This window comes from Lolium perenne, chromosome 1, assembly GCF_019359855.2.
Source record: "Lolium perenne isolate Kyuss_39 chromosome 1, Kyuss_2.0, whole genome shotgun sequence".
NCBI classification, from domain to species: domain Eukaryota; kingdom Viridiplantae; phylum Streptophyta; class Magnoliopsida; order Poales; family Poaceae; genus Lolium; species Lolium perenne.
In genome coordinates this window covers 258,647,291-258,718,399 of record NC_067244.2, presented here as the reverse complement: position 1 = coordinate 258,718,399, position 71,109 = coordinate 258,647,291, and the positions used below count along the sequence as shown (strand labels likewise).

General features: G+C 44.4%; 5 protein-coding genes across 5 annotated transcripts; 3 read left to right on the top strand and 2 right to left on the bottom strand.

The window, feature by feature from the left end:
• Window positions 1-3,599: 3,599 nt before the first annotated feature.
• Window positions 3,600-4,994, top strand: LOC127326311 (uncharacterized). The gene has a single exon (XM_051353167.2). It carries the CDS (start codon window positions 3,815-3,817, stop codon window positions 4,598-4,600), a length of 786 nt encoding a protein of 261 aa, XP_051209127.1. The 5' UTR covers window positions 3,600-3,814; the 3' UTR covers window positions 4,601-4,994.
• Window positions 4,995-24,552: 19,558 nt separating this feature from the next.
• On the bottom strand, window positions 24,553-30,063 carry LOC127326338 (uncharacterized). The gene is made up of 14 exons (XM_051353211.2): window positions 29,877-30,063; window positions 29,308-29,452; window positions 29,075-29,115; window positions 28,918-28,971; window positions 28,738-28,821; window positions 28,487-28,572; window positions 28,224-28,316; window positions 27,437-27,579; window positions 26,814-26,855; window positions 26,098-26,171; window positions 25,929-26,019; window positions 25,502-25,583; window positions 24,997-25,127; window positions 24,553-24,903 (listed from the first exon to the last, which is right to left on the bottom strand). The coding sequence occupies exons 1-13, from the start codon at window positions 30,023-30,025 to the stop codon at window positions 25,030-25,032; spliced, it is 1,182 nt and encodes a 393-aa protein (XP_051209171.1). The 5' UTR covers window positions 30,026-30,063; the 3' UTR covers window positions 24,553-24,903; window positions 24,997-25,029.
• Window positions 30,064-39,015: 8,952 nt separating this feature from the next.
• Window positions 39,016-40,379, top strand: LOC139834981 (uncharacterized). Its single transcript, XM_071824920.1, has 5 exons — window positions 39,016-39,259; window positions 39,363-39,570; window positions 39,661-39,876; window positions 39,956-40,111; window positions 40,284-40,379. Exons 2-5 carry the CDS (start codon window positions 39,409-39,411, stop codon window positions 40,377-40,379), a joined length of 630 nt encoding a protein of 209 aa, XP_071681021.1. The 5' UTR covers window positions 39,016-39,259; window positions 39,363-39,408.
• On the top strand, window positions 40,356-41,410 carry LOC127326352 (uncharacterized). Its single transcript, XM_051353219.1, has 4 exons — window positions 40,356-40,575; window positions 40,662-40,760; window positions 40,861-40,986; window positions 41,065-41,410. The coding sequence occupies exons 1-4, from the start codon at window positions 40,384-40,386 to the stop codon at window positions 41,248-41,250; spliced, it is 603 nt and encodes a 200-aa protein (XP_051209179.1). The 5' UTR covers window positions 40,356-40,383; the 3' UTR covers window positions 41,251-41,410.
• Window positions 41,411-45,618: 4,208 nt separating this feature from the next.
• Window positions 45,619-48,964, bottom strand: LOC127326346 (uncharacterized). The gene is made up of 4 exons (XM_051353217.2): window positions 48,719-48,964; window positions 48,372-48,410; window positions 46,272-46,614; window positions 45,619-46,194 (listed from the first exon to the last, which is right to left on the bottom strand). The coding sequence occupies exons 3-4, from the start codon at window positions 46,608-46,610 to the stop codon at window positions 45,760-45,762; spliced, it is 774 nt and encodes a 257-aa protein (XP_051209177.1). The 5' UTR covers window positions 46,611-46,614; window positions 48,372-48,410; window positions 48,719-48,964; the 3' UTR covers window positions 45,619-45,759.
• Between the last annotated feature and the right edge of the window lie 22,145 nt (window positions 48,965-71,109).

The window sequence follows — 71,109 nt, the reverse complement described above, 5'->3', positions numbered from 1 at the left end:
ATCACCCTCCGATCCGTAGATATAGCAGCTAAAAGCTCACGTGTGCTATAAAAAAAAGAGCTAAAAGCTCATGTTTTCGGTGGCTCACAAAACTTTTAAAAGTTTGCCGAGTGAACTTAGTTGCAGTACTAACAATTATTACATGATCTGCTACTATTGACATGAAGCCCTCCGTATCTTCTTTACCTGAAAAATAATGCATGTGCTCATGGCGAGAATCCTTCTAGAAATCGCTGTACACACTGTCTTAGTAGAGGTGTGATTAGACCTGTATCATTTTTATTTCTCTTTTCATGACCGAGCAGGCTACTGATCACAAAAAAGTAATTCTATGAAATCTGATCCACAAATTCACATGTGTGAACCGGGTCTCCATCAGGACCCCAAAATTTCTGATTTTGCGTTGCACCGTCGATACTTACATCTATTCACAAAAGCTTTTCCGGTCATTTACAGAACGAACAGCAAAATATAAGCAAAAGGATACAAAAGGTTCACTTACTGGGGTGGACAAGATGTGAGCATAGATGCTCACGTAATCTTCCGCTTTCTCATGTTCTTGTTCTGTCCAGTCCTCATCTCCCCATTTGGTACTCGTCCATGAGTGTTGATGTTAGGATAACTTGGATTAGAAGATTCAAGACCGAGTTTCTGCACGGACCTGCTCCCTTTCTGTATTTTCTCCTATTTTTGCCACTTCGACTCATGGCTGCAAATCAAGCTGCTCTTTTTTGATAAAGGACGTTTTATTGTTCGAAGAATCAAGTATTACACTTAGCCTCTGCATAGCTAAGATGCACACAGCCGTTTATGAATCCAGTATTCAAACATAAGAATAGAGAAATGATAAAAGGAAAAAAGCCAACTAGTCGACAGTTCCATTGCTTTCTATCATACGGTTATGCAGCCACCTATGTTGGGTAATAAACTCATTGGCCATATTCTTCAACCATATAGACATCTTCATAAATAGATCTCGGTCCTCGAAGCGTTGCAGTGGTGACCATGAACGGAGCATAGCTGTACACCTGTAAATGACCTGCATAATAGAAGAATTTTTGTCATTAAAAACTTTGTCGTTTGTACACAGCCAAAGTGACCATACAACTGCAACGCCCCCACTCGGATAATCGTTTTATACCTTGAATCCACTCCGTTTAACCAATTGCCAAAAAATATTGGTAATACTACGAGGTGGGTACAGGGTAGAACCTATCCGAATGATTGACCATATAGATCTAGCAACCCGACAATTGAAGAAAATGTGTTTTATTGTCTCATCTTCGTGATAGAACACACATTTCTTACAACCCTGCCAGTTGCGTTTTGCAAGGTTATCTTTACTAAGAATCACACCTCGACGAAGATACCATGCAAAGACCTTGGTTTTTAGTGGTATCTTCATCTTCCAGATGAATTTATTGTTTAAAATCGGTTGAGTAGGAATGCAAAGGGCTTTGTACATGGAGGCTACCGAGAATACACCATTCTTGGTGAGACTCCAACGGAATTCATCGGTCCCCGTAGATAACTGTATTGAACCTAACCGCCGAAGCAGTTCGTTACAAGAGTCAAGGCGGGGACCAATAAGATCATGTCTGAACGTTACCGAGGGTGGAGAAGATTCCATCACCTTCTGCAAGGTGTCCCCTTTATAACGAACAATATTGTACAAGGCTTGATACTGTTCACGAAGAGTGGTTGTTCCCAACCACTGATCCTCCCAAAAACGTATCTCCGCCCTATTCCTGATGGAGAAGGAACCAAATGGAAAAAAGTATTTCTTTGTTGCCATAATGCCGGCCCAGAAGTGCGAGTCTCCTGGTTTCCAAAAAACCTGGGATAACGCCTTTGAGCCTACATACTTTTTTCGTAGCAGTTGTTGCCATACACTGTCCTTCGTTAATAACCTGGCCAGCCACTTGCCTAGCAAGACCCTGTTTTTAACTTCGAGATCGTGAACACCGAGTCCACCTTGATCTTTTGGATGGCATACAACACTCCATTTTATCAATATTTTTTCTTCTCGCTATCCCCTTGCCAAAAGGATCTTGATCGGAAGTAATCCAATCGATGTAAGGCTCAGTTCTTTTGGCGGCTTCTCCGAGAAGCTGCCCTCCCCCGGCTTCCGGGAAGGCTGGGGAGGGCAGCTTCTCGGAGAAGCCGCCAAAAGAACTGAGCCTAAAACTCCTTTGCGTAACTGGAAGAAAGAAGTCATATACAATACCTTGTTTGTGAGTACTGAATTTATGAGAACTAATCTTCCCCCAAGGGATAGGAGCTTTCCTTTCCAACTAGTAAGGCGTTTCTGAAGTCGTTCTTCGACGATTTTTCATTCAGCCAGAGTTAGTCTCCGATCATGAATCGGAATACCAAGATAGCTGATTGGAAAACAACCAAGCCCGCATCCGAATAGCTCGACATAAAGGTTGGCATCGTCTATGGCCTCACCGAAACAAAACAACTCACTTTTATGGAAGTTGATCTTTAGACCTGACAATTGTTTGAATGCTGAAAGAATTAACTTCATATTACGGGCCTTTGCCAAATCATGATCCATAAATAGAATTGTATCGTCGGCATACGGAAGAATTGATAAGCCCCCATCAACTAAGTGGGAACCACACCTTCAAATTGGCCATCGAACTTAGCACGCTCAATTATAATTTTAAGCTGCTCTGCATGTATAAAACGCACTACCTATTCATCAAACAAATTTCCTGCCTCAAGTTTTAATCATGTCATAAAAATTGCGTTGAGCTATCATAATTCTCACATTCGAATTAATGTATTAATCACTGCATTCTCAATTTATAAATTTCGAGTTTAGATTGATATAGTGTTATTGCATTCCTCTTATGAGGATAGTTCTGATGTGCTTATCTATGTACATGTACTTGTTGGGATACCTTTACATACAGTATAATGTTTGAAATTACGCAAGTACTTTCCTATTTCTGAAACCCAAACGGTTCAAAGGTATATTCGGTCTGGTGCAGTTTTCTTTTTGCCAAACCGATCAGAATGATTTCAAAAAATTGTTTTGCCATGCCCTAGTTAACTCTGAGATTTTCTTAAGTCTAAGTCAGTTACAAAAAAGTGTTTGAGTTGCACTTTTCTGTTTAAAAAGTGCAATTGCACTTTTCTGCCAGAAATGTGTAACTGAATTGAGTTACACTTTTCTTTGAACTACAGTTGCATTTTTCTGAGGTGATTGAGACTTGATAAAAATATACGGTTCTCTTAAAATAGTGTTTAGTACTGTATAATTTTTAGACGGCTTAAAACCTACGGGCATAGAGCAGTTCTTCAGTTTAAATATCCATCTAATACATATATGTTATAATTGTTCACTAGTTATACTTTTCTACTCCGTAGCTTGATTAGCCTTCATGTTAGAATTTTGCACACGAAATTCCCGCGGAATTCGCCCGTCCCAGACTGTAGGTCAGCTGAAATGGAATCCGTTGGTTCACGAGGGAAAGAAATCCAAGCAGAGTCCACCCTGCACCAAACTGAGCACTAACGACCATCGTCCAGACTGGAGAGGGTCTTCTGGAAGCGACGGCGATCGCCGCCTCGACCTCGACGGCTCGACCTCGACCCGGCCACTGAATTCAACCCTCCATCATCCTCACCACCACCTTTATAAACGCCGCTCCCCCATTGGCCCTCTCCTTCCTTCTTCATCCACCACCCGGAACGGAACCCTCCTCGCTCCATCTCATTCTCCTCTCCCCCGACGTACGCTGCACACCACACCACACACAAACACGTTGCAAGTCGATCGTAGCACCAGCAGCGCGCGGCGGCAATGGAGGAGAGGATCCACCACCGGCGCCAGGAACCACGAACCACCGCCGACCCCGCGCTCTCCTCGGGGGACGACGAGTCGACGGACGGGGAGTTCGAGTTCCCCTGCTTCCTCGGCGCCAACCACGGCTCCCCCGCGCTGGCCGACGACCTCTTCGCCGACGGCCGCATCAGGCCCGCCACTTTCTACCCGGTCTTCGGCCGCCGCTCGTCGGTAACCCACGGCCTCGCCCCGGCGCCGGCGCCGGCGACAGAGCGGAGGACGAGGGGGCAGCTGGGCCGGCTCTTCCTCGAGGAGTCCCGCGCGTGGAACAGCAGCTCGTCCTCGTCGAGCGCCGGGTCGTCCGCGTCCACGTCGTCCTCCGCGGCGACCGACGACCTGGAGGGTGCGGCGCCGGAGAGCTACTGCGTGTGGGCGCCCGGCGCCTCGGCGGCGTCCTCGCCGCGGCCTAGGAAGAGCGGCTCCACGGGGTCCATGGCGCGCTGGCGCCGCATCAGCGACCTCGTCGTCGGCCGCAGCCACAGCGACGGCAAGGAGAAGTTCCTCTTCCTCCCGGCCAACCCGCCCACGCCGCCGATCAAGAACCCCGCCACGAAGCCGAGCGCCAAGAAGAAGACCGAGATCGGCACGGTGGCCGCCGCCCAACGGATGTCGGCCCAGTACGGCGCCGCCAAGGCGGTCGGCGCGGCCACTCCGCGGCGCACCTTCCTGCCGTACCGCGAGGAGCTCGTTGGCTTCTTTGCCAACGTCCACGGCATCAGCCGGAGCCACCCGCACCCCTACTGACCGACGACCCACGAGGCCACGGCAACGACGCCGACGCCGGTCCATCGGACAGTAAAATCCACGATATGATTCGAATTACATTCGTGTGTTCAGGCTTGGATTTTTCCTCGATGATCAGTCGTTAGGTATAGTATGTGACACTGAAAATTGCCAAGAGTCGTTGGAGCGTGAACAGTGTGGAACGTGGGCTGGAGCGCACCGGCCGGTGTGTGGACGTCGTCGTCGCGCGGTCGCACCGGCGAAGTGTGAACGCCGACTTGCGGTGGCGAGTGACAACACCTCATCTCTTCCTTCTTCTTCTCTACTCCAAGGAATTTTCCTGTCCTGCTTCTGAGTTTGTACATTCCCAACAGTGGCCATTAATCTTTGAGCACGACATCTCCGTTTCCAAAAAGAGTTGCGACTGCATTGCATATCGGTAATAATACTGTGACTGTGTACGCCGGCCATCTGTTGAGCTCGATCGATTAACTGCCTATTATTATGTAATCGATGGACGACAGAGACGAGACGGCGATGCAGGTGTGTGTAGCCGATCGATGTGTGACTCTGCGTAACCACACACATGAACTTCATTCACGGGGAAAAGACAGGGTACCACTTTACGGAGGCAAGCGAGCGCGACGGGCGGCGACGGACGTGTGTGTGTGTACACACGACGGCGGCGACGGGTGGCCGTCGACGTGCGCGCGCCGCAGCCACGCACGGCGGCGTCAAGTGCCCAGACGACGCCGTCGACCGACCGACCGACGGCAGGTACGTCGATCATGTGCTGGGGAGGACCGACGACGAGTCTGTTTGGTTCATCTCGATTGGTTCGTTGATGGCATGCACTGATACACGTGTAATACTGTGTAGCGATTTTGCTACAATCATAGCACTGATGCATGATACCTGATTAATTACCTCATATACATACGTACACAACCATAGCCACTTCTTTCAACTTGGTGTAGCTTTCCTGTCAATTTTCGCTACAATCATAGCACTGATGATACCTGGTACGTACACATGTCTACTACTGGCTACCGATTTTGCGTGACAAACAAGTGCTTCAAGGACAAGTGGCGCCTTTGCTTGCACAACAAAACAAAAAAAAAACACGTGTAGTGATAAGTAGGAGGCTAGGAGCATTATGTTTTTGTTCAACTCACTAGGGGAACACACGATGTGCCGACGGTTTTTTATCGGCGCTGTTGGCACAGGACCTAGTCCTGGCAGTCCACCAACGACGCCGTCGGCAAAGCTTCTTCACGTGCCGAGAGTAACCGTCGGCACAACAAATCCCGTCGGCACAACAAATCCCGTCGGCACAACAAATCCCGTACGTCGGCACAAGAGGATCCGCCGTGACAGAGAGATAAACGGCGTTCGGACTAGACCCTATGCCTACGGCTCAAGCTCTTTTTTTTCCTCCACGCACCTCTCCCTGGTGGATCGATATCGCCTTTTCAGTTTTAGAAAAAATAAAATAAAATGATAGAAAGTTGGAAAATAAAATCCTTCGAGAAATCCATGTTTTATGCCATCTAATTTTAAGGAAAATTAACAAAAATAAATTTCGACTTTTGTTTGCAAAATTGCCTCATGTATCGGTAAAACGGGTTTTCTGGTTGTGTACGACATCCGATGAAAACGTTTTTTATATGAAAATATATGTACACAAAATTTTACATCCGATTTCAACACCTATGGTCGTTTAGAAATTTTTTTGATTCGTTAAATTCAAAATGGAAACTGAAGTTTTTTGTGCTTTTAGTTTTCGGGCTAAAACGTAATTAAAAATTTAAATTAAATTTATTTTATTGTTTCAAGATTTATTATTACTTGTTTACTCAAATAATTGTTTGGAATAAAAAATAAAGAAGTGTGATATCATGGAACAAGTGTTAATAGAATTGATACGGTGTTATTGTCAACAAAGAATAGCTTCTCGGAAGCTCACCAAAACGAACATAAAAGTTAAGTGTGTTGGGTTGAAGTAGTGTGAGAATGGGTGACTAAGTGGGAAGTTTGACCATGAGAATAATATGACCTAAGATTAAGTTAGAGATAAAAAAAAATGATCCATGTGAGAGAAAACAAAATTAATTTTTTTTGAAAAAAATCGGGCAAGAATTGCCAAGCGGCTTTTAGTTCTATGCCCACAGCAAATGGGCACCATCGACACAGGCTGTGCCGATGGCTAGAGTCCGTCGTCACCTTGTGCTTTCCCTTTAGTTTTTTTTCGAAAAGGGGCAGAGCCCAGCCTCTGCATCGAAACGATGCATACGGCCTTTATTAATAAAGCGAAGTTCAGCAGTAGTATAGCAGTCTTACATCACATAAAAGGTAAGGTTGAGACAAGTATCAACCATTTAAACATGAAAAACAGTATCATCTTAAACATCTCGAAGTCTACTAGTGTGCCGCCACCCAGTAGCCTGGAAAAAGAAGTCCTGAGTAACCGTTAGCAGACGGTTGCACCCAGTAGCCATATTCTCCCGCTGATCTTCCGGTAGAAGCAGCGCCCATTGCTGAATCCAGTGAGTTGCACGTCGAATTACCTGCAAGAAATTAGTTCTCGTTTGTTTGTTAAAGATAATGTCATTTCTAGTTGTCCATATAGACCAACATACAGCTGAAATGCCAATCCGTATTCTTGCTTTATCCTGTTTATTAACTCCATTAAGCCAATTCCCAAACATATTGGTAACATTAGCCGGAGGAGGCAAATTATAAGTTAAATATATCATGCGCCAAATAATCTTGACAAAAGGACAATCTATAAAGAGGTGTTCTACAGTTTCTGATTCATTACAAAAACAACACTTTGTACACCCTTTCCAATTTCTTTTAATTAAGTTATCCTTAGTCAGTAGTACTTTGCTATTAAAAAACCACATGAAAATTTTGATTTTTAACGGGATTTTTGACTTCCACAAATACTTTCGCAGAAAGATTGTATGCCCCTGCATCAAGTCAAGGTACATTGATTTTACTGAGAAAATACCAGAATCATTAAGTTTCCACACAAACTTATCCGGATTATTTGATAACTGTCCTCGTATAAGGCGTTGACATAGGTGCAGCCACCGGGTCCATTTTTGCTCATTCAGATTTCTTCGGAAAGTTATGTTAATCGGAGATTGTGCTAACACAGTAGCCACCGATACATTTTTTCGCTGCACTATATTATATAAAGATGGATATTGTTGGGCCAATGGGGTGTTCCCTAACCAAGTGTCTTCCCAAAACCGGACTGAATCCCCGGTACCAATTTTGAAAAAGCCTCTACTAAAGAAATCATTCTTAACTTTCATAAGACCTTTCCAAAAGGGGGAGTCAGTAGGTTTACTTTCTACTTGTGCCAACGTATGATTTTTCAAATATTTATTAGATAAAATTTGTTGCCACATTCCCTCCTCAGTGAGAATTTTGAACAACCATTTACTTAGCAGGCACCTGTTTTTTAATTCAAAGACCTCAATACCTAGCCCTCCTTGGTCTTTGGGTCTACAAACCATATTCCACTTTGTAAGTCTATATTTTTTCTTTGTTTCATCTGTTTGCCAAAAGAAGCAGGAGCGATAGAAATCCAATCGCTTTCTCACTCCCACCGATATTTCAAGAAAAGAGAGCATAAACATTGGAAGGCTTGTCAAAACAGAGTTGATTAACACTAATCGATCACCATAAGAAAGTAGTTTGCTACGCCAACAACCTAGCTTAGCACCAAAGCGACTTTCTACAGGATTCCACTCGGCATTTCTAAGCTTCCGATGATGAACTGGTATCCCCAGATATCTAATTGGTAAAGCGCCAACCTCACAACCAAATATCTGTCTATATTCATATTCCTTATCTTTAGCCTTCCCAAAACAGAAGATTTCACTCTTATGGAAATTTATTTTCAGACCAGATAATTGTTCAAACATAGAGAGTATTAGTTTCATGTTAATAGCCTTTTCAATGTCATTTTCTAAAAACAGGATGGTATCATCAGCATATTGGAGAATCGAAACTCCCCCCTCCACCAAATGAGGGATAAGGCCTCCTACTTGACCCTCCTCTTTTGCACGTGCAATCATGATTGCTAACACATCAGCTACTATATTAAACAGAATAGGAGAGAAAGGATCACCTTGTCTCAACCCTTTTCTAGTTTGGAAATTATGACCAATATCATCATTGACCCTAATTCCAACACTTCCCCTCTGAATGAATTGTTTGATAAACTCGCAACACTTTGGATCAAAACCTTTCATCCGCAACACTTGTTGGAGAAAAGGCCATTTGACTTTATCGTAAGCCTTCTCAAAATCTATCTTAAAAAGGACCCCATCGATCTTTTTGCGGTTAATTTCATGAATAGCTTCGTGTAACACCACAACCCCCTCTAGAATATGGCGGCCAGGCATGAAGGCCGTTTGGGTTGGTTTGACAACCTTATGAATCAAACCCGAAGTTCTAATAGTCGCCACTTTAGTAAATATTTTGAAACTCACATTGAGTAAACAAATTGGTCTGTACTGTTGGATTTGAACTGCATTTTCTTTCTTTGGTAGCAAAGTGATGACTCCAAAATTTAGTTTATAAAGAGGCAGCTCACCCTTATGGAATTCTGTGAACAAAGCCATCAAATCATGCTTAATCACATTCCAAAAGTGTTGATAAAACTCCGCTGGAAAACCATCAGGCCCCGGGGGATTTATTATGTTCCATCTGGGATATAGCCTCAAAGACTTCCTCCTCAGTGAAAGGTGCTGTCAGCAGATCATTCTCTTGTTGCGTTAATTGTGGTATATTTGTAACACGCTCCTCCATCAAGGAGAAGGAGTTAGGCTCAGGCTCCCCAAACAATTTCTTGTAGAATTCGGTTATGTAGGTTTTCAAATTTTCATCTCCTACAATTGTTCCTTCATCTTGTTCCAACTGAAATATTTTTTTCTTCCTATGCTTACCATTCACAATTAGGTGAAAATACTTCGTGTTATTACCCCCCTCTTGTATATGTTTAACTTTCGCCCTTTGAGCCCATTTTTGCTCCTCATCACGTCGAAGTTTGTTTAAACTATCATGTGCCAATTTAAGATTTTCTCTTTGCAATGTTGACAGTGGAATAGACTCAGCTTGTATATCCAAACTATCAATAATACTTAATAAACGTTCTTTTTCCTTTTTATATTTTCCACTCAGATTTTTCGCCCAACCTCTCAAATAACGCCTTAAATGTCTGATTTTTTGTTGCCATGTATGAATCGGTGAGGTCCCCTGGGGTACAGATTCCCATTCAGTTGCAACCATTTCGTAAAAACCTTCCTGTTGTAACCAAGACAACTCGAAGGAGAAACGCGGTTTATTACCCCTGTGTGCATTTTGTCCGGAATCAATTAACAATGGTGTATGATCCGAACCAGCTCGTGTAAGTGCCCTAACAGTAACTAGAGGGAATTTTTGTTCCCATTCAACACTGGCCAACACCCTATCTAATTTTTCATAAGTTGGATTTGTTCTCCTACTAGCCCACGTGAATTGCCTCCCAGTAAGAGCAATCTCTTTTAGGTTTAAATTTTCGATGATGGCATTGAAGACAAAAGGCCAATGAGGGTTAAAATTATTGTTACTTTTATCCTCTCCCCGTCTCAAAATATTAAAATCCCCGGCTAATAACAATGGTAAGGTCTCAACCTCACACAAACGAACCAATTCAGATAGAAATTCAGCTTTATAATTGTCTTGTGCGGCTCCATATACAGGAACTAGGATCCATTCAAAACCATCCAACTTAGATTTAATGTGGAGTTTTATACAAAAATCTCCATTATCAACCTTTTTCACTAACATAGTCTGAGTGTTTACTCCTACAAGAATTCCCCCTGATCTCCCGTGTGGTGGTAAACAAAACCAAGCAAAAGTCTGCCCCACCGCCAAATTAGCCAAAAATGGTAGTGTAAAATTTGATCGGCCTGTTTCCAATAATGCAATGAAATCTAAACGGTAATCCCGAATAGCCTCTTTAACAAACAAGTGTTTCCCCGGGTCGCGAAAACCCTCACTATTCCATGTCAATCCCCTTAAACCCTCCATTACAGAAAATTACAATTTTCTTTTAACCCTTATGCGCTCGCTTCTCCTAACTTTTGTCTTGTCGTAAGACTTTTTTTTGCGTTGGCCTTTAGTTACTTGCCGTATAGTTTGAAATTGTGTATTATCATCCAGACTAGGCTCATCAACTTCATCTAAGTCCTCACAAATATTAGAAGCTCTACTTACCGCTAAACATAGAGGTAAACTTTCATTTTCAGAGGTAGAGTTGGTGTTGAGAAAGGTTAGCATTCGTTGTTTTTCAATATCCTTAATTAATCTAGCAGCATGTAATCTCTCCTCAAGATTAACCCCTAACGACACCCCAAGCCCATCAGCCTTGGCAATAATTTGCTTTCCCTCTAGTGATTGTCGGTAATACTCCCTTGTCCCAAGTTAGATGTCACAGGTTTGTCTAGATCCGTATGTATATATACACTAAAATGCATCTAGGTACTTGCGTATCTTAACAAATCTGCGACAAATATCTCGGGACTAAGGGATCAGTATAGTATAATGTAGTTTTGTGAGACATTCTATTTACCCTGGGACGCGCACAGAGTGGTGTGCGGCGTCGATGGCAGGCATGGTGCCTTAATTCGAAGATGGGTAAACATAAGAAGGTGACGACGACATCTCGAGCTGTCCAAAGAAAAATGGTTGTGAGAAACGCTTCATCCTAAAACATGAGAGGCATAGATGCATTTCCAAGCCAAAGCAAGACCAATTTCAACTACATCGCAATGTCTTATTTCAGCTGAACCATTTTTTTTATAGGCCATGGACAAGAAACATGATGTGTGATATCAACCTTTTGAAAAGGCAATTTAGTTTCTCATACTCAGCCCCCCAATCAGTTTACGTAGTAATAATTTTTCTGTTAAACTTGCGTTTAATATATTGTTAATAATTAATAAATTCTTGATTTTTCGATAAAGGGGATATATTAATATCAATTGATACCAAATACACCCAACCTCTGCAACAACACAGTACTCTAATGGTAGTACGAATACACACAGCCAAGAAAAAATAACTAAGAAAAAAAAGTCCCGCTACGGTACTCTAATCCTAGAAACAACAGTACAACCACCACCAAGACATCACTTGAAATCCAGGCTCTCCACAAGCGACGTCTCCAAGAAGGGAACAATGCACAAGCGCCGTCATCGCCCGATTAAAAGGTCTTAGATCTTCAAGCTGGAGATAGTCTCTGGTCTCAAAACAATGCCTTCAACAAGACTATTGTCAGGCACAACCAATTAAGGTTGGACCTTGGATTTTCACCGTGAAAGGTAAGAATCTGAACTTCAAGTGTGTTGTTGCCCCCATTAGCATACTATTGTTACGAGATCTAGAATATCAAGCAAATCCATCAACAACACCATGACTCGATCCTCCGCTGCCGTCTCTGATATACCATGGATCAGAATGTCATCTGCTGGCAACACAGAACAGAGCTTTGCATCGCTCCCTCTAGAACCAAACGGTCGGAATAAGAGCATGGGTGCACACGACCGAATACTCTAAAACAAGCAAAATCCAGGCGCGAGCAATGTTACATTTGGCAGCGGAGCCTTTCAGAACACAACATCCAACCAAGTTAAGAAATGGTTGATAAACATTAGAACACCTTTTAAGCAAATAAATCAAAATACACTTACTAAAATCATCAATAAAGCTTACATATTATGCATGTTTCCCAACAGCAAGATGGACATGACCCCATATATTTATTGAATACTTGCTCCAAAGGACTAGTAGACACTGGTGGAGATATGATATGGGACATAAGGCAATTGATTGCTCTTGGCTAGTTGATAAGAGTCATATACATATGGAGTAATTTCTCGGAAGTAAGCTATTTTATTCTTTATAATAACTTGTTGAGCAACAAATGAAGATGGATTTCCTAAGCAACAATTCCATGTAGATGACGATGACTTTATTGTGATGAAAGCATGCTTGGATGACTCATTTGAGATGGGCACCAAGGGATAGAGACCTCCATAGCAGGGACCCCGAAACAGAATTGTTCGTGTTGTTTGGTTCTTGATAAAAAAAATGAACAGATGAAGCTCAATAAATACGTGGTTTTCACGGATAATCTTATGAACAGATAGAAGATTCTTTGATGCACTAGGGACATGTAATATGTTATTGAGACTAAAAGAGCTATGTGGGGTATGCAAAATCGAATGATAATGTGCATACATGTGTCTTTGGCAGTGCGAACACGATCGTGTCCATTGTAGTTGTCGTGTCTAGAGAGCTTGTTCAACTCACTAGTGATGTGGTTAGTAGCACCCGTGTCAGAGTACCAGTTCATGTCAACTCCATAGGATTCAATGTATGCACCCTTCTCCCCACAGTCATCATCATCATCATTGTCATGTTGGAGGTGGCCATGAATCTTGCAAATTTGACAAGTGACATCAACAAAAGGGGTTGGTGTGCGACCATAAACTTGGCCAGGGCGTCCTTGGCCTCCATCATCATGATGGTGGGGACAGTCTCCACCATCATTGTGGCGGTCATCAGTGTAGCCGCAGCGATCTCCGCGGTCATCAAGGTTTCGGTCACGATGCGAGTCGCCGTCACGATGATCTCGATAGCCTCCTCCACCACCTCCTCGTTGGTCCTAGCGCCCGTGGTTAGTGTTGCGGCCACGTGCACGATCGGCGATGCACCCGTGCGAGCGATAGTCGCGGTCACCCTCACAACTACGATAAGAAATGCTTGCATAGGAGAAAAAGGAGGCACCACTGGTCTCCTTGAGCGTGTCATTGCGCATGTCATATGAGCAGAATTTCCCAAACAGGTCATCAAGAGAGGTGTTAGGGTTGCCGTTGATGGATGCGACAAGCGCGTTGTAGGAACCATTGAGACCGTGGAGAAGATACCCGATGAGCTCATCATGCTCGAGAGGTTTTCCAGCTGCAGTGAGTTGGACGCGAACCCTTTCATCTTGGTGAAGAACTGGTCGGCTGTCAAGTTGAGTTTCTTCGTGTCATTGAGAGCAGACCGTGGATGCTGCACCTTTGTTCGGGAGGCCGATGCAACATGGCGGGGATGGCAGCCCATGCTTCAGCGGTGGAGTCCATCCCAAGTACAGTGCGATCTAGGCGGCGTAGGCGGGATTCTCCACGGTAATCTTCTTGTTCTCACCTTCTACCTCCAGAGTTTCAGGGCACGCGCGCTCGGTGTGTATATTACGGTAATTAATACAACTGTGTCATGTCTATATTTTCTTACATTCTTCGAGCCGTACAAAGTAAGACCAAACTACATTACGTAAAAAATTATAAATGGTCACGAAGAAACATGGTGCATATGAAGTAATGATAAATCTGAGAAGTTGAGGGCGCAAACACGCTATAGCCTATATGCATGCCATGTGCATGCTGGATGACGGAGGTCCAAGATTTCCTTGTGTTACACACACTCGCTGTGCCAAATTTGTAGGGACATGCATGTGGTGTACGTCCCTGCCCGGACTCGAGCCTTTAACCATTTCCGTCGAAGCAGTTCTAGTCCCGGCCGTGAGCTGTTGTTTTCAGTCGACCGAGCCCAGCTAGAGAGAAAACGAACCGGAGCCGGAGGAGAGAATAAGGAAGGAGGCTTCGTCGCGATCAGGAGACCAGGCACGCATTATCCTGAGCGCCACCGCGCGCTGGCCGATCGGTGGAGTCGTCGGCCCGCGTCAACTTGCTCGCCGGATTTTCTTTCATCCATCTTCCATCAGCGTCAGGGCTCTAAAAGGGAAACACGATTAGCTGCCACCTGGCACTTACAAACAAGTTCAAGCTGAAAATAAAATATTAATCCGTACTGTAAACTTTTGCTTCAGTGTCTTCCCTCGCTAAATTTTGGACCTGTGTGTACAATCAGCATATATCTCGATCCTGACATCTATGTTAGTAGTAGAAATGTAGAATCCCTAAAAAAGAACAATACTAGTAGTAGGAAAATCTGTTTCTCGATCCCTTGAGTGTCGTTTACATGATGATCAGGCCAAGGGAAAAGCTGCCTAACACCTAACGTTAGGCTGGCAGTACGTGATGAAGTTTTGGCCGTCCTAGCTAGCTAGCTAGCTAATTAATCAGTCGGCCATACGGTTTATGATTGATGGGCCGTCACTTGATCGTCCGTTCCATAAAATAGGAAGGGATGTAGTAACATACGTGTCAGTAGGCAGCTTAGTACCGCCTCTACCCGTTGACGGCGAGTCAAATACAGCTCTGAATGATCAGCCCCTTCCTGATAGATAGTTGGTCGGTCAAAGTCAAGTGCCCAACAAAAGAAGCTGCTGTCAGTCCGTCCAACATGTTTGGTGAGAGTGGTGGAATTTTGGCTTGTTATTAGGTGTTCTAGCGACTTCATATGTATCTGTATCTGTATCTGAATCGTTATGTGGAGAAGATGGTGACAGGGACAGAGGCAGGAAACCATCGATCATACGGCAGTGGAGCGGCAGGGTCTCTGGAAACTTGGTGCCGTAGAACTGATTACAGAATTTGTGTTACATATACGGGCGCGGAAGATGGTAGGTGTACCGCTAGGATCTTTAACGACCCACTCGTTAGGCCTTTAAATTATTCTCGAATTTTGAGGCATCATAGAAGATCATAGATGTAGGAGCTATCCGTGACTCTTTTATCTCGGTGACCTAGCTTGCACAAACCTATATGTAAATTCACATCTTTGGTATGACATGCATGGTTCTATGCTGAATATTTTCACTTACACATGCAGATTAGAGGAAGCCGGACATGCAGGTTTTGCTGGTCAACGACGTATCGCCTCAGAGATTTCAATGGGAACTCCTTGTGCATGTTGCTTGAATCTGGGAATGCAAAGATAAGCAGACATAAGGCTGGACACGAGCTGGCTCGAGCCAGGCTCGGTGCGAGCTGCGTTTTGGCTCGCCAGTTTTCAGCTCGGCTCGGGCTGGCTCGTTGGAGTGGCGAGCCGGGAAAAGAGGCTCGGCTCGAGCTTTGCAGAAGCTCGGTGTGGCTCGGGCTGGCTCGCGAGCTGGGCACCTTTAGTCACTGCCAGGTAGGCCCCACGATGAAGCATCTTGGTGATGGAAACGGTAGGCCGTAGGCCTCAATGAACTCCGACGCTGGTGACCAAGCGGCGGTGCGCCTGCTCGCTGGCGCAACCTCGACGACGCCGACACTGCTGAGACCTGGTAGTGGTAGTTTGACGGCGTGGAAGAACACGCCGGCGAACACCTTCATGGCCACCCGATGTTCCAGATCCCTTCTGCAGCGGTGGTGGCTTGGGGAGCAGAGCCGGATGGTGAGGGGAAGAAGGAGTGGCCCTGGACGGAGACTGGCGTGCGCGGCCGTGCGGCTGGACGACTGTGGCGACATCCTGGAGCGGCGGCGCATGTGCAGGTGTGGAGACGCATAGGAACGACGACCATGTGCGTGGCTGAACGACCTAGACGGTAAATCAATCCATCTATGCACGGTTCACGGGCCGAAACCAGCCCAGTTCTCCTGCTTCTGTTAATTCGTCAGAAAACATTACGAGCTAACGGGCTGGCCCGAGCCGAGCCTGGCGAGCCAAAAGCCCGTGACGGGCCAGAAAAATGGGCTCGACTCGAGCTGCCTTTTCCACGGGCCGAGCTCAACTCGGGCCGAGCCACGAAAAGCTCGGGCCGAGCCAAAAACTCGGCCCGTACGTCCAGCCTTAAGCAGACACACGGTAAAATGTGTACGAGCTAATTGTTGTAGACCATGAGCTATTCTTTCATGGTCTTATCCACCAAACCTACCTGTGTAAGGTTATTGATTCGTAAATATATCATATCATTCCACGTTGTGCACCCCGTTGCGTGTAATTTATTTCCATTTTTGAAAGTGTTAAGAAACCACTACTGTAAATGCGAAGCATTGGATACGGAATCTGGGCAATGGAGTCCGACGGTGCCGATCAACCCCAGCGCCGCCAAGCCCCGGTCCCCTCCCCCTCCCTCCTCCCTCGCCGCTGCCGCCAGAGGGTGCGACTGGGCAAAGCCCGGCCGGTGCCGACGGCGGTGGGGAGCTCTCATCCCCTTGCGCGACAGGTCTGGCGCGGGCCGGCTCCTCCGATATGGGGCGTTGCGAGGTGCGGGATGCAACGGCGCGGTCACCTCCACCTGTGGCGACGCGGGAGGAGGTTGGCGGCGTGATGGGCTGCGCGACAACGGTGGATCGGCTGGTGGAGGAAAGTGGAGGCGGCGCTACGTGCGGCGCCCTCGGTGGTTGTTGCTGATGGCGGCCCCAGTTGCTACCGGCGGCGGTGCCTGAGGGGCTGTGGTGTAGCCTGCTCTCCCGCATCCCAAGGTCGTTAGCCTTGCTGGATCTTCGGTGTGACGGGTGGCGAGGATGGTCGTTTGCGTGGGGGCTCGGCTTGGATAAAGGCGGCTGTCCTAGGGTTTCTCACGCGTCAAGATGAAGACCTTCTGGATGCCGGTCCTTCTTCATCTAGCCGGAGTGATGAGTTCCGGAAGGATCCGCCGATGAATGGAATTGTGCATCTTTTGCCTGAAGTTTGCTGGATCAGGTGGTATTCGGTCGCGTGCACCCATGTTTTTATTCCGATCGTTTGGTTCTGGAGGGAGCGGAGTGAAGCTCTGTTCTGTGTTGACATCAAGTGACTTGTTGGTCCATGATGAAGTCAGAAGAAGAAAATATCATGAAGGCCGGATTGAAGGTGTCGCTTTTAGAGAGTCTGTATTTCAGGTGTTGTCTTGGTGGTGGATGTATTGTTGTTGCTATGCTTGAGATACTGTAGCGGGACTTTTGTTTTCTTAGTTTTATTTTCACTTTTTTGGTTGTGTGTATATGTAGTGCCATTAGGGTGTTGTGTTGTTGCAGAGGCTAGGTATAATTGGTATCTTCTGATATTAATATAGTCCCTTTATCGAAGAAAAAAACTATTGTAAATGCTGATCGATTAATGACTCTAGGCATGTGCTTCGCTTTCTGAAGAAAAGAACAGACATAGTAATGCTTCTGAATCTGTGGTTCCCTTTCTGTATAAATTATTTACCTTATGATGTTATTAACAAATAATTATCACAAGAAGTAATTCAACAATATAAGTATTTATATATGGGTTCGTGAAATGATGTATTCTTCTACCTTACACAAATTGCTGCTGCTTGCCTTCTGATTCTTATCCACAAGAAGTGTCATCTTTTAACATTTCTACTGCATCTATATGCCTGCAGCTGACTGAAGTCAGAATAATGTTAGCTCATTCATTTATGGCTTAACAATGAACTTTTCTTAACAACAAACTTTTCTGCTCATTTATTTTAACTTTTTTCGAGATTTTTTCCTAGACATAGTCTTCTCTTTCTATATCCATTTATGCCATAGAAGGATCACTTCTCGAATATCTCCTTCCAGATTCATTGATAAGTTATTCTTTTCCAGATTTATTAATCTGTTTTCCTGTACAGCTCTAAGGCCAGGTTCGAATGCTTCTATGCAGACTCATGCAGGTATGTCCTATTTTGTTGGTCCAGGGCATTAACATATTGTGTTCAAGATTCGATTTAGAAGTTATTCTTCATCACATCAAGACAAATATCACCTTATATTTTGTTTGGTTTGGGGCTTATAGGTTATTTCTCGCAGATTGTTGTTAACACACCGACAGTTGTAATTCAAGAAAGTTGTGTTCATGGAAATTGATAAAGAACGCCAATATAATTTACTATTTTTTCCCTTCTATACTTTGGGATTTTAAAAACATCTTTTGCGATTACCATACGAAAATGGTTATATGATATTATTTTCATATCCTTTTTAGTTAGAAACTATCATATTGTTCATTTCAATTACTTACTTCAAGTTTATTTCTAGAGCTGCTAGGATTATTTTGTGGCTCCTTACTTGCATCCAGACTGGCCATAGATTTTATGCTACCTTCTATGAGCTACAATGATATAGTCTTAATTCTTATATATAAATGTTTCAACTTGGCTCTTATGCACTACACTTTCCAATTGGTGCTGAGACTAATGTTTTGTAAGGTTCTTCGTCCTAGTAGGTGTGTGGGTTTTAACGTTGTCTTGCACGATCCATGCGGTGTTAGCGGATCCAGCCCATATTTTAGAGTGGGGCAATCCTAAGTTGGGTTGAGCCTTTTTGCTTTTCTTCTTCCTTTCAACAGGAGATAAATAAGCTGTGCCAAATCTTAGCACCACCCTTACACCCTGCTGGCTCCGCTGTTAGTCAAAGTCAAGACATTGCCGTCTTGAATATGTTGTTCGCCATATCTAGAGTTCTGACAGTTTCAAGTATATGAGTCAGCTTTTTATTCTTTCTATCCTCTGCCTTTGAGGACAGAGCATTTGTCCTCATTTCTGTACTATTTTTTCACACCCAGCATTGTCATGAGAGGTCGTTATTAGCAAGATGAGGTAGGATAAACTTTTGCCAACCGTAGGTATAAAGATTGAAGAGGTGATAAGGAGGCTGGGAGGGTAATAAGGATGGGAAACGGTGCACCGTATATAGGATGGACCTTCCCAGGCGAACAGGGAGCGCAAGCACCTCAAAAGTTAGAACTCATTTTGAGTTTCTCAGAGAGCCGTTAGTCTTGGTCCTAGGTGTAGAATTTGACATTCTCATTCCTCATAGTGCAAAATTAGTTTGAGATTCTGTAGGAGCGGTAGTCTGAAGGTTGAGATTTAATTTGCTCGCTTTAGGACATAATTAGTATTTCTGGTGTTTGGATAATGATGTATATGTGCCTTGCTATTTTATTTTTGTAATGAGCAGTTGCACAAATTATTGAAATGTTTTTACATTGCACTTGGTTCTTAGATTTGCTCTTATTTTGACTCAATGTTGTTGTGTCATCTACTGTTCCCTAATTTGACAGATAACAACTTACAAAATCAAGTACTAGCAGTCTATACTTCTGTGAAGACATGACAGTACCAGTTTCTGTAATATTCGAAATTGGTGTACCTTTATAAGAAGTATTGTTATCAGTTCAGCTATAACAGCTCCGTTGATACCATTATTCTTATATAACAACTATACACCAAGTTGAATAGGAACCACAAATTTTTATTGAGTGCAACCTTCGAGTGTATACAACAGCTCATCTAGCTTTGCCTTCTCTTTGCTTCCTAGAACCAAACATAAGAATTGGTTGACATAACTAAAGATTAAACTCTGAAAGTGAACACCAGATTTTCCAATGCATACAACATATTTGTTTGAGACAACGATACAACTGATTTCCTAATAACAGTTTGGTGTGGATGATGGTAAAGATAAGACATCTTTGGGCTAGATGATCAGCTCGCGCCTCCAACTTGCTGTTAGTGGCGGAGGGAGATGGAACTTATCTACAGATATACCCTTTTTATATCAGGCCATGTCTTAATGTCAACTTCCTAGTAGTTATAACGATATAACGATCCGCAGGATATATAGGATTAATTGCTTCATAAGATAGCCTACGATATTTATAAACACTTTTTATATAGTGAAACTTTTTGAGTTTTTCTCTATTTGCTGGAGAGGTTTTGCATGTTAAAATCTTATGTCTCCTCTTTTTTTTTTTCGAAATGGGGGATTTGCCCCAGCCTCTGCATCAAAAAGATGCATACGGCTGCTTTATTACCTTATTCAAGTCCAGTTTTAACCTTATTACAACTCAAGTCTCATGTCAAGTTGGTCTAAAAATCAACCAACGCAAGAAAAGTAAAGCAAAAGACAAAGCGGCATCACAAAGTGATCCTATGATCAAGCCGCCACCCACACCGGCTGAAGAAATCCCGTGCTACCGTCTCCAGTCGGTTGCACCCATACTCCATGACATCCCGCTGCTCCTCGGACTGGAGATAAGACCACGTACGGATCCAGTGAATAACCATAGGGAGAACCTGCAAAAAAGGTTGTTTTGTCGGTTTGTTAAAAACAGTATCATTGCGCATATTCCAAATAGCCCAAAGAACAGCGCAGACTCCCACCCTAATTTGAACCAAATCCTTCTTGGCAATACCGCTTAACCAATTACCAAAGAGATTTGTAATGTTTTTTGGGGGGGGGCATACTGAAAGTCATAAAAATAATGCGCCAAATGATTTTAGCTAAGGGACATTCAAAAAACAAGTGCTGGATAGATTCATCTTTGTCACAAAAAGCGCATTTCTTACAGCCTTGCCATTTACGCTTAGCGAGATTATCTTTTGTTAAAATAACTTTATGATGCAGGAACCACATAAAAATCTTGATTTTTAGTGGCACTTTTATCTTCCAAATATACTTTTTGAGGTACTTTGTGTCATCGTCTAACAAATCAAGGTACATTGATTTGACAGTAAAAGCACCCGAATTTGTAAGATTCCAAACGAAAACATCCTTATCATCAGATAATTGAACATACATTAAACGATGCACTAGCTCTAACCAAAGCGCCCACTTGTTGGGTGTTAGAGTTCTCCGAAAAGTTATCTGGAGTGGTTGATTTTGTAGGACATCGGCCACCGAAACTTGTTTTCGGTCAACTATATTATAAAGAGTCGGATATTTCTGAGCTAAAGGAACGTCACCTAACCACGTATCTTCCCAAAACATAGTATCTTTGCCATGTCCAACTTTAAACGATCCCCGGCTGAAAAACTCTTCTTTAACTTTCATCAAACCTTTCCAAAAGGGTGAATCAAAGGGTTTAGCTGTAACCTGTGATAAGGTTTTAGAATTTAGGTACTTGTTTCGCAATAATTCCTGCCATACCCCATCTTCGTTTATTAATTTAAACAACCATTTACTAAGGAGACATCTATTTTTTAACTCTAAAACTTCAATCCCTAAACCCCCCTGGTCCTTCGGTCGGCATATAATGTTCCATCTAGATAACCTATATTTTCGCTTATGCCCATCACTTTGCCAAAAGAAACGTGATCGATAGAAGTCTAGCCTCTTCCTCACCCCCACTGGTATCTCAAAAATAGAGAGCATAAACATTGGCAAACTTGTTAGCACCGAATTGATAAGAATTAATCGATCCCCATAAGATAAAAGCTTCCCTATCCAACTACTCAATTTTCTTTCGAATCTATCCTCAATAGGTTTCCATTCGCTATTTTTTAATTTCCGAAAGTGAATAGGAATGCCTAAATATTTAAAAGGAAAACAACCATTCTCACAGCCAAAAAGAAACTTGTATTGGTCTACCACCTCGGTGGCCTGACCAAAACAAAAAATCTCACTTTTATTAAAATTGATCTTAAGCCCAGACAATTGTTCAAACATACACAATATCAACTTCATATTCAGCGCCTTTGCTAAATTGTGCTTCATAAAAATAATGGTATCATCCGCATATTGAAGAATAGACACCCCGCCGTCGACTAAATGTGGTATGAGCCCCTCCACTTGGCCATCCTCTTTGGCCCTATTTATAATAATTGCTAACATATCAGCGACAATGTTGAAAAGGGTCGGGGATAAAGGGTCTCCTTGTCTGAGCCCCTTACGCGTTTGGAAATAATGCCCAAAATCATCATTTACTCTAACACCAACACTACCACGACTCACATACTGCTGAATCCATTGACACCACTTCGGGTCAAAGCCTTTCATACGTAAAGCTTGCTGTAGAAAATCCCAATTAACTTTATCATATGCCTTTTCAAAATCTAATTTAAGAAGAACCCCATCCAATTTATTTCTATGCAACTCGTGAATCGTTTCATGAAGAACAACCACACCCTCCAAAATATGTCTCCCGGGCATAAAGGCTGTTTGCGTCGGCCTGACCACCTTGTGTGCAATCTCGCTTACACGATTGGTGCCCACCTTTGTGAAAATCTTAAAACTTACATTAAGGAGACAAATAGGTCGATATTGTTGAATTTGTAATGCATTTTCTTTTTTTGGGAGAAGAACAATGGTTCCAAAGTTGAGGTGAAATAAAGGTAATTCACCCTTTTGAAAGGCCTGAAACAATCTCATAATATCTATTTTGATTACATCCCAGAAAGTTTGGTAAAATTCAGCCGGAAACCCATCTGGCCCCGGCGCCTTATTCTTTTCCATTTGCATTATCGCATCATACACCTCTTGTTCGGTGAAATCAGCAGTTAAAATTTTATTTTCTTCGTCGGAAAGTTGAGGGATGTCAGCCTTGTCTGACTCACTCATGGAAAAATGATTTGGAACCGGAGCACCAAACAGATTTTTATAGTATTCTGTAATGTACACTTTTAGGTTCTCTTGACCAACAATAGTTTCTTCATCTTGCTCCAACTGAAATATTTTTTTTCTCCTATGTTTACCATTAGCTATTAGGTGGAAATATTTTGTATTATCTCCTCCCTCTTGAATATGTTTAACTTTGGCTCTTTGAGCCCATTTGGATTCCTCATCCCGCCTTAGCTTAGCTAGTGTCATATTTGCATCTTTAAGCTGACCACGCTCATAATCAGTAAGAGGTATGCTCTCAGCTTTTTTATCAAGTGTATCTATAAGAAGAAGTAACCGGTCCCTCTCTTTTTTGTACAAGCTACTCATGTTTTTTGCCCATCCTCGGAGAAATCCCCGAAGATGTCGGATTTTATTTTGCCATATGTCAATGGGAGTGTCCCCATGTGAAACAGAATTCCACTCTCTAGCTATAATATTCGCGAAACCCTCCTGGCGCAACCATGAAAGCTCTCCTCTTGTGATTACATTTCCATCCTTCTTTATTACCTGTCGCCGTTTATAGCATCTTCGTTGACAACTTAGTACATGAATTTTACATGGACGTGTTTCCCGCATCGTGAAAGAGTTGAATAAGTCAACGCCATGCTTAGCCCAAAAGAAAACAAAAAAACTCCACGCTGGACGCACCAGCTGCCTTGCATCCTACGTACGCATGGAAAATTGCTGCTTTGTTAATTTCCTCATTAGTTATGCAACGTGGCCTTTTGACTGCATTGATCGACCTTCTCCAAGTAACTTGTGAAAACCTTCGGTCAATAAACCATTTTTATTACCGGCGCTTACACTGACGGTTTGCATGTATGATTCATCTGTGTCGATTGGCCGCTTGTGCAGAAACCTGTGTTTTGTCCAATGTCCAGTAGATACCTTGGCAAACAAGTTCATACGTGTCTTCTGTTGACCAACAAAGCAGAGTTTTGTCCACGTGTAGGGACAGCTCCCAACATGCCACCATCTACCTTGGTCGCCAAGAAGCACGCATAAATGGTTAATTACTATGTCACCGTGCTATATATAAAAAGGCTTGGGGTAGCAACTCGTCGGTACAAGAAACAGTAGTACTAATGAGATCAAAAGTGAAGGGTAGAGAGGTTTAGTTACATCACTGCTTCGCTCTTTTCTTTCATAAAAGGTGTTACTCAGATCTCTCTATCAATTGATGCACACGGGCTCTCACATGGGGGGCGGTAAGAAATCTGGCTCTGGTTTCTGGTCGGTGGTGATGTCCTGGTTTGTGTGCTTTCGATCGCCGAAGGAGGCAAACACCGGCTACCGGGTCCGGGGTACATATGATCCTGCCGGCGAGATGGTCGCAGCAGGCAATCACTTCTCTAGTGCTCACAAGATAAACTTTGTCTGATATGGTTGTACATAGCTTGAATGTATTTTCTATCGGAGAGACTTGTAGTACCTTGTACAGTCGTCTAAACTATACATCAAGTCTATCACAGTTAATGTTATTCTATTGTTGTTATCACCGAATAGATAAGCTTAGTCCTCTAGGTTCAGCTGATGGTCCATTTCATAAGGAAAATGTTTTGATATAACCGGGGTGAATAAGACAATGGCTCTACTCTATTATTCCCTCGAGTTTGACAAAAGTTGTTGCTTTAGACATAGACATGGTCTTCAGAACATGTCTTTGACCACTAATTCTATTACAATATGTTCAATCGAGTAGAACTGCACACTACAAAGGTAATTTTTGAGACAAATCCATACAAACCATTTTCATGTATCAAATGTAATTATTCATAAAACCCCTCACAATCTAGAATGATGACAATCTCAAATGTAAGTCGGGGCTAGGAAATATATATAGAGAGTTAGTGCCACTAAACTTTACAATACCACAAACTAAACATAATATTGTTTTCTTTAATTCTGGTCCTAAGTCGTCATAGTTCCCCTGAATCTATGGATGTTCCCAACATGCAGGCCCTCCTTCCCGTGCTCCTGCAAACATTATTGTTTGATTCTCCTTGTTTTTTGTCAGGACGCATATAACTGCATTCAGTTAAGATTCGCAAACAAACTATTTGTTAGCACATTAACTGCCTCTCCGGAAATAATCAAGAATTTACTTGTAGTGCATCATACCGCATAGGGATGCAACCAATGGTATATATAATCCTAAGATTGGAGATGACTTTCAGAATCTGGGTTTCTTAGATCATCAACATGAATTCCAAACCCGTACGCTGTTGTACCCTTCGAATGATCATTTACAGCTGCAAACAGAAAGTATAGTTGTGGCTGACAGTGAGTACTAAAAAATACATTTTCAGTTTAAAAATAAAATTCTACCGTGGAATGGTCTATGCAGTGAGACTTTCATCTAATCGTTATTATAAATACTGCAGATACTATTACTCTTTGGTCAACTTCACTATAATTCTACTTCACTATAATGCAGTAATATGCATTTTCACTCATCCTACTCGGAAGGTCCCCTAGGTACAGACTAGATGGAAGTGTAGCACATAATAAGCATAATATAAACAACAAGATGTGAAAGTGTTTCCTTATTTTTCCATTTTATCAGAAGTATGAAGTGTTGTTATTGCAAACACAATTATATCTAGGAGTGTGAAGGTTTCCAAACCTGTGACACTAAATGTAAACAATGGCTTCCACCAAGACTTCAATGCCAAAGCTACCGAAGATTTAGAGGGACCCAACTTCCCCTGTTAAGAAAGAGACACTAAATATCAGAAACAGTTGAATACATATACATCGCTATGGATACAAGGAATTACATTGCACTCCAAAATATTCTATATTCCATCATATCTACATTTCATGGTGATGGACTCCGCAATCATAAAAATGGTAAATTAAAAAATTTAAATACAGTGGTGTGTTTGGTAGAAACTAATTATTCCCAAGAACTTTGCAATGGTTTCAATATTTTGTTTCCTGCTTGAGGACATGGACTAAGCCATAAAGACGGGACCAAGAACACATGTTCCATTATTTACCAGGAAACTTTGAAGGCATATTAATAATAATAAAAAAGTGGTCTAACTGACCTTTACTAGAAAATTCTTATTAGCCTGCCAGTTTGCAGCTATCTGAAATGAGGAATTATTGGCGTCGTCGGTTGGTTTGTCCTTACCCACCCTATAAATCATGAAAAAATTAAAATATAGTCTACTGAATTGATGAAAAACAGAAAAATATGACTTCTTTGAGGCTTACCTTGTGGCTAGTTCAAGTCCAAAATCAATGTAGTTTGTGATTTTGGGGGCATCATTAGTCTCGGGCCATTTATCCTAATGTCCACAAAGGCGTAGATTTAGTAAAACCTCAATAGTTTTTGTCACAGTGAGATCTTCGAAAGAATTTTGTACATACACTTGAGAAATTGCATGAACCTATACTATTTCTGCTAATTGCTTCTATGTTATGCTCTAGTTGATTATTGTGCATTATTCCACAGTTGTACATCATTCTACTAACATGTCACATAACATATGATATTTCTAAAATATAAATATCTATATTCAAATTTAGCGCATGTGTTGAACACTTTCTAGAATAATAGAAACTGTGTGATATCTTCATACTAAATATATACATGATAATTTTAGTATATAGACTCCATGGCAACTATGGCACTTTCAGTGCACTTACATGCCCTACTATCCGAAAGAACAAACATACAAGTGGTATACAAAACTGGTAGAAGTTTGATTTTGGTAAGCCATTCCTTTTAAAACTTCTATTGTAAATTGATGAGGAGAGATTTCAAATCCTTTAGTCTAAAAAATACTAGTTATAGTACATTAAAATGGGAAGCAAGTCCTTATGGATCACGATGACATAGAACTGCATACCCTTCCCTGTCAGAAATATAAAACAGAAATACAATACTGAACAGTGCCAAAAGATAAATAAAATAGAATTCTCCATACCTCCCTTTGGGCAACCTGGTGCTGATAGAATGATGCGACCAGCTGCACATCAAGGAAATCGTATTAGATTCAACAATTTCAATGTTGTAGGTATTCAGTAAAAGTAAGAGAAGATTAAGTTTCACTTGGTAAAAGATTTCCTAGGAACCAATGATAATGGTACAGAAAATTAGTTGCTTGTCCCTCCCTATACAAAAAAATAACAGAAAGAAACATACATAAAAGGCATCTTTCACTGTGATTGATCATCAAAAACTTTATTTCTAACTGAAATAAAAAAGAATTGTACGAAGAAGCTCATACAAAAGGAGCAAAAATTGCAAGCATAATAATCCATGGTGGTACTCATATATCTATAAATACTAGTATATGGGAAAAACACAGAACTGAATGCATACATTGATAACAATCAAGTTAATAATAACATAATAGTTTTATGTTGAATGGGAACTAAAATGAAATCACTTCTAGATGAACAAAAGCATATCTATTCACGCAAAAAAAAAATCAGCAGCACCAACACTATGCGCGCGTATATAATATTCCAAAAAAATCTATGCAAAGTAACAAAAGATTTTAAGCTTTTCATATTTAATAACAAGGACGGACTATATATAATGAACCTGTGTACTTCTGAGAAGCTCTAGGGAAAAATTGAATGAAGGGCTGAGTGGGCTAGCTGATCCCACATCGTAACTGATTGTGTAATCCCAGTTCTTCAAGTCCTCAATAGGCAATGAATGTTTGTTTTCACCTGTTGGAGTACCTATGATTGATGCATGAAAAAGCGGGTAAAGAAAATGCCCTGGAGTTGAGTTGATACATGACCAAACAAAACTTTGTAAAAGCGTAAATAAGACTAATATTTGCATATGATTATTCAAATGTAGGAAGGCATCATATGGATGCTAAGAGAAAACGCCAATTGCACAAGTCATTACCAAAAAATGGCAATCTAACGAAACTCTGAATTCAATATATTGACAATTTTGGGAACCCATATGTTTTGTCCAATAAAGAATTTTTTGCTTGCAAGCACATGAACCGGTGGATACATGTACTGGGCTATGCAGATGGTAAGTTTTAGCAATCCTTTATGGTATAGAAATTTATATTAGGCTTTAGTATGTGCCATTATATATATTATCAGCAAATCTAGGCCTTTTGGATCCAAACCAAATGGCTGAGAGAAAAACTGGATGATGTGATGTTCTCTTGCTTATCTTATTAGCATGCGTATGGTTATTACCAAGGCGAAAATAATGAATCTAGTCATAGAACGGCACTGAATATAGAAGAGAATTTTAAATTGTACATATAAAAAGGAAACAATATGTGATAGTCATAAATTTGTATATTGGTAGAAAAGGAAAAGAAAAATTGTTCTGACAAAGGTTCAGTAACACTCACTAAGTGGCTTGTATTGTGCCCCTGCACTAAAACCCCCAAATCTTCCAACCAGCCATGCACCATAGGGTACCACAGAGGGTGGCTCACTGGATGCTGTAAAGAAAAGGTAATATGAACATACTACAATATGGCAGGATATAGAAAAAAAATATTAGAACAAATAAGTAAATTGATTGCATTAAAGCTAAGGTGGGCATCTACTTGGGTAGATACTATTTTCATTCTTCAAGAAGTTCCAACTAGAATTATGAACAATCCCTTACAAAGAAATGGCACAAAAGATGCCCCAAATGATAGATTTTGGGAACCATATCTCAAACCCACGACAGCATTATCTTCTGGACGTGCACTGCAAAACAGAAAATATTATATTTGTCCCTTGTGGTTTGTATTCATATTCAATAGTAATAAATAGCAAGTATATCTTCTGCTCTATCAAGTAAATATTTAGTAGAAAGATGTGCAACAACTACACGCATGGTGTGCGATTGCAAAAAATTATATTACAACTGACCTTTTCTCCAGATCCAAAGGGAATGCCGCAAAGGCGCCAACACCATACGTAGTTGAGTAAATGCTTGATCTGAGCTTCAAAGTGCTGGGATACAAAAAAAATTATAAGCAAGATCAGCACTATCTATGAACCTAGTTCATACAATTGAAATTGTTGTCCATCAAACAACAAAGCGCTTACGGTTTTGAAGTTGACACGAGAATGTCCACAAAGCTATCTGGATTATCCAAACCTCTGGAAAAATATCCAGGCGAGTGATATTATGTTTTGAGTAGAACTAACAAAGATATTGTAAAACGTATAAGAAAATAGCTTTCGTAAACTGTGCAATAGTCACCTCTGCCAACGAATCTGAGCCTTCCCACCAGCTGGTGACACCTAGTGAAACATAGTTAGGGAAAAAAGGTAGTATTATTCTTGCAATAGTCCAGGAAAATCATTCAGGGATAGAAAGATGGAAACAGAACAGATGTACACAAGAAAGCGTTGGTGATCCGCATTGATCCCCTACCAAATATATATCCGACAGAACCATATGTAGATAACAACAACAAAAATTTCGTTGGATACATTTGCAGTCAGATTGGCATGAGGATCTTCCAGCATCTTCAACATGAGCCCTGCCTGCACACTCCCCGCCAGATCGAAGTAGTCCTCAAACAGGCGGTGGAGCCAGGGCTTCCCGAACCATAGCTCATACTCTGGCACCAGCATCCTGCGTGCCCAAGAGTCAGTACTCAGTACGTCACTTCCCGAACCATAGAGCAATAGTTCTCTAAGCTTAAGTCATAGATTAATGTCTGCACATTGTTCATAGCACACTAACTGAAGTACCGAACTAGCATTTAGCTAGCGGAGCGCTGCAATTCAGAGAACCAGAGCTTCGTCACCTAGGCATGATGCACAAGGGTTTCCTTCCGATTCAGTTAAGCCGAGCATTGGTACACCTAGGCATGAACGGAGGAATCTAAATCCGATTGAGCCGCTCGCGCGAGAGGATCAATTAAGCGAGATTGTACTATATGATATCGAATGAATGCCAGATAGTACGGCCCGCGATTGAGATTAAATCGGGAGATTTTCCCTTTTGTTTATGTGAGGAGATCGAAGGAAGGAAGCGAGGGGAGACGGCCGTGCACCTGGTGCGGGCGGCGGTGGGAGGCGGGTCGAAGAGGGGCGGCACCACCACCTTCACCTTTGGCGGCACCACCACCTTCACCTTTGGCTTCTCCTTCGGCTCCGGCTCCGGCTCCGGCTCCCTTGCCGGTTTGCTCCGGGAAATCCCCATCTTCTTGCTCTGGTATGCCCCGATCGTTTTCCCCCCTCTCGGAAGATCAAACCAATCTGGCGCTCCTTCTTTCCTTGGCGCTTTTATTTCTGGTTTCTTTCTTGCCAAACAAGGCTCGCTAAGCCTGAACCATAGGCCGATTATTGTGCGCCTGCCACACGGACTGGAATTCATTTTCTACTTCGCGCCGGCCCGGCCCGGCCCATTTGGTCGTCTTCTTCCTCGACGACAGCAGCGGCGGCGGACCGTGTGACTGCGTGAGACAGACAGCGTGCTGGAGGTGTGAACCTCGGCCGAAGACTCTCACGTTTCGACCTGCTCTCTGAACAATTATTTTCTGCTGACATTGCTGAGTTCTTGCCACCTAAGAGCACCTCAAACCGTAAACCCTAAATACTTGTTTGCAAGCTGAAAGAATCACGATTTGGAGGCCGAAAAATGCCTCCGCAAACTAGACACCGTAAATAGAGACGCTAAAGTAGCATATTCCCAAATATTTCATTGGAGCAGTTTTTTTTCTCCTTCTTCTTCTCCAACAGCTCCGCACGCGCGCACCTAGGCTCTGCTACCCGCCTCAGCCCCGCGCGCGCACGCGCCGCTAGCCTACCGCGCCCGCACGCCTCCGGCCACGCTGTTGGCTGCTCGGCTTTCCCCCGCCCGCGTGCTCCGCCGCCCGGCGCTGCCCCTGCTCGTTGCCCGCTCCGACGCCGCCCGTGCTCGTCGAATTCAACCCAACCGGCGGCCAATTCCGACAAGCACCGTTCGATTTTTGCTAATATTTGGTCGGATAATGCGGAAGTTCGTCAGAATTTGGCCGGACTCGGGCAAGTTTATCGATGAACTGTGTTAGAGCGAGCACTACAGGAATGGCGCGCTGCGCCGACGGCCGTGGCGTACGCCGACGGCCAAATGTCGGGGCCGTCGGCGTACGTCCGGTCCAGGGCAGCGGCCCAACGAGCCCCTCGGCGTAGACATCCCCTCGGCGTAGAGAAGGATACGCCGACGGCCACCCTCGGCGTACCCAAGGCCGTCGGCGTAGCACGAGCATCTGCTCCGATCCCGCTCCGGCCGTGACGGCCCGGTCACGGCGTCAGCGAGGCGCCGAGGGCCACCCTCGGCATAGGGCATCACCCGCCTATGCCGACGGCCACCCTCGGCATACATTTTTTTTTCTTTTTTTCTTTTTGGTCATTAACTTTATATTATGTTTGTTTTATTTATGTAGTAGTATGAATTATGTAAAAATAGTTACTTTTTTAAAGAAAAAAATGGTAGATGGCTTATGTAGATCCCACGAGTGACGCTCTTCGTAGACGGGTCGACGGGATCCAGTAGGCCCAACATCTGCTATCGATGTACATATGTCCTAAAACAAAGGAAAAAAGTCCATTGCTAACCCTAACTCTAACCCTAACCCTAACCCTAGGGGTAGATTTGCGGGGTCCCCGCCCCCTAGGGTTTCCCTAGATACAAACCACCGGAGCGTCCGAATCGCTGGAAACTCCTGCTACGGCTCATCCGGGGCCTATTTCATTCCAAACCTATGGTTTCCATGTGCATATGTCCTAAACAAAGCAAAGAAATTAAAAAAATCCATTGGTGAACCCTCGCACGAAAAAAGCTATAGGGGTAGATCTGCAAGGTCCCCGGCCTAGGGTTTCCCAAGATACAGATCACCGGAGCGTCGGAATCGCTTGAAAACTTGCATTTGTCCCTAACATATGTGTACAAGTGTGATGTAAGGTTTGTCTAACCTTGCATGTACCCCGCGTTGACGATTTCCGCATACATGGGCCGACACTTGGTAAAATCCAGGATTTGTATGTGGAAACTCCTGCTACGGCTCATCCGGGGCCTATTTCATTCCAAACCTATGGTTTCCATGTGCATATGTCCTAAACAAAGCAAAGCAAATAAAAAAATCCATTGGTAAACCCTCGCACGGAGAAAGCTATAGGGGTAGATCTGCAGGGTCCCCGCCCTAGGGTTTCCCAAGATACAGATCACCGGAGCGTCGGAATCGCTTGAAAACTTGCATTTGTCCCTAACATATGTGTACAAGTGTGATGTAAGGTTTGTCTAACCTTGCATGTACCCCGCGTTGACGATTTCCGCATACATGGGCCGACACTTGGTAAAATCCAGGATTTGTATGTGGAAACTCCTGCTACGGCTCATCCGGGGCCTATTTCATTCCAAACCTATGGTTTCCATGTGCATATGTCCTAAACAAAGCAAAGCAAATAAAAAAATCCATTGGTAAACCCTCGCACGGAGAAAGCTATAGGGGTAGATCTGCAGGGTCCCCGCCCTAGGGTTTCCCAAGATACAGATCACCGGAGCGTCGGAATCGCTTGAAAACTTGCATTTGTCCCTAACATATGTGTACAAGTGTGATGTAAGGTTTGTCTAACCTTGCATGTACCCGGCGTTGACGATTTCCGCATACATGGGCCCACACTTGGTAAAATCCAGGATATGTATGTGGAAACTCCTGCTACGGCCCGTTTCACCACATAGTTTGTCGGAACGGGGCCATATTTGGCACGTGCGTGGGCCTTAGGATGGGAAGCAAGGCCCCGGTCGCGGATTTCCAATCCGAACCACGGGCGACGGTTTTTCCATTTTCGGGGTGCCGGAAGGGCTTTTTTGTGAAGCGGCTACATGGCGCGCATTTCGATATCGCGCGCGGGACCTCCGCGCGGCGGTAGGATACCTCCTACGCACCACCTATCACATGCCATATGCGCGCGGAAGCCATCTGGGAATCCCACCCGCTTCCTGCGGTGCCCCGCCGAATCCGCTGGAAACTGTCCGGATTTGAACTGGGGCGACGCTTTCCTTCGCTCAATAAATGGAGGGAAAAATGTTTTTAGGTCTAGGACGCGTCATTTTATGTGCTAAATGTTTTCCGTTTCGCGCGTTGCCGGACGGGTGCACGCGCGCGCCCGGTACGGCCATACCGCATGTCCCGGCGGCCCCGTTTTGCGCAGTTGGCAAAGCAAACGGAGCCAAAAAATCGAGCGGAGCCGCGTGGCGTCATTTTATGTGTCCTAGTGACCACTGCAAAAGACGGAACTGGGATACGGCAATTATCTTGGAGAACCCTTCACGAACAGGGCTATCTCGTCCGGAGTTCTATGGCTTTTAGGGGAAATGAGTAGGAAACGGCCCGTTTCACCACATAGTTTGTCGGAACGAGGCCAAATTTGGCACGTGCGTGGGCCTTAGGATGGGAAGCAAGGCCCAGCACACGGATTTCCAATCCGAACCACGGGCGACGGTTTTTCCATTTTCGGGGTGCCGGAAGGGCTTTTTTTGTGAAGCAGCTACATGGCGCGCATTTCAGTATCGCGCGGGACCTCCGCGCGGCGGTAGGATACCTCCTACGCACCACCTATCACATGCCATATGCGCGCGGAAGCCATCTGGGAATCCCACCCGCTTCCTGCGGTGCCCCGCCGAATCCGCTACGGAAACCGTCCGGACTTGAACTGGGGCGACGCTTTCCTTCGCTCAATAAATGGAGGGAAAAATGTTTTTAGGTCTAGGACGCGTCATTTTATGTGCTAAATGTTTTCCGTTTCGCGCGTTGCCGGACGGGTGCACGCGCGCGCCGGTGCGGCCATACCGCATGTCCGGCGGCCCCGTTTTGCGCAGTTGGCAAAGCAAACGGAGCCAAAAAATCGAGCGGAGCCGCGTGGCGTCATTTTATGTGTCCTAGTGACCACTGCAAAAGACGGAACTGGGATACGGCAATTATCTTGGAGAACCCTTCACGAACAGGGCTATCTCGTCCGGAGTTCTATGGCTTTTAGGGGAAATGAGTAGGAAACGGCCCGTTTCACCACATAGTTTGTCGGAACGAGGCCAAATTTGGCACGTGCGTGGGCCTTAGGATGGGAAGCAAGGCCCCGGTCGCGGATTTCCAATCCGAACCACGGGCGACGGTTTTTCCATTTTCGGGGTGCCGGAAGGGCTTTTTTTTGTGAAGCAGCTACATGGCGCGCATTTCAGTATCGCGCGGGTCGCGCGGCGGTAGGATACCTCCTACGCACCACCTATCACATGCCATATGCGCGCGGAAGCCATCTGGGAATCCCACCCGCTTCTGCGGTGCCGCCGAATCCGGAAACCGTCCGGATTTGAATCTGGGCGACGCTTTCCTTCGCTCAATAAATGGAGGGAAAAATGTTTTTAGGTCTAGGACGCGTCATTTTATGTGCTAAATGTTTTCCGTTTCGCGCGTTGCCGGACGGGTGCACGCGCGCGCCCGGTACGGCCATACCGCATGTCCCGGCGGCCCCGTTTTGCGCAGTTGGCAAAGCAAACGGAGCCAAAAAATCGAGCGGAGCCGCGTGGCGTCATTTTATGTGTCCTAGTGACCACTGCAAAAGACGGAACTGGGATACGGCAATTATCTTGGAGAACCCTTCACGAACAGGGCTATCTCGTCCGGAGTTCTATGGCTTTTAGGGGAAATGAGTAGGAAACGGCCCGTTTCACCACATAGTTTGTCGGAACGAGGCCATATTTGGCACGTGCGTGGGCCTTAGGATGGGAAGCAAGGCCCCGGTCGCGGATTTCCAATCCGAACCACGGGCGACGGTTTTTCCATTTTCGGGGTGCCGGAAGGGCTTTTTTTTGTGAAGCAGCTACATGGCGCGCATTTCAGTATCGCGCGGGACCTCCGCGCGGCGGTAGGATACCTCCTACGCACCACCTATCACATGCCATATGCGCGCGGAAGCCATCTGGGAATCCCACCCGCTTCCTGCGGTGCCCCGCCGAATCCGCTGGAAACTGTCCGGATTTGAACTGGGGCGACACTTTCCTTCGCTCAATAAATGGAGGGAAAAATGTTTTTAGGTCTAGGACGCGTCATTTTATGTGCTAAATGTTTTCCGTTTCGCGCGTTGCCGGACGGGTGCACGCGCGCGCCCGGTACGGCCATACCGCATGTCCCGGCGGCCCCGTTTTGCGCAGTTGGCAAAGCAAACGGAGCCAAAAAATCGAGCGGAGCCGCGTGGCGTCATTTTATGTGTCCTAGTGACCACTGCAAAAGACGGAACTAGGATACGGCAATTATCTTGGAGAACCCTTCACGAACAGGGCTATCTCGTCCGGAGTTCTATGGCTTTTAGGGGAAATGAGTAGGAAACGGCCCGTTTCACCACATAGTTTGTCGGAACGAGGCCATATTTGGCACGTGCGTGGGCCTTAGGATGGGAAGCAAGGCCCCGGTCGCGGATTTCCAATCCGAACCACGGGCGACGGTTTTTCCATTTTCGGGGTGCCGGAAGGGCTTTTTTTTGTGAAGCAGCTACATGGTGCGCATTTCAGTATCGCGCGGGACCTCCGCGCGGCGGTAGGATACCTCCTACGCACCACCTATCACATGCCATATGCGCGCGGAAGCCATCTGGGAATCCCACCCGCTTCCTGCGGTGCCCCGCCGAATCCGCTGGAAACTGTCCGGATTTGAACTGGGGCGACACTTTCCTTCGCTCAATAAATGGAGGGAAAAATGTTTTTAGGTCTAGGACGCGTCATTTTATGTGCTAAATGTTTTCCGTTTCGCGCGTTGCCGGACGGGTGCACGCGCGCGCCGTGCGGCCATACCGCATGTCCCGACGGCCCCGTTTTGCGCGATTGGCAAAGCAAACGGAGCCAAAAAATCGAGCGGAGCCGCGTGGCGTCATTTTATGTGTCCTAGTGACCACTGCAAAAGACGGAACTGGGATACGGCAATTAGCAGGCCAAGCTGAAATTGTAGTCCGGTCGTTTTCTTTCGCATCTCCTGGCCCGCGAGCGAATACTCCGTACATCGCTCGGACACTTAATATAACCGACGTCCGCGTGCGTTTTTCTTTACGGTTTACTTTTGCGATCGCCGCGACACAATTTTTGTTACCGATGTATGAGACGTACCACGGTCGCATCGCCATTTAATAGTAAAGATTATATTCAGAAAAATAAATGAAATGAAAAAAAAAAATTTGGGCTATGCCGAGGGCCACCGTCGGCGTAGCTCCGGCCCTCGGCATAGACACCTAAACCTAACTTAACGCACGCGGAGCTCCCCATCCCCATCCCGAGCCCGACCCGCGCCCCTTTGCTCTCACCCGCGCCGCCGCCCCTGCTCTCACCCGCGCCGCCGCCACCCGCCGCTCCTCCCGCGCCGCCGCCACCCGCCGGCCCCCGCCGTCCCCACCCTCCCGAGCTGCCGCCGCCCCCGGCCCCTCCTCCCGCCGCCCGTCGCCCGCCCCTCCCACAGCCGCCGCCGCCCTCGTGAGCCGCCGCCGCCCGCCCCTCCCGAGTCGCCGCCGCCCGCCGCCAGCCGCCGCCAGCCGCCGCCCGCCCCCCGGCCCCTCCTCCCGCAGGCCAGCCGCCGCCCGCCCCCCGGCCCCTCCTCCCGCAGGCCAGCCGCCGCCCGCCCCCTGGCCCCTCCTCCCGCGCCGCCCCGGCCATCTCCTCCCGCAGGTATGTGTACGTTAGTGTTAGGATTTTTAGTTAGTTAGGTAGTTAGGATTAGTTAGTTAGTTAGTTAGGTAGTTAGGATTAGTTAGTTAGTTAGTTAGTTAAGATTTGTTAGTTAGTTGCATCACCTAGGTGTCACTTCCCGTCCTCAAGCGTTACGCGGATAAATATGCATTAGTGGTCGGCATATTTTCAACCGTAACGCTTGCGGCATTTACGGGACAGTCGGCGGATCCGTAGTTGGGTACGTTCTCCATGCTCTGCTCCGGTCCGAGTCAGGATTTCGGCAGCGCCTCACCGTTGTTCTCCGGATGCACATCCTCTTGTCTTTTTGGCGAGACGTGTATCGGGAGAGCAGCGGGGAGGTGCTGCCGAAATTTTGACTCGGACCGGAGCAGGGTATCTCCCCGAGAAAATATGGCGAGTGCTCGCGGAGTTGAGCCATTTCTTCCGCACGCTCTGTGCTAAGCAGATATGTCCTAAGGTTATTGAGAAGCTGCAAGTTCAAGTGCCGGAGTTGCTATGCAATTTGGAGATGATCTTTCCGCCAGGCTTCTTTACTCCGATGGCACATCTCATTGTGCACCTCGCAAACGAGGCACTATTGGGTGGCCCAGTGCAGTTTCGGTGGCAGTTTTGTATTGAAAGAGAGTTCAAGTATATTCGGAAGATAACTGGAAACAAAGCCAAGATTGAAGCATGCATAGCTGAGGCAACGTGCCTTCGGGAGATGGCAGATGCCGCAACAACGTACTATCCTGATGAAGTTCCCACTCTGCATAACCCGGTCTCTCGTTACAATGTCGACGTGCCCATGGATGACCCCAAGCTTCAACTATTCCAATGTCCCGGTGGCAAGGCTGGTAAAGGACAAAAATATAGATTGGAGAGGGAAGAGAAGGATTGCATAATGCTCTATGTGCTTATGAACATGAAGGAAGTGGTGGGGGGGGACGACGACGATGGCGGTCACGATTTCATTAGGTAACATGGTGTAATGCTTATTGTATCTAGTTTCGATCACCTACACTCAACTCGGTCTAATGCTTATTGTATCCTTTCAGCGAATTCACGGATGAACAGTGGTGGCTTCCGCGCGATCCCACGGGCGCGGAGTTGGAGACTCTCTTTGAAAGAGGGTGCTCCCGAAGTAAAAATAAACTTTGTGTCTTGGTTCATGAAAAAAGTAATGTCTAAGCTGTCCCTCTTACCTACCAATATGTGACTTGTCCCTGTTATTCCACGTAACTAATGCACACAACAAATTTGAACCGTGCTTGTAGGGAGCTGATGCAAACGTTGAGATGACAGATGAGTTGAGATGTGTTTCCCAAGGTTGTAACCGTGACGTCATGAAGTATGAGAAGTATGACGTGAATGGGTTTCGATTCCATACGAGAGACACACCGTAAGGGCCGGGCGAATCCAAAAACGATAAATACTGGTGTCTTCACTAAAGGATCCGATACATTTGATTACTACGGGAGGTTAGAGAATGTATACGAGCTGACCTTCAACCGTACAAACAAACAACTCAATCTCGTTGTGTTCAAGTGTCATTGGTTCGACCCAAGAGGTGGACAGAGAATTACCAAGTCCATTGGGTTAGTTGAAGTTAAGCCTTCCACCACCTATACCGGAGCCGATGTCTATATTGTTGCTCACCAAGCCAAGCAAGTTTATTATTTGCCGTACCCATGCCAGAAAGCGGCCCTCAACGGCTGGGAAGTCGTGTTCCAGGTATCGCCACATGGTAACCTACCGATTCCCTCCGAGGACGATTACAACAACATTGACCCTGTAACATACGAGGGAATTTTCTATCAAGAGGAAGAGGACTTCGGGCACTTTGAGTTAGAATGTGTTCTTGAAGAGGACCTCAGGAACGATGCAGAAACTCGTGGTGAGTCAGTGGTGGATCTAAAGGACATAGATATGCTCGAGAAGTTACAAGTGGAAGATGATAGCGATGATGAGCCTCCACCCGTCTATCAAAATCCAACTTACTACTCAAAAGATAGTGATAGTGATAGTGGCAAGGAGAAACAAAATGAGATTGACGATGAGATTGATGACGGCTGGTGAGGGTCTTTTATGTGTTTTATATTTCAACATGCTTCTTTATTGTTTAGTATCTTTATGCTTAGTATTTATATATTTTTGAACATGCTTCTTAATTGTTTAGTGTCTTTATGCTTACTATTTATATATTTTTCAACATGCTTCTTAATTGTTTTCTCTTTCTCAATGCAGGTGATTGAACAATATGAGCGGCGGCAAGGAGGACTCGTCGAGCTTGCTTAAGAAGATGCAACAACGCAAGAACAATGTTAGAAGGAGTGAGAGGGAACCGCGTCGCAATCCGCGTTACGAGGACTTTGCGGTAGGAGGAGGAGGACGAGGACGAGGACGAGGACGGGGACGAGGTGGTGGAGCTGGAGGTGGCTTGGGAGGAGGTGGAGGTGGAGGTGGAGGTGGAGGTGGTGGTGGAGGTGGCTGGGGAGGACCGGACTTTGAGCCACCACCCTCGGCTTCAGGCGACGTTGCTTCCGGGTTCTTTTTGGAGGGGACGTCTAGAGAGGAGGCGGAGACGGAGTCTAGAGCCGAGGAGGACTCTAGCCGCGGGTTTGAGACTCCGGAGGAGGATGGGCGGCCGAAGGCACTGAAGATTCGTGGGGAAGCGAGAGTCCCCGACGAGAGGAAGGAGCCTAAGACCCATGAGGCGAAGACCCTTATAATTCCTGCTGGCACTGAGTAAGTGTACTAATTTGGCAATTTCGATTTTCATGTACTAATGTTTGATTTTCATGTACTAATGTTTGATTTTCATGTGCTAATGTTTGATTTTCATGTGCAGCAATTGGATATTTCCTCCGGGGGTCAAGGGGCGCCTGCCTAGCAGCATGATTGGAGCTTTGCTTAGGAAGTTCTGGCCGGGCAAGTACTATCCCCTCGGCACTGTCCCAGCTGGCGAGATGAAGCTAGCCACTACTTGGACGGACTACGAGAGTGCCCCTGGCGTAGGCTTCCCGACGGCTGCTGAGGCCGTGATGAGAAAGTTTTGGGTAAGACATATTTTCTCGAGCTTCGTTCATATTTGATGACCCCAATGTTCTAACTCATGAATCTCACAATTGTTTTTTGCATGATTGAAGTGTTTTTATCGTGTGGCGCCCGAGGTTGAGGAGGCGGCCGCGAACAGGACTTTGCGGGCGACTTGTGAGAGGTTGACACCGCAGGTGTGGTACAACCAAAGGATCACGTCCGCGGGTCACTTCTGGGCAGAGAGAGGCGAGAGGGTCCATAAGCCGGACATTGTCGGTAAGAATGCTAAGGCCGAGTACGAGATGACGGTGGAGGACTACATGTCGGTGAGTAAAATGTCAATGAGATTCTACATTGCTACTAAGTTGCGATTGCATTAGATTGAGTTGAGTATTGCATTTTCAGGTTATCCCCGATTGGGCCGAGCCGCATGCCGAGGCATGGGAGGAGATGGTTAGGACGAGGTGGCTCAAGATGGACGAGGACTTTGCAGCCGTGGCGAGGCGGAACGCGGAGAACCGAGGCGACGGTGGCACACTGTGGGGGAAACCTCAGCTACGAGCGCTACAAGGGGAAGACGGTATGTATACATTTCATTTTCCTTCAGGTTCAAAGTTGGGACTCACAACATTTCCTTTCGCGATGCGAGAGGGCCGCGTTAGGACCCGAGGAGGAGATGTCTGACCTCGAGATATACAACAAGATGCGGCTTAAGAATACCGATCTCTCTCAGAATCATCCCTCGCTCCCCGAGTACTTCGGCACCTACGCCGAGGACGTCGAGAACTCTTTGCGAGATGGTGAGGCATCGTCACCCGGAGGTGGATGACCCCATGAGCGCGGAGGTCGACGAGGAGTCGTTGGTCCTGTCGTCCGGAGGGTTGCCGCATGGCCGTCTCGCCATGCTGAACAAGGCCGTCAAGCATACCCTCACCACGACCTTCACGCGTCTCAAGGCGGGACTCACCAAGGACAGCCCCCCTCTCCCGCCTCGTCGCCGGGCTCGGCAACAACCCGCATACGACGTAAGTTTCCCTCATTTCCATCCTCTTTCCGACTTTCATTCATACATTGCTAAGTGCTAACGAGACATGAATTTGTGAAATTGTAGCCTGACTTCGAGGCCGCCTACGTGGCCGCTCATCAAGAATATCAGGTGGCCTTCAACCAGCACCAGCAGCACTTCATGGAGTACATGGCATATATACATGTAAGTTCCAACCTTTGTTTTCGCAAATGATGACAAGTCCCACTTTCCCCTAGTTTGATGCTTCATTTCTGCAAAGACTGACATGTAAACTATCTTGCAGGCGTCGATGGTGGCCAATCAAACTGGACAGACAGTGGATTTAGGGCCGATGCCTCCCTTTCCGGGGCCGGCGCCAAACATGCCATCGAAGGAAAATTTCGCTGCGGAGTACTATGGGAGAACAACGGTAAGTTCTTCGCCAAACCGAATACTACGGCTTTCCTTTGCCTCGCAAATTGCTAACATCTCGGGAACATGTGTGTAGGGAACGGGATGTTCCGGAAACCAGGGTGGTGGGAGGGAGATCACACCGGTTCATCATGGTGGTCCTTCTCCCGGTGCTACACCCGGTACTTCTCCCGGTACTTCTCCCGGTCCTTCTCCCGGTGGTTCTTCCGCAGCTTCTACCGGAAGGAATCGGCCGGTGTTTAGCGGCGACGAGCTCCTCTAGTAGTCCCATGTATCTTATGCACACTATGGCACCATGCATGTATGCACACTATGGCACTATGTATGCATCCTATGTCACTATGACACTATGTATGCAACCTATGGCACTATGACACTATGTATGCACTTGATGTTATATGTATTTGCACTTCATGCCTATGAATTTCATGTGAATTATATGTGCTTGTGTATCCTGCCAAATCTGGAAAACGCGCGAAACAGCAAAAAACGAAAAAAATGTACCAAATGGTACCCTCTACGCCGACGGGTTCCCCCTCGGGGTAGCTCCCAGGATCACCCAGGGCGCGCCACGCGTCCAGTAATGGACCAAATGGTCGAGCCTACGCCGACGGGGAGGCCCTCGGGGTAGCGGCCGTCGCCCAGGGACGCCCAGGCCGCGCCACGCGTCCAAGTACGCCGACGGGGAGGCGCTCGGCGTACCGGCGCCAGGATCGCCCAGGCTGCGCCACGTGTGGCGGTACGCCGACGGTGAGGCCCTCGGCGTATCGGGAGGTAGGAGCGACCAGGCGGCGCCACGCGTCCAACTACGCCGACGGGGAGGCCCTCGGCGTATCGACCGCCAAGGTCGACCAGGGCTCGCCACGCGTCACCGTACGCCGACGGTGCGGCGCTCGGCGTAGCCGTAACGGCCGTCACCTTGACGGTGCCGGTTAGCGACCTGCGCCGACGGCCACTACGCCGAGGGGTGGAGCCAGCCGTCGGGCCACTTCGTCTACGCCGACGGGCGGAGCTACGCCGAGGGTCAAGTGGCATGCGCCGAGGCCCACCTTCCCCGAGGAGCTACGCCGAGGGGCCCCGTCGGCGTAGTGTACGCCGAGGGCGAGGCGGTGATACGCCGAGGGCTGGAGGCCGTCGGCATCTTGGCAGATTCCTGTAGTGGAGCTGCCGCGGGAGCGTTGACCGTATCCATGCTTAAAAATGCTCCAAACCATCAAACCGGCCTGTAAATATCCAGGTTTAACCATTTTGGGAGGTCTGCTAGAGATGCTCCAAAAAGAGTGCTGGATTCCTTGTACAATACACAAGCAGGCATCGGTTGATATTCAGAGGCCACACTAAATTGTATAGTACTTTCTCAAATTCTCATCATATAAGTGGGCATGGGGTTGGCACAGATTGGTTTCGCAGAGCCAACAACATGGATATATCATGTTCAAAGACAATTTCATGAGGTTCCAAGATAATATGAACTCCAAAAACCACAAAAATGCATCAGAACTAAACAAATGGATAATATTACATTTGGTATTCAAAAGCCACACATTCAGAACTGCACTTTCTCACCATATAAGCGCAAACATCAGCACATATTGGTTTTAACAGAGCCAACAATATCATCATGTTCAAAGAGAATGCATGTGATACGGTTCCAAGATAATATGAACATCAAAAATGACAAACATGGGAACTACTACTCACGAAATTTGTAAGGTTCTTTCCTTTCAAAGGGATCAGCTAGATCCAAATCATGGACGCGGAAACACCAAGAGCTGTGATGAGACCACTCCGGCGTGAAATGAAACCGGGCACCCCTTGAGGCCTTGCTATCTAGCTGAAGCTTCCTACGTTGCTCTGCAATGAACTCCTCGTTGTAATCGTCCTCATGAACCTCAAGAGTCATCAGCTCTAGCACTTTGGCGTTTAGCACGAAAAACGTTGCGAAGTCAACATGTGACTTGATGCCCCGATAATATTGCCAATAAATTTTCTTCACACGGATGTCAAGCGATCTTATAAGATCTCGATGTTTACGACGCCACAAGTTGGTTTCCCCTGGCCCACGTGACTGAAAAGGAACACACAGAGACAAATATTAACTAACCATTTTAGAACAGTAAGTAGATCAAGCCAGCACGGAATACTATGAACCATCAAGGAAGAAGCTTCACCTCGATGTACAATTTCTCCAAGCACGGAAAGCATCTCATCAAGTTAATAACCACGCCCAGACTAAGAGTATGCATATCAAGAGATAAAATCTTGATAGTGTGCACCGCTGTCACCAGACTATCAACATGCAATCCCTACATGAAGCATGGAAGTATAGCATTAGCCAACTACAATTACAGACATTACGTAGTTCATCAGCGGATATGAATCTCGTTAAGAAGACGTACTCGCAAAGGCAATTACAAAGGCCACAGCTACCTGAATAACTATGGAGTCAAGCACGAGTTTGGTGGGGCCAAAAGAACAATCAGTAAGGCAGCCCAAGGCCTCCAGTTTAGGCGCGGAGATTACCGACACATGCAGGCCAAAAGTCATACCAACTTGGAGCAGCCTTTCAAGGTGAGGGGCATTCTCGATGATGAGTTCCTTGAACTCGATGCCTCTCTTTTCATAAGAATCGCACACGCCGATGCTTTTAAGGGTAATGGAGTTGATTCGGACACAACGGAAGCCAAAGCTCTTGGATATTAGCAAACACTCCAGAGCGGGGCAAGCCCTGTCAATGATGTTGTGCAGTGAGCGTTCCGAGATGTGGACCCGCTGAAACGCAAGTTTCTTAAGCTTAGGGAAGTTAAGAACTTCTACAGTGTCATCGGGAAAGTGGCAGTCTCCGATTGTGGCAACAAGGAGGGTTTCAGAGAAGCGGAAGGCGGCAGCCGGTAGCGGCTGCAGCGTTGGTGGTGGGTTGGGTAACCTCTCTTCGAAGCTGCACAACTCAAGCTCCTGGAGGTTGTCGAGGGCAGGGGATCGGAGCCACACGTCGGCGGTGGTGGCTTGGAGGTGGTACATGGGGGCGGAGAAGCAGCGGCCAGGGCCTGGGTGAGCGGATAGGACACGGGATACGGAGATGTCGAGGATATACTGATCGAACAAGAAACAACGGTGGTCGAAATTGAGAGGGGCAGAGCGCCAGAGCGGGCGCCATCGAGAGGCCAGGATCTGTGTGCGCGCACCTTCCTTGGTGGGGAGGAGCGAGATGATGTCGCCTAGTACGTCGTCCGGGAGCTGGCTGATACGATCTCCGACGAATCCATCCGCTCTAGGCAGTGGAGGCTCCTGGCCCTCCACTGCGTCTTTGGGACTAGGAAGCTCTGCTGCAGCCAGCCTTGGCACCTGGAGTGCCTCGAACTTCCTCTTCCTCGGACTAGCACGCCCAGCCTCCATCCCCATGACCGGCGGCAGCCAATACGTCAGACAGGTGAACACTACATGAAGGGACCAACTGGTTTCAACTTGGTGGAAGAGTACTACAGCTTGGTACCGAGGGTTACCGCAATCGCCGGATTCGAGACGAGTTAAAAGGAGCTCCGTGGTGGTTCTAATTTGGAAAGAAATGTGTGAAGAATCGCAGTGAAGAATCGAATTTGAAAATAACCGTGTCAAGAATCAGATTTGGAAAGTAACATGGGAAGAATTGCAGTGAAGAAGTTAGAGGAAAGAAACGTGTGAATGATCAGATTTGGAAATCTCATGCCAGCAGCAGAGCCCGGTCCAGGATTAGTGGGCCGACAAGTCACTGGCTGCTTCCGGTCTTGCTCTCCTCCTGGTCAGAATTTTTTTCAACAAGTTCCTCCCAGTCCATTTTGCTCCAATTTCTCCACGCTTTATTTTTATTTATCTATTTTTTTGAAACGATATATATCTATTTTTGTTTGGCTAACAATTGTTGCTGATGCTACTCCTACTAGCATAGTGCCCGATCTGTTGCTAGGAATATAAGACATGAAAAATGATAACAGATTTTCTTTCATAAGAATGCATTAATAGCTACTAATTGTTGTGTCAACAAACAACACAGTCGGTTTTCCACGGCTTTCTTTTCAATAACTATTGTGTCTCCTCTCACTATTGGACTGCGTGTTCCTTCCTTTCAGTTGCTTTCGGCCCTTATAGCTAAGGATTTCCTTCTCTTTGCTCCAACTCCAATGCATCTCTTCTCATCCTCCCTTTTAGATTGTCCTCGATTTTGTGGTCGCTTGTCACAGTCATGATAAATTTCTACATGGCTTTGAAGATGTATGCAGACATAGTCTATCATCCAAACTCCATAATGCTGTGTTTGGATGCAGAGAATTAAGCTTGGAATTGAATTAGCCTCAAGATTCCAATTCCAAGATGGAAATGAATTAGCTTCCAATTTGAATTCTACCGTTTGGGTGTGCTTGGAATTTGATGTTAGAATCAATGGATGTTCTCCAATTCCAAATGCTGTTTGGATGTACAATCTGTGGAATCCGTGGAATTTGATGATTTGTTGAGTTTGAACAATATAAATTTAGTACATGTACACAAATAACATACATATGTAATATATTTATAACTATTATTTTCCGCAATTAATGAAACATTAAAATAATCAAAATAAAGCAGAAAGTAGAATACGCATGGCACAAAGTAGTTTTCAAGTACCGAAAATATTACAACATGGATAATAATTGTGTTTCTAACAGGTAGCTTATGTCTCTTACACATCACAAACAGTTCATCAACAAGAAAGTAGATAGTAGGCTTTAAGAACAAGCACAGTTCATAACAAACATCAAGGTAGGGTCAACAGCCATGGCTTCTTTAATTCATCGGGGAGCGCCGTCAGTGCTTCGAATAAGCGCTCATTAACGATCAACTTCCCATAAGCTCGCAGCATGTCACAATTCTCCATTTGTAGCTTCTTTAGTGCATCTAGGATTTCAGTTGGAGGAGTCACCTTTGGCATAGGAAGTGGTTCGGTTGTTTTCAATGCATCGTCGAAAGATGTCTTCATTTGTCCCATCATGCACAAGATAGCTTCGCCGGTGCGTTGCCTTTTCGGAGGTAGATCCGGAGAATCTTCAAGAACTATTGTTTCTTCTTCTTGAACAGACTCGGCGGCTGTCCTAGCACCAACACCAGTAGCATGGTCTGGTGAGTAAATAGTTTGAATAGCTTGCCAATTCATCACCACCTTGTTCCTGTAGCTAGATGCATCCTTGTTGGCCTACACAGTACACATGTATTAGAAATGATAGTCAAGTTGCAAAAGTAATCACAAAATTTTATTACAATGTTTAGTACCTCAACATAACGAGACCACACTTCTTCACTGTCTACTTCCACCATGTTATTTTCCGAATCCCATCCAAAACCACTTTGAGCTAGCATCTTGCTAATGATCTCATAGTGCTTGTCAAATGTTTTAATTCTTCCTACTATTTTGTCTTTCGTAATGTCAACATTACATGTCTCCTTCACATGCTTAATACAAGCATTGTACACATGTGGCTTCCAACCATTTTGAGCATGATCACCATTGTTGTGATGCTCAACAAGGGTGTCCAACAATGCCGTGTCCATCTCAGTAGTCCAAGAAAGGTAAGCTCTAGTAGGGACTTTCTTTGTTTTTTGTGCAGCCATGCTTCTACAATTAAATTAAAGATTGGGCATAAAAAGTAAAGACAACAGTAAGTTGGAGACATAATGCATATATATTGGTTGACACATGATGTATGTACAGAATATGACACAAAAGAAACCATTAGCATGCTACCACACAAAAAGGGGCACCATCACCAAGCTAGCACAAAAAGGGGCACCATCACCAAGCTAGCTATCTACTGCATCACTAGTTATCTACTCGATTTCTAGTTCTCCATGTGCCACAAGGTACTCGGCATACATCTCCTCCGCAAACTGCTCCCTAAAATTAGACCATTGAGGAGTTTGTTGGACACTTCTAATTAAAGTAGCATCATCTGCTGGTTCATGAGTCATAGCTGCTAATTCAGCGTCAACTTCTTGCAACAATAAATTATCCCTCACATGCTGCCTTTCCCTTGCAAAGTTGTGCAGCACACAACATGCATTAATAATTCGAATCTGCAAATATTTAGTTCATAGTCAGTTTTTGTTGTACCACACAGCACACATTATTACTTGTTCCATATGGACATGTGTACCTGATCCTCTATGGAAAAGAAAGAACAATTACGGAGGATGGCCCATTTTTTCTTCAACAACCCAAAGGTTCTCTCCACAACATTTCTAGCACGAGAATGGCGCAAGTTATACAATTCCTTGTAATTTTGCGGTTGTTGTTGACTAGCAACCCACTCTTTTAAGTGGTACCGAGTTGATCTAAATGGAGATAGAAATCCGGGTCCATTTGTATATCCTGCATCAACTAGGTAGTATTTCCCTATTTGCGAAATAAATAAGTTAGCTAACAATTAAACATGAGAAAGGAAGAGCCAAGATAAAGAGTCATACCCTGGGGTACAACAAATGCATCTTGGCGGTCGTTTCTCATAGCATATTTTAACACTTTTGAGTCCGATGCTGAGCCCTCCCAACCAGGTAGAACATAGAGAAATTTCATGTTCCAATCAACCACACCAAGCATGTTAGTGGTGATCTCTTGGTGCCTATTTCTATATCTCCCTCTGTCCGCAGTACTGACAAACACAGGAATATGACACCCATCGAGTGCTCCCAGTGCATTGCCAAACCACTTCCATTTGTAATCATCGGGAGGGTTGACACTAGGATCGGGAAGCTTGATAAAGTCACCACTTAGAGATAGGATGGCTGATAACACAGTAGAGAAGTGCCTACTGATAGTCTCTAAAGACCGCTGGTATGTGCCACCCAAGATTCTCATTTTAATTCCATGTCCAACAGCTTGTAGGAACATAGCAAGATTTCCTTCTACTGTCACAAGTGTGCTATCTTTCAAACCACATTTCTCACGCAACATAGCACACAGATCATGGAAGTTTCTTTTAGTTAAGCGTAGCGTATCATAGCAAGCCGTCTCGGACCCATCATATGTTTTTTTCAATATGTACTTCCTATATGCAACCTTCTCCTCATCATCATTGAAACATCCTAGGTCCCTCGGTGCCCTTTGCGTACTAAGATAAGCTAGAGCAAGACATGACATCTCGAAATATTTCTTTGTCAACAATATTCTTTTTCTTTTCCTTCTCTTGTTCTCTTCGGTAATATAAGCAGCCATCTCTAGTTGAGACATGATAAATAGCTACAATGCACACATCAAAACACTCATGTCTACATGACAATCAAATACAAACATTTATACATGATGCACATATGTAAGAAATTCACATGTACTCTAGGCAAACATCAAACAATGAGTCAAAAGTAGACATTTTATACCTCCAATTGACCTCAGCTGCTACTACTTGTCCTAGAAATCTGCAATCAAAACAAATCACAAAATTACCCCATTACAATTGTATGGCTGCATAGCAAGGAATCAATGGAGTTGAGCATGGCCATGGAGGGAGCCAACCAAAACCGGTGCTATTACCCACCGACGGCCGCCGTTTCCACTCCAACCGCCGTCGGCGCCCACCTCTCGCCCATGGCGATTTCTAGGGTTAGGGCCGGGAGATGAGAGGGGCGGCCAGGGTGTAGGGCTAAGGCGCGCGCCGGCGCGGCCATGGAATAGGGCAAGGAGAGGGAGGCGTCAGGCGAGTCCAGGGAGAAGAGGAGGGGCGTACCTGGGCGCGGCGGCCGGCGACCGTCCTCGCGTCCTCTGCGTCGGGCGGACGGGCCTGGAGTCGCTCTCCTCTCGCCAGGGACGAAGAGGTATCGCGCGCGGGGGAGAGTGGCTCGCCAGAACGTTTCCGAGCGATTCAGAGGTCGGACCCTCGGAAAGTATCGCGCGCGGTTTGCACAGAGCGAATCGGTACCTCGGAATTTCAGTGCGTTTCCAGACTGTAATTCCCAGGCCATTCCAAACGACGGAAATTGCCTTCTAATTCCAGATTCTTTGATTCCAAGGCCAATTCTTTACATCCAAACACAGCATAAGAGGATCAAGGACGTGAACATCCAACACATGTAATTTTTGGTCTCATATGCTCGCAAGAAACTAACAACGAAAGAATAATTAATAAAATCCCGCGTGTACAGACATGGATGAGAACCTGCAACATAATTCTCTTTTTGGTCTAGTTCCTAAATCTATGGCTAGTGCAGGTGAACGGCAACCAAACCGCACCAACTTTTAGTCATATTGACCTACCATAATTAAATAAGCAAAAAAAGTAGTAAAGAACAAATATACCTAACTGCATGTATCTCTTTTCATGAAACAGTTCGCATATTTCACGAACCAAACCGCATGCCGTGCAACTTCCTTTTTACGAAGAGTATGATTCAGTTTGTATTGTACATTTGTACTTAGAAAATTCATGCGAGATGTAAGTTTTTTTTTCTTACATCATTAGCTTTTCTTCTGATAAATGGCGCCTTTATTATTTAAGATAAAGTATTACACCTGGCCTCTACATAACGCGAAGTCTAGTACAAATAAAAAAATATAAGAAACAACACAAGAACTCACGCCTACCATGAGGAAAGCTCAATCCGTAGATTACGCCACCATCCATGTTTGGAAAAAATATCCTTCACCGAATCCTCCAATCATGTAGATGCCTCCATAAAGAGGTTGCGACTCTCCGCGCGCTGAAGCAATGACCACAAACGGAGCAAAGCAGTTGACCGGTAAATAACCTGCAACAAGGAAGAGTTAACATCATTGAAAACCTTGTTATTTCTACATAGCCATAGCGACCCAAATAATGGCAATTCCCCCCACCCGAATAAAAGTTTTGAACCTACAATCCACCCCATTGAGCCAGTTGCCAAAAACATTTGCAATGCTCCGTGGTGGGTACAAGGTAAATCTATTTGGATTACTGACCATATAGATCTCGCGAATTGGCACTAAAAAAAATGGTGGTTGATAGTCTCATCGTGATGACAAAAAACACACCTTTTACTACCTTACCAATTACGCTTTACAAGATTGCCCTTAGTTAGAATTACCCCCCTACGAAGATACCACGCAAAGACCTTCGTCTTTAATAAAATCTTCATATATATACCAGATTTTTTATTATTAACAACTGGCGTATCTGATTGGATTAAAGCATTATACATAGAATCAACAAAGAATTTGCCACTCTCATTTAGATTCCACCGAACCTCATCAGACCCATGCGTTAGCTGGACTATCTCCAGATGTTGAAGCAACGTATTCCAAGATACTAGCCTCGGACCGGCAAGATCACGTCAGAAGGACATTTCCAATGGTGAATTTTATTAACCATATGAAGAGTCTCGAGGATCTAACACAATCTGAAGAGTTTAATAACCATATGTGTCCACAATTACTGGTACTATTGTATAGCATCTCTATACCAATCAGTCATTGGAACGCAGGATTCATTCATCCTGCAGATAAGAAGGGGGAAAATCAATGTGCACCTGGCTTAGAAGTCGCCGAACACCAAAATAGGACATATCCAGCCGATGATTATCCTGCTTCTTGCATTCTATTTGCACACATCTGTTATATAAATTGAAAATCATGACTAATTTGTATCAGCTACCAAATTAGTTCTGAATTGCAAGCACATAACAATCTAAGAAATAGTACTGAAACACTTCAACAACAAATGCTCTAAAATAACCAGCTTAATGTTGAGAGCTCTCATTTCCCCCTTTCCCCCTCTCTCATCGCTACAGTAGTTGGGTAGGTTTCCCCTGTTTCGGGCTGGGCCAAGGCTCTCATCGGCGGCCATGCCGCCGGGGAGTGGCTGAGGCGAGGCCCTGGTCGTCGTACTGTGTATACTAGGTCTAGGGTTTATAGTTGGTCCTCTATGGCGTCTGGGAGTAGAGCATCAGATCTTGCTGGCCAGATCTTGTGCGTCCTATGGCCGAGCTTCTTCACCGTCATGCGCTGGTGGCGAGCGCTGCTGATGTCTACTTCCCCCTCCTTCTCCTGTAGACAGTGTTGGGCCTCCAAGAGCAGAGGTTTGTAGAACAGCAGCAAGTTTTCCCTTAAGTGGATCACCCAAGGTTTATCGAACTCAGGGAGGAAGAGGTCAAAGATATCCCTCTCATGCAACCCTGCAACCACAAAGCAAGAAGTCTCTTGTGTCCCCAACACACCTAATAGGTGCACTAGTTCGGCGAAGAGATAGTGAAATACAGGTGGTATGAATATATATGAGCAGTAGCAACGGTGCCAGAAAATAGCTTGCTGGTGTGTAGTTGATGGTGGTAGTATTGCAGCAGTAGTAACGCAGTAAAACAGTAAACAAGCAGCGATAGCAGTATTTAGGAACAAGGCCTAGGGATTACACTTTCACTAGTGGACACTCTCAACATTGATCACATAACAGAATAGATAAATGCATACTCTACACTCTTGTTGGATGATGAACACATTGCGTAGGATTACACGAACCCTCAATGCCGGAGTTAACAAGCTCCACAATTCAATGTTCATATTTAAGTAACCTTAGAGTGTAAGATAGATCAATTCGACTAAACCAAGTACTAACATAGCATGCACACTGTCACCTTCATGCATATGTAGGAGGAATAGATCACATCAATACTATCATAGCAATAGTTAACTTCGCAATCTACAAGAGATCATGATCATAGCATAAACCAAGTACTAACACGGATGCACACACTGTCACCATTACACCGTGTAGGAGGAATAAAACTACTTTAATAACATTGCTAGAGTAGCACATAGATAAATTGTGATACAAACACATATGAATCTCAATCATGTAAAGCAGCTCATGAGATTATTGTATTGAGGTACATGGGAGAGAGATGAACCACATAGCTACAGCGGAGCCCTCAGCCTCGGGGGTGGATTACTCCCTCCTCATCATGGAGGCAGCGATGGCGGTGAAGATGGCGGTGAAGACGGCGGTGGAGATGGCTCCGGGGGCAATTCCCCGTCCCGGCAGGGTGCCGGAACAGCGACTTCTGTCCCCCGAATTGGACTTTCGCGATGGCGGCGGCTCTGGATGGTTTTCTCTGTTTCCGTCGAACTTGTCGAGGTTTTTAGGTCAGGGACGATTAAATAGGCCGAGAGTCGGAGTCGGAGGGGCCACGGGGTGCCCACACCATAGGGGGGCGCGCCCCCCCCTTGGGCCGCGCCGCCCTGGGGTGTGGGGCCCCCCTGGCACCCCTCTGGCCTTTCTCCGGTGCTCTGGAAGCTTCGCGTATTTCTAAGACTTTCGGTGTTGATTTCGTCCGATTCCGAAAATATTTCCTTACTAGGATTTCTGAAACCAAAAACAGCAGAAAACAGCAACTGGCCTTTCAGCATCTCGTCAATAGGTTAGTTCCGGAAAACGCATAAAAATGATATAAAGTGTGAACAAAACATGTTGGTATTGTCATAAAACAAGCATGGAACATCAGAAATTATAGATACGTTGGAGACGTATCAGCATCCCCAAGCTTAGTTCCTACTCGTCCTCGAGTAGGTAAACAATAAAAGATAATTTCTGAGGTGACATGCTACCAACATAATCTTAATCATACCATTGTAAAGCATATGAGATGAATGCAGCGATTCGAAACAATGTAAATGCAATGAGTAAACAATTGAATCATATAGCAAAGACTTTTCATGAATAGTACTTTCGAGACAAGCATCAAGTCTTGCATAAGAGTTACTCATAAAGCAATAAATTCTTAGTAAAGATATTGAAGCAACACAATGGAAGATTAAGTTTCAGCGGTTGCTTTCAACTTGTAACATGTATATCTCATGGATAGTTGTCAATGCAAAGCAATATAACAAGTGCAATAAGCAAGTATGTAAGAATCAATGCATAGTTAACACAAGCGTTTGCTTCTAGGATAGAGAGAAATGGGTAAACTGACTCAACATAAAAGTAAAAGAATGGCCCTTCAAAGAGGAAAGCATCGATTGCTATATTTGTGCTAGAGCTTTGGTTTTGAAAACATAAAGAGAGCATAAAAATAAAGTTTTGAGAGGTGTATGTTGTTGTCAACGAATGGTAGCGGGTACTCTAACCCCCTTGCCAGACAAACCTTCAAAGAGCGGCTCCCATTTTATTTTATTTTTGGGTGGCACTCCTTCCAACCTTTCTTTCACAAACCATGGCTAACCGAATCCTCGGGTGCCTGCCAACAATCTCATACCATGAAGGAGTGCCTTTTTATTTTAGTTTTATTATGATGACACTCCTCCCAACCTTTGCTTACACAAGCCATGGCTAACCGAATCCTTCGGGTGCCGTCCAACAATCACATACCATGGAAGAGTGTCTATTTTTGTTAATTAATTTGGGACTGGGAATCCCATTGCCAGCTCTTTTTGCAAAATTATTGGATAAGCGGATGAAGCCACTAGTCCATTGGTGAAAGTTGCCCAACAAGATTGAAAGATAAACACCACATACTTCCTCATGAGCTATAAAATATTGACACAAATCAGAGGTGATAAATTTTGAATTGTTTAAAGGTAGCACTCAAGCAATTTACTTTGGAATGGCAGGAAATACCATGTAGTAGGTAGGTATGGTGGACACAAATGGCATAGTGTTGTTTGGCTCAAGGATTTGGATGCATGAGAAGTATTCCCTCTCGATACAAGGTTTAGGCTAGCAAGGTTGTTTGAAGCAAACACAAGCACGAACTAGTACAGCAAAACTCACATAAAAGACATATTACAAGCATTATAAGACTATACATCGTCTTCCTTGTTGTTCAAACACCTCACTAGAAAATATCTAGACTCTAGAGAAACCACTCATGTAAACCAAATTTTAACAAGCTCTATGTATTTCTTCACTAATAGGTGCAAAGTATATGATGCAAGAGCTTAAACAAGAGCACAACAATTGCCAATTATCAAGTTATTCAAGACATCATACCAATTACTACATGTAGCATTTTCCGTTTCCAACCATATAACAATTAACGAAGCAGTTTCAACCTTCGCCATGAAAATTAAAAGCTAAGAACACATGTGTTCATACGAACCAGCGGAGCGTGTCTCTCTCCCACACAAGCATTTATTCAACAAAAACAAAAACAAGAAACATACTGACGCTCCAAGAAAAGCACATAAGATGTGACCGAATAAAAATATAGTTTCAAGAGAAGGAACCTGATAATTTGTCGATGAAGAAGGGGATGCCTTGGGCATCCCCAAGCTTAGATGCTTGAGTCTTCTTGAAATATGCAGGGGTGAACCACCGGGGCATCCCCAAGCTTAGAGCTTTCACTCTTCTTGATCATAGTATATCATCCTCCTCTCTTGACCCTTGAAAACTTCCTTCACACCAAACTTCTCATAAACTTCATTAGAGGGGTTAGTACATAATCAAAAACTCACATGTTCAGAGGTGACGCAATCATTCTTAACACTTCTGGACATTGCTCAAAGCTACTGGAAGGTAATGGAACAAAGAAATCCACCCAACACAGCGAAAGAAGCAATGCGAAATAAAAGGCAGAATCTGTCAAAACAGAACAGTCCGTAAAGACGAATTTCTAATAAATACTTCCGTTGCTCAAATCAGAAAACTCAAAACTAATGAAAGTTGCGTACATATCTGAGGAACACGCACGTAAATTGGCATATTTTTATGATTTTTCTACAGAGAAAACAGCCCAGATTCGTGACAGATAGAAATCTGTTTCTGCGCAGAAATCCAAATCTAGTATCAACCTTCGATTAGAGGCTTCACTTGGCACAATAAAACACAAAACTAAGATAAGGAGAGGTTGCTACAGTAGTAAACAACTTCCAAGACACAAATATAAAACAAAATACTGTAGCAAAATAACACATGGGTTATCTCCCAAGAAGTTCTTTCTTTATAGCCATTAAGATGGGCTCAGCAGTTTTAATGATGCACTCATAAGAAATAGTAGTTGAAGCGAAAGAGAGCATCAAGAAGCAAGTTCAAAACAAATTTAAGCCTAACATGCTTCCTATGCATAGGAATCTTGTAAATAAACAAATTCATGAAGCATAATGCAACAAGCATAGAAAGATAAAACAAGTGTAGCTTGAAAAATTTCAGCACATAGAGAGGTGTTTTAGTAACATGAAAATTTCTACAACCATATTTTCCTCTCTCATAATAACTTTCAGTAGCAACATGAGCAAACTCAACAATATAACTATCACATAAAGCATTCTTATCATGAGTCTCATGCATAAAATTATTACTCTCCACATAAGCATAATCAATTTTATTAGTAGTAGTGGGAGCAAATTCAACAAAGTAGCTATCATTATTATTCTCATCAAGTGTAGGAGGCATAGTATTATCATCATAAAAATTACTCTCCATAGTAGGCGGCGTTAAAAGACCAATATCATTATAATCATCATAAATAGGAGGCAAAGTATCATCAAAGAAAATTTTCTCCTCAATGCTTGGGGGACTAAAAAGATCATGAAAACCAGCTTCCCCAAGCTTAGAACTTTCTATATCATTATCAACAATGGTGTTCAAAGCGTTCATACTAATATTACTACCAGCATGCAAATAAGATTCCATAGGTTTTTTAATTTTCGCATCAAACAATCCATGTTTTAAATCAGGAAATAGCATAAGAAGCTCATTCTTGTCCATTATGCCAAACTAGTGTAAACAAGAAACAAAAAGTTGCAATTGCAGGATCTAAAGGAAATAGCTTCGAGTACTTACAACGGCGGAAAATAGCTTGGTAGCCGAGGTCCGGAGTGTGAGTACCTTTTACCTTTCCTCCCCGGCAACGGCGCCAGAAAATAGCTTGATGTCTACTTCCCCCTCCTTTTCCTGTAGACAGTGTTGGGCCTCCAAGAGCAGAGGTTTGTAGAACAGCAGCAAGTTTTCCCTTAAGTGGATCACCCAAGGTTTATCGAACTCAGGGAGGAAGAGGTCAAAGATATCCCTCTCATGCAACCCTGCAATCACAAAGCAAGAAGTCTCTTGTGTCCCCAACACACCTAATAGGTGCACTAGTTCGGCGAAGAGATAGTGAAATACAGGTGGTATGAATATATATGAGCAGTAGCAACGGTGCCAGAAAATAGCTTGCTGGTGTGTAGTTGATGGTGGTAGTATTGCAGCAGTAGTAACGCAGTAAAACAGTAAACAAGCAGCGATAGCAGTATTTAGGAACAAGGCCTAGGGATTACACTTTCACTAGTGGACACTCTCAACATTGATCACATAACAGAATAGATAAATGCATACTCTACACTCTTGTTGGATGATGAACACATTGCGTAGGATTACACGAACCCTTAATGCCGGAGTTAACAAGCTCCACAATTCAATGTTCATATTTAAGTAACCTTAGAGTGTAAGATAGATCAATTCGACTAAACCAAGTACTAACATAGCATGCACACTGTCACCTTCATGCATATGTAGGAGGAATAGATCACATCAATACTATCATAGCAATAGTTAACTTCGCAATCTACAAGAGATCATGATCATAGCATAAACCAAGTACTAACACGGATGCACACACTGTCACCATTACACCGTGTAGGAGGAATAAAACTACTTTAATAACATTGCTAGAGTAGCACATAGATAAATTGTGATACAAACACATATGAATCTCAATCATGTAAAGCAGCTCATGAGATTATTGTATTGAGGTACATGGGAGAGAGATGAACCACATAGCTACAGCGGAGCCCTCAGCCTCGGGGGTGGATTACTCCCTCCTCATCATGGAGGCAGCGATGGCGGTGAAGATGGCGGTGAAGACGGCGGTGGAGATGGCTCCGGGGGCAATTCCCCGTCCCGGCAGGGTGCCGGAACAGCGACTTCTGTCCCCCGAATTGGACTTTCGCGATGGCGGCGGCTCTGGATGGTTTTCTCTGTTTCCGTCGAACTTGTCGAGGTTTTTAGGTCAGGGACGATTAAATAGGCCGAGAGTCGGAGTCGGAGGGGCCACGGGGTGCCCACACCATAGGGGGGCGCGCCCCCCCTTGGGCCGCGCCGCCCTGGGGTGTGGGGCCCCCTGGCACCCCTCTGGCCTTTCTCCGGTGCTCTAGAAGCTTCGCGTATTTCTAAGACTTTCGGTGTTGATTTCGTCCGATTTCGAAAATATTTCCTTACTAGGATTTCTGAAACCAAAAACAGCAGAAAACAGCAACTGGCCTTTCGGCATCTCGTCAATAGGTTAGTTCCGGAAAACGCATAAAAATGATATAAAGTGTGAACAAAACATGTTGGTATTGTCATAAAACAAGCATGGAACATTAGAAATTATAGATACGTTGGAGACGTATCAGCTGCCGTCGACGGAGAAGAACATCCCAGGGATCTCCGACAATAAGGTCATTGAGTCTAGCTTCTGCATCTTAGACATGCTTCCAAGGTGGAAGGATGAGATGTGATACGTCTCCGACGTATCGATAATTTCTTATGTTCCATGCCACATTATTGATGATATCTACATGTTTTATGCACACTTTATGTCATATTCGTGCATTTTCTGGAACTAACCTATTAACAAGATGCCGAAGTGCCAGTTCCTGTTTTCTGCTGTTTTTGGTTTCAGAAATCCTAGTAACGAAATATTCTCGGAATCGGACGAAATCAACGCCCAGGTTCCTATTTTGCCCGGAAGCATCTAGAACACCCGAGAGCCGCCAGAGGGAAGCCCTGGGGGCCCCACACTACACCCTGGTGCGGCCAGAGGGGGGGCCGCGCCGCCCTATGGTGTGGTGGCCCCAGGCCCCCTCCAAGGCTGCCCTTCCGCCTATTTAAAGCCTCCGTCGCGAAAACCCTATCACGTTCGACGAAACCAGAGAAAACCTTCCAGAGCCGCCGCCACCACGAAGCCAAGATCTGGGGGACAGGAGTCTCTGTTCCGGCACGCCGCCGGAACGGGGAAGTGCCCCCGGAAGGCTTCTCCATCAACACCACCGCCATCTTCATCACCGCTGCTGTCTCCCATGAGGAGGGAGTAGTTCTCCATCGAGGCTCGGGGCTGTACCGGTAGCTATGTGGTTAATCTCTCTCCTATGTACTTCAATACAATGATCTCATGAGCTGCTTTACATGATTGAGATCCATATGATGAGCTTTGTATCGCTACTAGTTGTGTGCTACTCATGTGATGTTATTAAAGTAGTCTATTCCTCCTGCATGGTGTAAAGGTGACTAGTGTGTGCACCATGTGGTTCTTGTCGTAGGCTATGATCATGATCTCTTGTAGATTGAGGAGTTAATTATCATTATGATAGTATTGATGTGATCTATTCCTCCTTCATAGTGTAATGTGGACAGTGCGTGCACTATGTTAGTTCTTGGTTTATTTTGCAATGATCTATTATGCTCTAAGGTTATTTAAATATGAACATTATTGTGGAGCTTGTTAACTCCGGCATTGAGGGTTCGTGTAATCCTACGCAATGTGTTCATCATCCAACAAAAGAGTGTATGTAGCACATATGAGAAAGAGTTATTTATTATGCGATCAATGTTGAGAGTGTCCACTAGTGAAAGTATGATCCCTAGGCCTTGTTCCTAAATACTGCTATCGCTGCTTGATACGTCTCCAACGTATCGATAATTTCTTATGTTCCATGCCACATTATTGATGTTATCTACATGTTTTATGCACACTTTATGTCATATTCGTGCATTTTCTGGAACTAACCTATTAACAAGATGCCGAAGTGCCAGTTGTTGTTTTCTGCTGTTTTTGGTTTCAGAAATCCTAGGAAGGAAATATTCTCGGAATTGGACGAAATCAATGCCCAGGGTCCTATTTTACCACGAAGCTTCCAGAAGTCCGAAGACGAAACGAAGTGGGGCCACGAGGCGGCCAAACCCTAGGGTGGCGCGGCCTGGCCCCTGGCCGCGCCGGCCTGTGGTGTGGGGCCCCCGTGGCCCCTCCTGACTTGCCCTTCCGCCTACTTAAAGCCTCCGTGACGAAACCCCCAGTACCGAGAGCCACGATACGGAAAACCTTCCAGAGACGCCGCCAACGCCGATCCCATCTCGGGGGATCCAGGAGATCGCCTCCGGCACCCTGTCGGAGAGGGGATTCATCTCCCGGAGGACTCTACGCCGCCATGGTCGCCTCCGGTGTGATGTGTGAGTAGTCTACCCCTGGACTATGGGTCCATAGCAGTAGCTAGATGGTTGTCTTCTCCTCATTGTGCTATCATTGTCGGATCTTGTGAGCTGCCTAACATGATCAAGATCATCTATCTGTAATTCTATATGTTGCGTTTGTTGGGATCCGATGAATAGAGAATACTTGTTATGTTGATTATCAAAGTTATATCTATGTGTTGTTTATGATCTTGCATGCTCTCCGTTACTAGTAGATGCTCTGGCCAAGTAGATTCTTGTAACTCCAAGAGGGAGTATTTATGCTCGATAGTGGGTTCATGCCTGCATTGACACAGGACGATGTGAGAAAGTTCTAAGGTTGTGTTGTGCTGTTGCCACTAGGGATAAAACATTGATGCTATGTCTAAGGATGTAGTTGTTGATTACATTACGCACCATACTTAATGCAATTGTCTGTTGCTTTGCAACTTAATACTGGAGGGGGGTCGGATGATAACCTGAAGGTGGACTTTTTAGGCATAGATGCAGTTGGATGGCGGTCTATGTACTTTGTCGTAATGCCCAATTAAATCTCACTATACTCATCATGATATGTATGTGCATGGTCATGCCCTCTTTATTTGTCAATTGCCCAACTGTAATTTGTTCACCCAACATGCTGTTTGTCTTATGGGAGAGACACCTCTAGTGAACTGTGGACCCCGGTCCAATTCTCTTTACTGAAATACAATCTACTGCAATACTTGTTCTACTGTTTTCTGCAAACAATCATCTTCCACACAATACGGTTAATCCTTTGTTACAGCAAGCCGGTGAGATTGACAACCTCACTGTTTCGTTGGGGCAAAGTACTTTGGTTGTGTTGTGCAGGTTCCACGTTGGCGCCGGAATCCCTGGTGTTGCGCCGCACTACATCCCGCCGCCATCAACCTTCAACGTGCTTCTTGGCTCCTCCTGGTTCGATAAACCTTGGTTTCTTTCTGAGGGAAAACTTGCTGCTGTGCGCATCATACCTTCCTCTTGGGGTTCCCAACGAACGTGTGAGTTACACGCCATCAAGCTCTTTTTCTGGCGCCGTTGCCGGGGAGATCAAGACACACTGCAAGGGGAGTCTCTGATGACCCACAAGTATAGGGGATCGCAACAGTCTTCGAGGGAAGTAAAACCCAATTTATTGATTCGACACAAGGGGAGACAAAGAACACTTGGAAGCCTTAACAGCGGAGTTGTCAATTCAGCTGCACCTGGAAACAGACTTGCTCGCAAGAGTTTATCAGTAGTAACAGTTTTATAGCAGTAGCAGTAGTGAAATAACAGCAGCAGAGTAACAGAGACAGCAGTAGTGATTTTAGTAAACAGCAGGATTAAAATACTGTAGGCACGGGGACGGATGACGGGCGTTGCATGGATGAGAGAAACTCATGTAACAATCATAGCAGGGCATTTGCAGATAATAATAAAATGGTGTCCAAGTACAAAGCAATCAATAGGCATGTGTTCCATATATAGTCGTGCGTGCTCGCAATGAGAAACTTGCACAACATCTTTTGTCCTACCAGCCGGTGGCAGCCGGGCCTCAAGGGAAACTACTGGATATTAAGGTACTCCTTTTAATAGAGTACCGGAGCAAAGCATTAACACTCCGTGAACACATGTGATCCTCACATCGCTACCATTCCCTCCGGTTGTCCCGATTTCTGTCACTTCGGGGCCATTGGTTCCGGACAGCGACATGTGTATACAACTTATAGGTAAGACCATAAACAATGAATATCATGATGAAACAATAACATGTTCAGATCTGAGATCATGGCACTCGGGCCCTAGTGACAAGCATTAAGCATAACAAGTTGCAACAATATCATCAAAGTACCAATTACGGACACTAGGCACTATGCCCTAACAATCTTATGCTATTACATGACCAATCTCATCCAATCCCTACCATCCCCTTCGGCCTACAGCGGGGGAATTACTCACACATGGATGGGGGAAACATGGCTGGTTGATGTAGAGGCGTTGGCGGTGATGGCGGTGATGATCTCCTCCAATTCCCCGTCCCGGCGGAGTGCCGTAACGGAGACTTCGGCTCCCGCGACGGAGTTTCGCGATGTGGCGGCGTTACGGAGGGTTTCGGCGACTTCGACTTCTCCCCGTGCGTTTTTAGGTCGAGGCCGATAAATAGTCCGAAGGAGGGCGTCGGAGGCCGGCCGAGGGGGCCACACCACGGGCCGCGGGCCCCCCCTGGGCCGCGCCGCCCTATGGTGTGGGGCCCTCGGGCCTCCACCTTAATTGTCCTTCTGGCTCCGTCATTGTTCTGGGAAAATAGGGCCTTCTGCATAAATTCCGAGGATTTTCCCGAAAGTTGGATTTCTGCACAAAAACGAGACACCAGAGCAGTTCTGCTGAAAACAGCGTTAGTCCGTGTTAGTTGCATCCAAAGTGCACAAATTAGAGGCAAAACAATAGCAAAAGTGTTCGGGAAAGTAGATACGTTTTGGACGTATCAACTCCCCCCAAGCTTAGCTTATTGCTTGTCCTCAGGCAATTCAGTTAACAACTGAGCGATAAAAGAACTTTCACGAACACATTTGCTCATATGATGTATATATTCTCATGCTATGGCTAATACTTAAGCAATTCATAATGAGATACATGCAAATAAGATCATCTAACAGCTATGTCAATCATGGAGAGGTACCAACAATTAATAATAAGCATCATGAATCATGTATATAAGCAGGATTGCAATGTTCATAAGAGAGTATGATAAAGTGGTATCTCGCTTGCCTGTATTTGATTGGCAAAACATAAATGCCCGGGCACCTCTGGAGTTCATAGAAAGATTAGAAGTAGTGATTGTCAAAAGATAAATGCATCAAAGTTATACCACAATCAATCATATTTTGAGACAAGCATATTATACTAAGAATGACAGTTGTGCTCTCAAGATAGTGCTCAAAGAAATAATGGAGACACAACATAAAAGTAAAAGATTGACCCTTCGCAGAGGGAAGCAGGGATTAACATGCGCTAGAGCTTTTCATTTCTATAAAGACAGGAGTAAAATTATTTTGAGAGGTGTTTGTTGTTGTCAACGAATGGTAATGGGTACACTAACTACCTCGCCAACCGGACTTTCAAGAGCGGCTCCCATGAATTATTGCATATTTATGTGGCACTCCTTCCAACCTTTCTTTCACAAACCATGGCTAACCGAATCCTCGGGTGCCTGCCAACAATCTCATACCATGAAGGAGTGCATTTTTATTTTATTTTTATTATGATGATGACACTCCCCCCAACCTTTGCTTACACAAGCCATGGCTAACCGAATCCTTCGGGTGCCGTCCAACAATCACAAACCATGGAGGAGTGTCTATTTAAGTTAATTAATTCGGGACTGGGAATCCCATTGCCAGCTCTTTTTGCAAAATTATTGGATAAGCGGATGTGCCACTAGTCCATATGAGAGTCCGTCAAAAGTAAATGACAAGGTTGAAAGCTAAACACCACATACTTCCTCATGAGCTATGAAACATAAACACAAATTGAGAAGCATTTTGAAGGTTTTAAAGGTAGCGCACGAGAATTTACTTGGAATGGTTTGAAATGCCATGCATAGGTATTTATGGTGGACACTTTTGAATAACTTGGTTTTCATGTGTTTGGAAGCACGAGCAGCGTTCCCGCTCAGTACAAGTGAAGGCTAGCAATAGACTAGGGAGCGACAAATCAAGAGAGCGATGCTTGTCATAATCATGCTTGCGGCAAAATAAATTAACGGAGGCATAAAAGTGATACAAGAACTCTGAAGCAATATAAATCATCGAGGCTTAATTGACTTTTGTTCAGTCATATGCATGCGTGAGCATGTGCCAAGTCGATATAAATGAATTATTCAGAGGAGGATACCACAATGCCATACTTACTTATGAATAAAACAATGCAAGCAAACATCCATGACATGCTACTCATATTAATAAATTGGAGCTAAACATGAGAGATCATGAACTACTAGACTTTTTCAAATAACATACACCTCACATGAACCAACTAAGCATGCTCACATGGATGAGTATATGTACAAAAATGAAAACAAATAGAGTTCATACCAGCCTCTCACCACAATCAAATTGTCGTAGATCGTCATTATTGCCTTTTCACTTGTGTAGCTTGGATAATATGAAATGAAAACCACGCTCCAGCCACCGAAGACCATTGAACTCATAAAGAACTTTACAAACCAAAGAAGAACAGCAAATATTTTTGGTGTTTTCGAATTAGAAACAAGAACAAAAGGAAACAAACAAACAAAGCAAAATCTTTTTGGGTTTTCTTATAGCAAACTAGCAATAGCAAATAAAGTGAAACAAATGCAAGAAACCAAAGCAAACAAATGGTGAAGAGAAACAACAGAAATATTTTTGGTCTTTTTGTGTTTTGGGAAAGAAATAAAACAAAAACAAGAAATAGCAAACTAGAAGAAACACAGAACAAAAGGATGACAGAAATCTGCCAAAACCTGACAGCAGTACAGAAATCGATTTTTACAAAAATCTTACGTTGCTCAGCTCGAAAAGTGTTCAACTAATGAAAGTTAGATAACAACCTGGGGAACCTGCACAAAAACTGGCAGCTCAAAATGACGCTCTGGCTATTTTTGAGAATTTTTACGGTAACATTCCAGAATCTGTTTTCAGGCAGCATTTCCCCAAATATCATCTTCCTCTCATTAGAAAACCACTCAAACGAACAAAACAAATATGTACAAGTATCCAGCAACCATAATATGCAAAGAATGAGTGATGCCGGTATACCTCCCCCCAAGCTTAGGCTTTTGGCCTAAATGGAGTTCAACCCCAACGAGGATCGTTGTTCCTCGCCGGTGGGTAATTCATGGAGTAGTCATAGTAAAGTTCCTGTGCAGAAGAAAAGCGTGGAGGCTCCACATATCCGACATGTTGATGCGAGGAACTTGCTGCATCGGATGATGAGTCGAGGTGCTCCTCGACCTCCGTGTCGTCTCTTGCATGTTGACCTCCTCTCTCTATGTGTGCATCCAGTGCACCTTCTGTGACCGACCAATCTCCCCTGGAATCAAGGTTAGACAAAACAGGCGCGGGCAATCTTACTAGTTTCTCAGTTTTCTTAGTTATTCTCCAGACTTTCTTATAAAATGTCATCTTGTAAAACAGGTTACCCAAATTGGAGGAATCTGAAACAAATTCATGTTTAATCATAGAGGCTATGTCAAGTTTTTCTATGGGGAATGGAATATCAAAATGATGAGGTTCTACATTATGAAAAGCTAGTAAACGAGAGGCGATGAGACCTCCACAAATTCCACCTTTCTCACGGTTAGTAGCAAGTCTATAAGCTATCAAAGCCCCCAAATTATAAGTCTTACTATTTTGCAGTGCTGCAGCTAGAAAAGCCAAATCCGGGATAGAAAGATTACCACCAATCTTTTTAGCAAGGACGCATTTGGTAATAAAATAGGCAAAGTAGCGGATAGCCGGGAGCTGAATACTAGTGATTTTACCATTATCCCCTGAGAAACTCCTTCCATCGCAAATCATCTTGAAGAGGTCCAAGAGTTCTTGCGGCGATCCCCTTATCTTCTCGCATGACCCCCATTGCGGTACTCTAATTGCTGCACAAAAAGCACTAAATGGCAAGTTGACAGCTTTATTGTAAATTTTATACTGGACCGTGGGGTTAGATCGCGACCAATTGAACTTGAAGTCCTGCACAAAAGACATAGTTAATTTTACATATTGTCTTGGTTCTCCTTCAACAAAGTCACTCAGCCCTGCACGAGAAATTAGACTTTGAACATCTTCAAGTATTCCCGCGCTTCTCATGAAATCCGCGCACGGGTAATAAGAGGGGTATACTCCCTCTTCACGATTGACTCTCATAACTTGTTGGACTTCCAATTCTTGCTGGTTCAAGTGATATCTATTCCACTCCATTTTCTGAAATTTCAACAAACAATATAAAAATTTGATTTGGTGACATATAATTGAGGGAAACTACCATAGGAACTTGCTAGAGTACTAATCATGCATCAAAACTAGTTTCTACCACTTAGAACAAACATGCAAGCTCACTAAACATGTTACCTACAGCAGCAAAATATTCAAGATATACTCAACCAAACAAAATTCTACTTGGATGGGTGGAGGAGTCACATACCAAGGAGCAAATGTGCCAAATTTCAGCAAGAAATCTGGGCTGAGCAAAGAGATCGAGAAATCTGGAGCTCTGGAGCAAAAACGCGAGTGAGAGGAACTTGGTACGAGTTTTTTCGGGAGAGAGAAGGTGCTGGGAGGAAGAGATGGCAAAGTGGGGCAAGGAGGGGCCCACACCACATGGTGGCGCGGCCACCTCCTTGGCCGCGCCGGCCTGTGGTTTGGCGCCCTCTGGTGCCCCACGGGTCATCCTCTGGTGCTCCCAGGTGCCTCGTCGAAAAATAGGACCAACGGTATAATTTTTGTGAATTTTTGAAAACTTTGAAAAATGCACATTTCTGGGTATTTAGTTTATTATTACTGGCCAGGAAAAATTTTGAAATCTCCAAATAACTAAGGAACTTTGCAAATTAAAAATGCTATAGCAACTAGAGCAAATGGAGGAAGAAAGAGATGTTGTTTACCTCCTCTATGCATATAAAAGGTATTCGTTAACAAGGTTGATCAAGTCTTGTCACCAAATAAATTTTACATAGCATAAGAAGAAATAAACCTCAAATCAATCATGTTACCTTGAATTGTATTGATATGGATCCAATCACGAGAGTCTGATATTCTTCCTTAGGCTCATATATAGGACAATCAATAGTTCCCACTTTGATAGTTCTCACATTAGAAATAGTATTAACTCCACACGCTTTCTCAATCCTCTTGGGAAAATAAACGGTATGCTCCCTATCATCAACATTGAAAGTAACCTTTCCTTTATTGCAATCAATAACAGCCCCTGCGGTGTTAAGAAAAGGTCTCCCAAGAATAATAGACATATTATCATCTTCAGGCATTTCCAACACAACAAAATCAGTTAATATCAAGCAGTTAGTAGTAACTTGAACAGGAACATTCTCACATATACCAACAGGAATAGCAGTAGATTTATCAGCCATTTGCAAAGATATATCAGTAGGTATCAACTTATCTAAGTAAAGTCTCTTATAAAGAGAAAAAGGCATAACACTAAAACCGGCTCCCAAGTCACATAGAGCAGTTTTAACATAATTATTCTTAATAGAACAAGGAATAGTAGGTATACCTGGGTCGCCCAACTTCTTTGGAATTTTGCCATTGAAAGAGTAATTAGCAAGCATAGTGGAAATTTCCTCATTGGGGATTTTCCTTTTGTTACTAACAATATCTTTCATATACTTTGAATAAGGAGGCAATTTAATAGCATCAGTCAAAGGGATTTGCAAGAATAAAGGTTTCATCCAATCGCAAAATTTATTATAGTGTTCTTCTTCCTTTGATTTTAGTTTCTTAGCAGGAAAAGGCATTTGCTTTTGCACCCAAGGTTCTCTTTCATTACCATGTTTCTCAGCAATAAAGTCTTCTTTAGTGTACTTTTTATTTTTAGCATGCTTTTCAGGTTCTTCTTCAACCTCTTCTTTATCAGGAGTATCATTCTTATCATTATCTTTATCATGTTCATTACCACTTTCAGTTTCAGCATCAGAAATAGAAATACTATTAGGATCATTAGCAGGTTCAGAGGATTCTACAACATTTTTATGTTTCTTCTTCTTTTTCTTCTTAGAATGAGCACTAGGTTCAATGTGTTGAGAATCTTGTTCAATTCTTTTGGGATGCCCTTCAGGATATAGAGGATCCTGGTAGAGACACCACCTCTAGTTGTTACTTCATAAGCATGTTTCTCTTTAGAATTATTCCCTAACAAGTCATTTTGCACTTTAGTGAGTTGATCAATTTGAGTTTGAATCATATGAAAATGTTTAACAAGCATCTTAACATCATTGGAGGTTCTCTCTACAATATCATGCAATTCACTAATAGCTCGAGAATTTTCCATTAAATGATTCTCTACTCTCATATTAAAATTTTCTTGCTTAACAATATAATTATCAAACTCATCTAAGCATTGTGCAGGAGGTTTCGAATACGGAATATCTTCCCTAGTAAAGCGTTGAAGGGAGTTTACCTCAATCATGGATGAAGGGGGAATTATCTCACATACATCTTCTATAGGAGGTAGATTCTTCACATCTTCAGATTTAATACCTTTCTCCTTGAGAGACTTCTTGGCTTCCCTCATATCTTCATCATTCAATTTAATTAAACCCCTCTTCTTCAATATTGGCGTTGGAGTTGGTTCAGCGCAGTCCAATCATCATGATTCCGGCTTATTTTAGCCAATAATTCTTCAGCGTCGTCACGAGTTCTTTTCTGAAAACACAACCAGCACAACTATCCAGGTATGCCCTAGACTCAATGGTTAGTCCGCTATAAAATATATCAAGTAAATCATGCTTTTCCAGATCATGATCAGGCCGAGCTCTAATAAGAGAGCAAAATCTCGCCCAAGCCTCAGGCAATTTCTCTTCATCTCCCTGGTCAAAATTATAAATTCTCTGCAAAGCAATATGTTGAGCACTAGCAGGAAAGTATTTGCGGAAGAAAACATCAAGCAATTCTTTTGGACTTTTAATAGAATTAGGTGGCAAATTATTATACCAAGTTTTAGCGTCATCCTTTAATGAGAATGGAAAGATTTTAGCAACAAAGTAAGTACGCATCTTGACATCATCGTAAAACAAGCTACTTAGAGTAGATAACTCACCATGTGTTCAACAAGACTTTCTTTTTCAGTACCACAAAAGGGTGTTTTCTCAACAATAGCTATATGAGATAGATCAAGAGAAAAATCATAATCTTTATCCTTAATGTTTATGGGAGATGTGGCAAATTTAGGATCAGGAGACAGTTTATATCTAACAGCATGTTCTGCAAGCAACTTTTTAATTTTTCTTGCATCAGTAGTAGCATTGCATTTTTCAATAAAATCATCAGTAAGCTCCACATAATCTTCATCAGGATCATCACTAAAATAATCAAGTTCAGGTGAATTAACAGGTGTAGTAGCATTAGGAGTTTCAGTATTTTCAATTTGTCTAGACCTAGCAATCGTAGCATCTAGAAAAGATCCCAATGAACCACTATCATCAAGCACAGCAGAAATATTATCAATATTATGAGAATTTTCAGATTCAGCAGAAGTACCCGCATGTGAAGCATGCGGCGGTGAAACAAGTTTATCAATCACAGATGGTGAATCAAGTGTAGCGGAGGTACTCAGAATTGTACCTTTTCTTGTAGTGGATGGCAATATGGCGATCTTAGTATCGCGAGGTTTACCCATGATGGAGAATTTGCAGCGAACAATATTAATCCAAGTGAACTTCCAAATAAAGCTATGCTCCCCGGCAACAGCGCCAGAAAATAGTCTTGATGACCCACAAGTATAGGGGATCGCAACAGTCTTCGAGGGAAGTAAAACCCAATTTATTGATTCGACACAAGGGGAGACAAAGAACACTTGGAAGCCTTAACAGCGGAGTTGTCAATTCAGCTGCACCTAGAAACAGACTTGCTCGCAAGAGTTTATCAGTAGTAACAGTTTTATAGCAGTAGCAGTAGTGAAATAACAGCAGCAGAGTAACTGATGGCGTGTATTTCACACGTTCGTTGGGCAACCCCAAGAGGAAGGTATGATGCGCACAGCAGCAAGTTTTCCCTCAGAAAGAAACCAAGGTTTATCGAACCAGGAGGAGCCAAGAAGCACGTTGAAGGTTGATGGCGGCGGGATGTAGTGCGGCGCAACACCAGGGATTCCGGGGCCAACGTGGAACCTGCACAACACAACCAAAGTACTTTGCCCCAACGAAACAGTGAGGTTGTCAATCTCACCGGCTTGCTGTAACAAAGAGTTAACCGTATTGTGTGGAAGATGATTGTTTGCAGAAAACAGTAAAACAGTATTGCAGTAGATTGTATTTCAGTAAAGAGAATTGGACCGGGGTCCACAGTTCACTAGAGGTGTCTCTCCCATAAGACGAACAGCATGTTGGGTGAACAAATTACAGTTGGGCAATTGACAAATAAAGAGAGCATGACCATGCACATACATATCATGATGAGTATAGTGAGATTTAATTGGGCATTACGACAAAGTACATAGACCGTCATCCAACTGCATCTATGCCTAAAAAGTCCACCTTCAAAGTTATTATCCGAACCCCCTCCGGTATTAAGTTGCAAACAACAGACAATTGCATTAAGTATGGTGCGTAATGTAACTAGTGACTACATCCTTGAACATAGCACTAATGTTTTATCCCTAGTGGCAACAGCACAACACAACCTTAGAACTTTCTGTCACTATCCCAGGTGTCAATGCAGGCATGAACCCACTATCGAGCATAAGTACTCCCTCTTGGAGTTACAAGCATCTACTTGGCCAGAGCATCTACTAGTAACGGAGAGCATGCAAGATCATAAACAACACATAGATATAACTTTGATAATCAACATAACAAGTATTCTCTATTCATCGGATCCCAACAAACGCAACATATAGAATTACAGATAGATGATCTTGATCATGTTAGGCAGCTCACAAGATCCGACAATGATAGCACAATGGGGAGAAGACAACCATCTAGCTACTGCTATGGACCCATAGTCCAGGGGTAGACTACTCACACATCACACCGGAGGCGACCATGGCGGCGTAGAGTCCTCCGGGAGATGATTCCCCTCTCCGGCAGGGTGCCGGAGGCGATCTCCTGGATCCCCCGAGATGGGATCGGCGGCGGCGGCGTCTCTGGAAGGTTTTCCGTATCGTGGTTCTCGGTGCGGGGGTTTCGTCACGGAGACTTTTTATAGGCGGAAGGGCAGGTCAAGAGGCGGCACGGGGCCCCACACTACAGGCCGGCGCGGCCAAGGGGGCCGCGCCGCCCTATGGTGTGGCCCTCCGTGGCCCCTCTTCGTCTCTCCTTCGGACTTCTGGAAGCTTCGTGAGAAAATAGGCCCCTGGGCTTTGATTTCGTCCAATTCCGAGAATATTTCCTTACTAGGATTTCTGAAACCAAAAACAGCAGAAACAAAGAATCGGCACTTCGGCATCTTGTTAATAGGTTAGTTCCAGAAAATGCACGAATATGACATAAAGTGTGCATAAAACATGTAGATAACATCAATAATGTGGCATGGAACATAAGAAATTATCGATACGTCGGAGACGTATCAGCATCCCCAAGCTTAGTTCTGCTCGTCCCGAGCAGGTAAAACGATAACACAGATAATTTCTGGAGTGACATGCCATCATAATCTTGATCATACTATTTGTAAAGCATATGTAGTGAATGCAGCGATCGAAACAATGTATATGACATGAGTAAACAAGTGAATCATATAGCAAAGACTTTTCATGAATAGCACTGATGGCGTGTATTTCACACGTTCGTTGGGCAACCCCAAGAGGAAGGTATGATGCGCACAGCAGCAAGTTTTCCCTCAGAAAGAAACCAAGGTTTATCGAACCAGGAGGATCCAAGAAGCACGTTGAAGGTTGATGGCGGCGGGATGTAGTGCGGCGCAACACCAGGGATTCCGGCGCCAACGTGGAACCTGCACAACACAACCAAAGTACTTTGCCCCAACGAAACAGTGAGGTTGTCAATCTCACCGGCTTGCTGTAACAAAGAGTTAACCGTATTGTGTGGAAGATGATTGTTTGCGAGAAAACAGTAGAACAAGTATTGCGATGGGATTGTATTTCAAGAAAGAGAATTGGACCGGGGTCCACAGTTCACTAGAGGTGTCTCTCCCATAAGACGAACAGCATGTTGGGTGAACAAATTACAGTTGGGCAATTGACAAATAAAGAGAGCATGACCATGCACATACATATCATGATGAGTATAGTGAGATTTAATT

What these genes read in the sequence shown, in the direction of transcription:
- LOC127326311 (XM_051353167.2), top strand. Translation starts at nt 3,815, where the DNA reads ATGGAGGAGAGGATCCACCACCGGCGCCAGGAACCACGAACCACCGCC.
- LOC127326338 (XM_051353211.2), bottom strand. Translation starts at nt 30,025, where the DNA reads ATGGGGATTTCCCGGAGCAAACCGGCAAGGGAGCCGGAGCCGGAGCCG. An exon ending in ACCAGGTTGCCCAAAGGGAG is followed by an intron (nt 26,172 to 26,813) that starts GTATGGAGAATT and finishes TGTGGACATTAG; the next exon opens with GATAAATGGCCCGAGACTAA. An exon ending in GTTTACATTTAGTGTCACAG is followed by an intron (nt 25,128 to 25,501) that starts GTTTGGAAACCT and finishes TTCTGTTTGCAG; the next exon opens with CTGTAAATGATCATTCGAAG.
- LOC139834981 (XM_071824920.1), top strand. Translation starts at nt 39,409, where the DNA reads ATGATTGGAGCTTTGCTTAGGAAGTTCTGGCCGGGCAAGTACTATCCC. An exon ending in CCGTGATGAGAAAGTTTTGG is followed by an intron (nt 39,571 to 39,660) that starts GTAAGACATATT and finishes GCATGATTGAAG; the next exon opens with TGTTTTTATCGTGTGGCGCC. An exon ending in GGGGGAAACCTCAGCTACGA is followed by an intron (nt 40,112 to 40,283) that starts GCGCTACAAGGG and finishes GATCTCTCTCAG; the next exon opens with AATCATCCCTCGCTCCCCGA.
- LOC127326352 (XM_051353219.1), top strand. Translation starts at nt 40,384, where the DNA reads ATGAGCGCGGAGGTCGACGAGGAGTCGTTGGTCCTGTCGTCCGGAGGG. An exon ending in GGCAACAACCCGCATACGAC is followed by an intron (nt 40,576 to 40,661) that starts GTAAGTTTCCCT and finishes GTGAAATTGTAG; the next exon opens with CCTGACTTCGAGGCCGCCTA. An exon ending in AGTACTATGGGAGAACAACG is followed by an intron (nt 40,987 to 41,064) that starts GTAAGTTCTTCG and finishes ACATGTGTGTAG; the next exon opens with GGAACGGGATGTTCCGGAAA.
- LOC127326346 (XM_051353217.2), bottom strand. Translation starts at nt 46,610, where the DNA reads ATGGCTGCACAAAAAACAAAGAAAGTCCCTACTAGAGCTTACCTTTCT. An exon ending in TGTGGTCTCGTTATGTTGAG is followed by an intron (nt 46,195 to 46,271) that starts GTACTAAACATT and finishes TGTACTGTGTAG; the next exon opens with GCCAACAAGGATGCATCTAG.